The 71343-nt window shown below is 32.9% G+C and overlaps 7 protein-coding genes, 1 non-coding gene and 1 pseudogene across 11 annotated transcripts in view; 7 read left to right on the forward strand and 2 right to left on the reverse strand.

Moving 5' to 3' along the window:
* The first annotated feature begins 2532 nt into the window (after window positions 1–2532).
* Window positions 2533–6533, forward strand: LOC124926995. The gene is made up of 4 exons (XM_047467330.1): window positions 2533–3511; window positions 3590–3634; window positions 3713–5560; window positions 5637–6533. The coding sequence occupies exons 1-4, from the start codon at window positions 2648–2650 to the stop codon at window positions 6450–6452; spliced, it is 3573 nt and encodes a 1190-aa protein (XP_047323286.1). The 5' UTR covers window positions 2533–2647; the 3' UTR covers window positions 6453–6533.
* Window positions 6534–6846: 313 nt separating this feature from the next.
* On the forward strand, window positions 6847–6920 carry TRNAV-CAC. The gene has a single exon. It is a non-coding gene; the product is annotated as a tRNA-Val (tRNA).
* Window positions 6921–7013: 93 nt separating this feature from the next.
* Window positions 7014–11434, forward strand: LOC124926186 (alpha-N-acetylglucosaminidase). Of its 3 annotated transcripts, XM_047466367.1 has the most exons (19): window positions 7014–7345; window positions 7440–7513; window positions 7589–7803; window positions 7870–7991; window positions 8067–8152; window positions 8257–8351; window positions 8422–8503; window positions 8588–8694; window positions 8815–8845; window positions 9040–9157; window positions 9281–9331; window positions 9437–9546; window positions 9621–9723; window positions 9835–9933; window positions 10005–10115; window positions 10207–10433; window positions 10520–10757; window positions 10852–10930; window positions 11058–11434. In XM_047466367.1, exons 1-19 carry the CDS (start codon window positions 7127–7129, stop codon window positions 11294–11296), a joined length of 2406 nt encoding a protein of 801 aa, XP_047322323.1. In that variant the 5' UTR covers window positions 7014–7126; the 3' UTR covers window positions 11297–11434. The 3 variants fall into 3 exon arrangements, with proteins under 3 accessions (XP_047322323.1, XP_047322324.1, XP_047322325.1); XM_047466368.1 differs by lacking the exon at window positions 7014–7345 and having other exon boundaries at window positions 7589–7787; XM_047466369.1 differs by lacking the exon at window positions 7014–7345 and having other exon boundaries at window positions 7594–7787.
* Window positions 11435–16100: 4666 nt separating this feature from the next.
* On the forward strand, window positions 16101–18473 carry LOC124924859 (annotated as a pseudogene).
* A 3558-nt stretch (window positions 18474–22031) lies between these two features.
* LOC124926175 (cytochrome b5 domain-containing protein RLF) lies at window positions 22032–23472 on the forward strand. The gene is made up of 6 exons (XM_047466355.1): window positions 22032–22090; window positions 22329–22383; window positions 22488–22779; window positions 22863–22997; window positions 23079–23129; window positions 23222–23472. Exons 2-6 carry the CDS (start codon window positions 22348–22350, stop codon window positions 23299–23301), a joined length of 594 nt encoding a protein of 197 aa, XP_047322311.1. The 5' UTR covers window positions 22032–22090; window positions 22329–22347; the 3' UTR covers window positions 23302–23472.
* A 45-nt stretch (window positions 23473–23517) lies between these two features.
* Window positions 23518–24931, reverse strand: LOC124926174. Its single transcript, XM_047466354.1, has 2 exons — window positions 24770–24931; window positions 23518–24698 (listed from the first exon to the last, which is right to left on the reverse strand). The coding sequence occupies exons 1-2, from the start codon at window positions 24849–24851 to the stop codon at window positions 23680–23682; spliced, it is 1101 nt and encodes a 366-aa protein (XP_047322310.1). The 5' UTR covers window positions 24852–24931; the 3' UTR covers window positions 23518–23679.
* A 9491-nt stretch (window positions 24932–34422) lies between these two features.
* Window positions 34423–40073, reverse strand: LOC124926415 (protein OBERON 4-like). The gene is made up of 3 exons (XM_047466639.1): window positions 39911–40073; window positions 36536–39826; window positions 34423–35282 (listed from the first exon to the last, which is right to left on the reverse strand). The coding sequence occupies exons 2-3, from the start codon at window positions 39492–39494 to the stop codon at window positions 34723–34725; spliced, it is 3519 nt and encodes a 1172-aa protein (XP_047322595.1). The 5' UTR covers window positions 39495–39826; window positions 39911–40073; the 3' UTR covers window positions 34423–34722.
* A 17364-nt stretch (window positions 40074–57437) lies between these two features.
* On the forward strand, window positions 57438–64663 carry LOC124925807. The gene is made up of 14 exons (XM_047465912.1): window positions 57438–57489; window positions 57575–57685; window positions 57765–58104; window positions 58532–58706; window positions 58783–58832; window positions 59699–59791; window positions 59870–59958; window positions 60665–60743; window positions 60969–61051; window positions 61937–62015; window positions 62101–62794; window positions 63308–63385; window positions 63518–64154; window positions 64245–64663. Exons 2-14 carry the CDS (start codon window positions 57579–57581, stop codon window positions 64378–64380), a joined length of 2640 nt encoding a protein of 879 aa, XP_047321868.1. The 5' UTR covers window positions 57438–57489; window positions 57575–57578; the 3' UTR covers window positions 64381–64663.
* Window positions 64664–65723: 1060 nt separating this feature from the next.
* LOC124927813 (tRNA-dihydrouridine(20/20a) synthase-like) overlaps window positions 65724–71343 on the forward strand; it is a 5877-nt gene continuing 257 nt past the window's right edge. Inside the window, exons 1-13 of one of the 2 annotated variants that reach the window (XM_047468295.1) lie at window positions 65724–65890; window positions 66451–66549; window positions 66637–66763; window positions 68613–68740; window positions 68819–68888; window positions 68974–69076; window positions 69595–69712; window positions 69865–69946; window positions 70489–70550; window positions 70767–70839; window positions 70918–70998; window positions 71083–71163; window positions 71286–71343. The exon at window positions 71286–71343 is cut by the window's right edge and continues 257 nt beyond it. In XM_047468295.1, the coding sequence (XP_047324251.1) occupies window positions 66515–66549; window positions 66637–66763; window positions 68613–68740; window positions 68819–68888; window positions 68974–69076; window positions 69595–69712; window positions 69865–69946; window positions 70489–70550; window positions 70767–70839; window positions 70918–70998; window positions 71083–71163; window positions 71286–71343 (1018 nt within the window). In that variant the 5' untranslated portion in view covers window positions 65724–65890; window positions 66451–66514. Of the gene's footprint in view, window positions 65891–66412; window positions 66550–66636; window positions 66764–68612; window positions 68741–68818; window positions 68889–68973; window positions 69077–69594; window positions 69713–69864; window positions 69947–70488; window positions 70551–70766; window positions 70840–70917; window positions 70999–71082; window positions 71164–71285 lie in introns of both variants that reach the window. The other variant, XM_047468294.1, reaches the window with a different exon arrangement.

A 71343-nucleotide genomic window follows, 5' to 3' on the forward strand; every position in this document is an offset into this window, starting at 1 on the left:
TAATTTAATAATATTATTTATAAAATAAGATTGGTTAAATTTTCATGTTTATATTTGCATTTATTACTAAATAGTTGTAATTATAGTTTTTTTTTAAAGTAACAACTAAAGATAGGACATCATTTTAATTTTCAGATTTGACACTTTATTGGAGATACATTCATTTTAAATGTTTTTAAGGTTAAAGTTATACCAAATTTTAAGATTATTATTTAATTATTGAATTTAAACTATTTTTTAAAAAATTTGGTAGTTAAAAAATTAATTTAAAACTCCATTTGTTGACAAAATCTTATTTTATATAACTTCAACAAATAATAAAAAGTTTCAAATAAGATTTTAAAAAAAATCTTAATTTCAATTGTCTTAAATAAAAAATAGGAATAATATCAATTTTACCATCGAACTATAACAAAATATTCACGTTTATCACTAAACTAATTTTTATTCGTTCATATCTATATATATATAATGATGCTTAATTTTTAAAGTGTCCGGATTGCCGGGTCGAGAGCTGTGGTTAATTTGGATACTTGGGTCGGATTGTGGGTTTACCCGTTTTTAAATTTAAAACGGTTAAAAATAAAATTAAAAATGCTAGAGGTATGTTTCGAACTTGCAACCTAACAAAACAAGTACAACTCTTTAACCAACTAGGCTACAAAGACTTTATATTTTAATTTCAAACACCAAATTTGATAAACGCGGGGCGTTTTAACATTAATATAAGTTCAACTTTTTAACTAACTAATCTATATATATATAATGATGCTTAATTTTTAAAGTGTCCGGATTGCCGGGTCGAAAGCTGTGGTTAATTTGGATACTTGGGTCGGATTGTGGGTTTACCCGTTTTTAAATTTAAAACGGTTAAAAATAAAATTAAAAATGCTAGAGGTATGTTTCGAACTTGCAACCTAACAAAACAAATACAACTCTTTAACCAACTAGGCTAATTGGATACTTGGGTCGGATTGTGGGTTTACCCGTTTTTAAATTTAAAACGGTTAAAAATAAAATTAAAAATGCTAGAGGTATGTTTCGAACTTGCAACCTAACAAAACAAGTACAACTCTTTAACCAACTAGGCTACAAAGACTTTATATTTTAATTTCAAACACCAAATTTGATAAACGCGGGGCGTTTTAACATTAATATAAGTTCAACTTTTTAACTAACTAATCTATATATATATAATGATGCTTAATTTTTAAAGTGTCCGGATTGCCGGGTCGAAAGCTGTGGTTAATTTGGATACTTGGGTCGGATTGTGGGTTTACCCGTTTTTAAATTTAAAACGGTTAAAAATAAAATTAAAAATGCTAGAGGTATGTTTCGAACTTGCAACCTAACAAAACAAATACAACTCTTTAACCAACTAGGCTACAAAGACTTTATATTTTAAATTCAACACCAAATTTGATAAACGCGGGGTGTTTTAACATTAATATAAGTTTAACTTTTTGACTAACTAATATATAATGATGTTGAGTAAATGGATACTTGGGTCGGATTATGTATTGACCCACCTATAAACTTAAAACGGTTAAAAATAAAATTAAAAATATTATCCGTAAATTTTTTCACGGTTTTTCATATTATTACTCGTGCAAATGCACGGGCTAAATGCTAGTTACTATAATTGAGTTTAATGTTCATTTATGTCACTGTTGGACAAAAACATCCAAATCCGTTAAGATTTCCGTTAAATGATGACACGTGTGTGGTTGACATGTCATTTTTTTTAAATTAATATTTTTATTTTTATTCACTATTTTAAATAATAAAACTTAATTTACATTTTCAAAGGTATTAATCAAATAAATTATATATTTTAAGAAACATTAACAATAATTCACTTTATTTTAATTAATATATTTTCAACATTTATTTTTATTAACATTTCTAAATTATAACACTAATAAAAATAAATGTTAAAAATATATTAATATAAAAAAAAGTAAATTATTGTTAGTGTCTCTCAAAATGTTTATATTGTTTGGTTAATGCCTCTAAAAATATAAAAGTTTTATTATTTAGAAATTATGAATAAAATTAAAAATATAATATATATTAAATTTTTAAAAAATAACATGTCAATCACATGTGTTATCATTTAACGAAAAACTTAACGGAATTGAATGTTTTTGTTCGGCAGTGACATAGATGAACATTAAACTCAACTACAGTGGTATGAACGAACAAAAATTAATTCAGTGATATACGTAAATATTTCGTTATAATTTAATGATAAAATTGACATTCTTCCCAATAAAAAATCTTAAACAAAATATTATTTAATGTTCATATAATGTCTTAGAAATAAAACAAAACAATAATCATTGCTCATGAAACTTCCAACTCCCTTTATACTAATAAAAAAAAGTTCATAATATTTTATCCCATAAAGTTGATGTTATGCTTGAATTGTAAGCTACAAATTATATGATATTTTATGATGATGAAATATGAAGGTAAACTCTGCCATGGCCAAACGCTTAAGAGAAATCGTCTCAGAGAAGAAGATGATCTTGATCCTTATCCTTGATTTTGATTTTGATTTCTCATGTTGGTAATGGTACAGGTGGAGTAATTAGCTTAAGTTTGAGCTACAAATATCCAGTTGCTCGATCTTGTGTGTTTGTGAATGAAAATGGAGTGCAAAAACATCTTAGCAGAAGTTGAAATTTTTGTTGAGAATCATCCCCAAAAGAATCATATTCATAACTTCGCTCTCAATGGTGACAACAACAAATCGCCTTCTGTGAATCCAGTGAATATTAGGCATCCCTGCCATGGATCTCATCTTCTGACTCTTGTTCAAGATCTTACTATAGTTCCTCCCTTGTTTCTTCTTCACCCAGATGATGAGTTGCAATCAATATTAAGCTGTTCTGGCTGCAATCTACCTATTTCTAACACAGTCTATGGATGCATTGAATGTCGCATCTTCTTTCACAAGTTCTGCTTGGAGTTTCCCATCGAGCTCACTCGTCTGCTTCACCAATTCCATCCTTTCCACAGCCTGTTTCTCAAATGCAACCATGAAACCAATTTCAACTGTTCTGCCTGTTCTAGAGAACACAAAGGGTTCTTTTACGTCTGTTCTAAATGTGATTTCAATGTAGGTCTCACATGCATATTCTCACAAGCTGCAAGATCCATTTCGTCGTCAAAAGGGCACATTATTATTCTCCGGAAGATCAAATGGGTTGATTTTGATCCGTCTTTTGTTTGCTTGGCATGTGGGAAGGAATTCATTGAACCTTATTTCTTCACATGTATTCAGTGCAAATTCTATTTCCATGTTTGGTGTGTCCTGCGCCCTGCATTTAAAAGTCCACATCACAGACATATGCTCAAGCTTATGCACACCTATGATCTCAAAGGAGAAGAAGATGAGTTGTATTGTGATCATTGTGAGGATAAAATGTACCCTTTTCTTCCTATTTATCAATGTTCCTCAAATGAATGCTCATTCATTGCTCATTGCTATTGCGAATTTACCAAGGTAAGAAATCGAACATTCGCCATTCCCATATTGAGACGACAGTCTATTTTTACTTACTCAAGTTATACGGTTTCGCAGCCTACCTCTAGTGACTCAGTTACTGAAGAGGAGCCCCATTTGCTTGTGAGTAAGTCAATTCATTTCTCTTTACATTTGTGCTTCTGAAATTTATCTTAAATTCACAATTCAACTCATTTTCAGAGTTACCCGTCCCTGGCACACAACTTACAATACCTAGAAATGGACAAATCTATAGTCATCATTAGAGATCCTGACCGCAGTACAATGTATGAGCTTACATCGATTTACTGCATGGAGTTAACCAAAATGATCAATCTCTTTAAGGCTGCAGATGATGAAAAAGTATTTGCCATGCAGAAATTGAACGATGAACTCTCCACATATGTGGGCATGGCTTTTGAAGACTTCAAAGCAACCTATGTACCCGGTGTCATAAACAGAACAATGAAAATATTTACCCTTTTCGAGGCTTCATATACGGTGACAGTTGGCGAATACAGAATATCTGAAGCTTTGGCCCCGGTTTTGAAAGCCCTGCTTGAAAAATATGGCGATTTTGGTGCAGGCTCAACTTGGAGTTCAGGGGTAAAGATTTTCTGTATCCATGCATTATGTGGAGCCATGAAAGACATGTGCTATACTGAAGTGGCTAACCTAGAGGCCGAATTGATTTTCACTTGGTGGGACTGCATTAAGCTTGCTTTATTCGCAGGATTCAAAGTTCAGTTTGGTCTTGACTGTCTCAGAGAGGTGTTATACTCATTCTTCGGGATGAATTGCGAGAACACAACGATGGAACAGCTGGAGAATGATATTGAGAAGTTCACCCAAGAAGAAGAAGAGGCTACAGAATTTGATCTTTCCTCTGATCTTATGAGATCTGTCGTGACTAATATTAGGGGTGAGTGTTTATCAGAAGAGGAGACGACATTAGAACTGGAAGAAGAAAACGATCCACTCAAATTAGTGAATAAAAACTCATGGAACTGTTTCTTTATCGATACCCAGCAACTGATTTCTACAGAGTGGACAAACGAGCTTACTATTAAACTCGAGGAGACTCGTGACTTGCTCTTGAGTAAGACTGAAGAGACTCCAATCTGGGACGTCAAGGAGACAAAAAAGATGCAAATGTGGGACTACTTATGGATCAAAAAGAAGATAAAGACTTTCCTAAGCCAATTACACAACAAAAAGCATCCCAATTTATGTTGCTCAGTTAATCAACTGGACTTGTTAGAGTTTCCTTTTTATCTTTGCCTGAATTGTGATGTTCTTGTCCAATCGGGTTGCTCTGTTTCGTGCACAGAGGAGCGTCATGATTTTAAATTCGATATGATATTCAAAGAACCTGATGATATGGAGGTATTAATGAGCCAAGATATCTATTATGCCACTCAACAATGTTGTTTGGTTTGTGATCTTCCGGTTTGGGGTATGAAAACATACGATTGCAAGAAGCATGAGACCTTCTTCCACGAATCATGCATAGAAATCCCAGAGAAAATACTATACACCCCTTATCCAGGGCAAACATATTCTCTCCGGTTGAAGAACAGGGATAAATCCAAGAACGTTACGTGCAATGTTTGTGGGCGCAAGTGTCGTGGCTACAGCTTTGGGTGTAAATCGTTTTACGTGGAAGCTCAATGCATCTCCATAAATGGGATGATGTTTAAAGGTAGTTGCCATGACCACTTTCTTACGATCGTTCAGGAGCGATCTGAATATGAAGCTGTCGATTGTTGTAGCTGTCTAGAGACTATTAATGCCAATCTTTCTCCTAATTACCTTTATTGTGGGATTTGCAACATTAGCTTCTGCATTAGATGCTCTTTGCCGTCCACAGTTTCATGTTGGTGCCATCATGATCATCCTCTTAAGTTAGTTGATTCCTATGTTGAAGATGATTCCGGTGAATATTACTGCGATGCCTGCGAGGAGAGGAGAAATCCTAATCACCCTGTTTATCGTTGTCATGAATGTAACAACCCATATGTTGCACACATTTCTTGTGCTTTGAGTAAGGTAATTAAGCATCATTTCATTCTACATTAAAAAAACAATTGTAAATCTTCATCTTCTTCTTGTCAACTTTTCTCAGACATCACATACAGCAGAAGAAGCTAACTGGGTGGTGTCAGAGGTGGATGTGATGGACGTACCAGGTAAAGAAGAAGAAGACGAACAAGAAGTGAGAAACAGATTTCAGGGTTTGTTAACAGAGGATGAGATGAAGGAATTGGAAGTAGTCAATCATAACCATCATCGAGAACCACATTGCTGTCTCCCCATTGACAATAAGTTACATAGGATCTTGAAATGGTACGATCTCAGTCCACATGTGACCACCTCACTCCCACAAAACCCCAACATAAGTACATTGGCTTCAATCCTCAATAGGCTGTTTGAAAAGTACGGTCATTTTACAAAAGGAAACATTTTGATGACTCCTAAGGTGAAGACTTTTGTCATGGTCAAGATATGTGAAGCTGTAAACAATATGTGTAATGTTAAGATAAAGGATGTATCTGAAGATGATGTGAGTAGTTGGATTTCAGCATTGACGATTGCCCATAATGCAGGCTTTCAAGTTCACCCTTTGGTTAGGCATTTGGAGAAAGTGATATCGGCTCATTTTGGGTATATTCACTTAGACATGTCTGCTGATTCTGCCATTTCCAGGCTAGAAGAAGTGATTAGACGTAAAATGCAGCATATTCTTCTGTTGGAAGCAGTTCGTGATAAGAGAAAGAAAGAGGCTGAAGAGATTGATATGAATTTGGATAAAGGGATTGAAGAAGAACGGAGAAGGTTGGAGGAGTTGATGGAGAAACAGGTTTTATCTAAGTTGGCTAAAGAATGTAGAAACAATGCTTTGGAGTTGAAAGATAACTTTGCAGGTCATGATCTTCTATAAAGTTTTCAGGATTTGATTCAGCATATAACTTTTTTTAAACATTTCAATTTGTGGATTCTTATGTTAAATCTATATAAATAAATAGAAAAGAAACAATATTGAAATCCTAGGTTATATGTTGAATCAAACACCATTAATTTATCATCTACGTGACATTATAAATCGGTAGTTAAAACTACCGATTTTTTAAAATCCACTATATTTGAAACCGAAGTCACAGTAATTAGTCCCAATTTGAAAACATGACCATAATTTTGGTTGATAAGAAAGTTTATACAGAGTTGCTAAACTCATTTACAATCTTAAATCATTCTACAAACTTTTGAGCACATATATAAACTTCAGTGATTTCCAATCATAGTTATTAAATAAATAACTAACAAGATCATCAATTGTCTGGGTGGTGTAGTCGGTTATCACGCTAGTCTCACACACTAGAGGTCCCCGGTTCGAACCCGGGCTCAGACATTTTTTTCCTTTTGTCGGCCGTCTTTGAAAATGACTCCCTGTTTTGCATGTATACTTCTTTTCTGATGCTCAAAACCAAACCAGGAACCAGATGGAATAAGAAGAATTCAGAGGATGAAGATGCTCTCAATTCTCCATTATTGAAGCAATTTCAACTCCATTCAATAACATAATCCTCATCAGAATCAGCTACAGAAAAAAAAATCATGTCTTGCTCCAGATTTCTCTGCATACTTCTGATCCTCTCCTTACCCATTTCCTGCTTCACACTATCACCCCCACAATCGGAGGTAATCGATGCTCTTCTCAGACGTCTCGATTCCCAACGGTCGCCTGCTTCCGTACAGGAATCCGCCGCCAGAGGAGTTCTTCAGAGATTGATTCCTAACCATGTGTCTTCTTTCGAGTTCAAGATCGTCTCCAAGGTAACTAATCTTTGTTTTTCATTTCTTACTTGGGTTGGGATTCCCTTATTACTTTGTGGGTTGGTAAATGAATCTTAGTTTGTGGGTTTTTTAGGAGCGTTGTGGTGGAAAGAGTTGCTTTTGGATTATAAATAACAAGGATTCAAGCAAGAAGGAGACAAAGATAATGTATGTTTATTTATCATCATTAAATAGTTTAATCACAGTTGACATGACTATGTTTGGTTTTTGATTGTTCTCTAGTATAGAGGGAACTTCAGCAGTTGAAATCTCATCTGGACTCCATTGGTATTTGAAATATCACTGTGGTGTGCATATTTCATGGGACAAGACTGGAGGTTCTCAGATAGCTTCTCTACTCAAGAAAGGATCTATTCTGCCTCTTGTCCCGAAAGGAGGAGTGAAGATTCAACGCCCAGTTCCATGGAATTACTATCAAAATGTCGTAACATCTAGCTGTATGTAAAGCTTCACAACTTCTTCATCATCATCATCATCCACTGGCTATTGATTTGTATTTACAGATTCCTATGTGTGGTGGGATTGGAAAAGATGGGAGAAAGAAATAGATTGGATGGCACTTCAAGGGGTGAATCTACCTTTAGCATTTACGGGCCAAGAATCAATCTGGCAAAAAGTTTTCTTTGTAAGCATATTCATAAAAAAAAATAGTTTTTTTTTCTTATGATTCTGGTTTCCCAACTTGAAAATCTTATTGCAGGATTACAATATTACCATGGAAAATATGAATGATTTTTTTGGCGGACCTGCTTTCCTTGCCTGGGCTCGAATGGGAAATCTTCATGCGTAATTTAACATTACATTATGCTCATATTTGTCTATTATGAGTCAATTTTTAGTATGATCGTGAATTACTTTGTCGTATGTAAACCAATAAGTCCACGTTTCAGGTGGGGTGGACCTCTATCACAAAACTGGTTGGATCAACAATTACTGTTGCAGAAAAAAATATTGTCAAGGATGATAGAATTAGGCATGACTCCAGGTATATATTGACATTATATATCCTAAAATTTGCAAGTTTATAGTAATATGAAACAATTTTCTTATCACAGTATTACCATCTTTCTCCGGAAATGTTCCATCTGCGTTAAAGGAGATTTTCCCTTCTGCTAAAATAACAAGACTTGGAGACTGGTACATAAGTTGGTGCTTTATTCTAAGATCATCGCAAAACTTTTACTATCTGTTCTTAAAAGTTTCAATTCCTTTCTGTCTTAGGAACACTGTTGATGGTGATCCTCAATTTTGTTGCACCTACCTTCTAGATCCTTCGGATCCTCTCTTTGAGGAGATTGGAGAATCTTTCATCAAGCAACAAATTAGAGGTGCATGATTGATTATTATTTGTCATCTCGTTTATTTTTTTCACAGTAGTTCTTTCTAAAGTTGTTCTTCTGTTCTACTCTTTGACTAATTTTCCTACTTTTATTGGGTTCTTTTTGCAGAATATGGAGATATAACTGATATCTACAACTGGTATTCTTTCATTTCCAGTAAATACGAGAAACACCACTTAATGAGCTAAATTCAATACTTACATATCCAAAAATGGTTACATTGTAATTTTGCACCGAACATTATTTTTTCCTCCTTTACAGTCAATCTTTTGTCTAGTCACATGTGAAAAATTACAAAAGAAAATTGATATATTACCAACTTTTTGCTTACAGTGACACGTTCAATGAGAACACTCCGCCTACACATGATCCATCATATATCTCTTCCCTTGGAGCAGCAGTGTATAGAGCAATGTCAAAGGCAGATAAGAATGCAGTTTGGCTAATGCAAGTATGTTCTTGAAATTTATTTGAACACGTTTAATTACACAACTATTATGTTCTCGCCGTAGTTCAAATTTTAAACAGGCATGCATTTAGCTAGTCACTTACTATTTATCTTCTGTTTTTGCAGGGTTGGCTGTTCTCCTCGGATTCTGATTTCTGGAAACCGCCACAAATGGAAGTATTGACATCTCTCTTTTGTCCATTACAAAAAAAAGGGTTTTACTGGAATTTTTACAAGACTTGTTTAGAATAGAGGATGGACTTATATAGTTTTATTTGACAGGCTCTCCTAAATTCAGTTCCATTTGGGAAAATGATAGTTCTTGATTTATTTGCTGAAGTTAGACCGATGTGGAAGAAATCCTCCCAATTCTATGGCACTCCTTATATCTGGTATTTAACACTTCAATTAATTGATTGTCCAAAAGAAGAGATAATTATATCTGGGATTACTTTTGTATAATCAGGTGTATGTTGCACAACTTTGGTGGGAATATTGAGATGTATGGGACACTAGATATAGTTGGTTCAGGTCCAGTTGATGCACGACTAAGTGATAATTCAACGATGGTATCTTGATTATCATAATCACATGGAAGTTGTTGTGCCAAATATGATATGTTGTTACCAAATTCACGGTATTTAACATTAGTGTCTAATGGATGATTTATGCTTGTTTAGGTAGGCGTCGGTATGTGTATGGAAGGGATAGAGCAGAACCCAGTTGTATATGAGTTAATGTCTGAAATGGGCTTCCGAGAACAAAGAGTCATAGTTAAGGTAGTTATTCAACTTCCCCCATTTATTATTCATAATAATAATAACATGTTTCTCTTGAATATGAATGAAAGGAATGGCTTAAAGTCTATCTTGGTAGGCGTTATGGTAAATCGGTTCATCAAGTTGAGACAGCTTGGGAGATTCTTCATCGTACGATTTACAATTGTACTGACGGAATTCAGGTATGTTGTGTGCAGGTCTCCCCTGCCTTGAAATATTATTGAGGTTTTACTGTATTACTTCATGGATGGAGTTTAATTTATTATATTGCAGGACCATAACACAGATTTCATAGTGAAATTACCAGACTGGGATCCATCTCCAGAGATGGTAACTGAAATTCCAAAGCTTAAACGGAAGAAATTCTTTTTGCTTGAAGAAGTTGAAGTGCGTTCTTCTTTACCCAAGGCCCATTTATGGTATTCTACAGAAGATGTCATCAAAGCATTAGGTCTACTTCTTGATGGAGCTGGTGATCTTCATGGAAGCCTAACATACAGGTGTAATCTTCTTGCACTATCAAAAACAAGAAAGAATGATAATAAAACATGTTTCTTTCCTTTTTTAAAACGAAAATATTTTGCAGGTATGACTTGGTCGATTTGACAAGACAGACGCTATCAAAGCTAGCCAACGAGGTATATTTGAAAGCCATGATAGCCTTCCAAGAAAAAAACTCTACAGCTTTGTCTTTTCATAGTGGGAGATTTCTAGAACTGATCAAGGACATTGATGAAGTTCTTGCTGCCGATGATAACTACCTCCTTGGAACATGGCTAGAAAGTGCAAAAGAGCTAGCCTTGAATCCAACAGAGAAGAACCAGGTACCTTGTACAGACTAACAGTTACATTAATGTCATTATTGAAGTCTTTCTTCTTCTTGATGAGATTGTTTTACTCCATCCATGGTTGGTTTAGTATGAATGGAATGCTAGAACTCAAGTAACAATGTGGTATGACACTACACAATCCGCCCAAAGTCAACTTCACGATTATGGTAAGATAGATTTTTCTAGATAATCTTATAACTCTTGTCTAAGAGACCACAGGTCTTATATTTTGGATCATCTGCAATTTCTTTTACCCCTCATGCCAACAATGGTTTCTGGCTGAATGTGGTGTAGCGAACAAGTTCTGGAGTGGACTCTTAGAGGATTATTACTTGCCACGGGCTTCAATGTATTTCGCCCATTTGTCGAAAAGTTTGAGGAGGAAGGAGAAGTTTGAGATAAAGGAATGGAGAAAAGAATGGATAGCTTATTCAAGGAAATGGCAAAGAAGTTCAAAACTTTATCCTATTAAAGGTCATGGGAATGCCCTTGTCATTGCCAAAACATTGAATGATAAATATTTTTTTGAATAAGAGTGACATCTAACAAACATTAGGGTTTCGATGATGTCTATAGCGTGGTATTCTCAGTTACATAATTGAAATCAAATGAAATGTTTGATTGTTTTGTTGATGAACCTTTGACATGCAACAATAATCCTTAGTTCATATGTATATGTTTGTCATCAATGTAAATGTATATTAATGGTATGGGAGAAATCTTGCAAAATGTAAGATTTGTTTGATTTTTATCTAAATTTAATAATTAATACTAAAGAATTTTGTAAAACATAGTGGAATAGGAATAAAATTTATAATAAATTATAATTTAAATAAGATAGTTATGGAGTAAAATTCAATTAACTAAATGTGAGGTGTAATTAGCTGACATATTACTATACAATTGTAATTTACTGGTGATAAAATAGTAAACAGATCCTCTGTTTTTTTATTTTTTCATGTCCCCGACAAAAAAAAAAAAAACAAAAAAATTTTAAGGACTGTTTTGCCGGGAAATTTGAGGAAATGACCCCAAAAAGGGGGCTAATTATGTTTGGTGCGGGCCACTAATTTTTATAGCGCTGGTGACCCCCAAACAATTTTCTGCCGAAAATACCCCCGTTGCGTCACGCACCCTCCGATTGCGTGATGCACCTGAGGGCATTGTGAAAAGTCCACAATGCCCTTACTATATAATAAAAAAAATTCCAGTTCTTCCCATTTCTTTCTTTCTTTTCTCTTTCTTCACTTCTCATTCTCCTCCTTCTCTCTAAAAAGATCACCCCCGACGAAGACCCCGACGAAGACCCCGACGAAGACGGCGGAATCCCAACGAAGGAGATGTTCGCTGCTATCCTTCAGATTACAGATTACAGGTTACCACAAATGGATCATTTTGTAGCTTTTTGCATTTCAGATTCATTATATATTTATAATCTGTAAACTGTATATTCTTCCTCCTTTCTTTATTTCTCTCTTTCGACGCATTGTTTGTTAAGGTTTAGCGATTAGGGATTGAGTAGGTGAATGTCACCGTTGCGGCGGAATCCGGGTGCGTAACGCAGGTGCGTCAAGCAGGTGCGTCAAGCAGGTGCGTCAAGCAGGTGCGTCAAGCAGGTGCGTCAAGCAGGTGCGTCAAGCAGGTGCGTCAAGCAGCATGTGCGTCAAGCAGGTGCGTCACGCAGGTGCGTCAAGCAGGTGCGTCAAGCAGGTGCGTCACGCATATGCCTCTTAAATCGTTCAATAGAAGAAGAATGATTGAATTACTACTAGTAGTACTGTTTCATTAGTCTATTTCATCATAATACTCCCATTTATAAAAGAAAAAAAGAATATACTTTTGTTTGTTTTATCTTTGCAAGGGGATATTACTTTTTGACCTCCTGAAATTGGGAAAACCCTTATTGCTAAGGCACTTGCAACTAAAGCAAGCACAAGTTTTATCAACATAACTACCTCAACTTTATTATCAGAGGTAACTAACTGTTGAATTTAATTTTTATTTTGTTTCTATTGATTTCCCTTAATAGAAAGAAAACAACTACTGAACATTTGTGTTTACAAATGATGTTTGCAGTGGTTTGGTGAAAGTGTCAAGATATTCAAAATTTTCTTAGCTAAAACAGTCCATGGCGGAAGCAGGAAGACAACATGGCTAAAATTCTCTTGGCTAGTGTTTACGAATGATGAAGCATCTAACATGAACGAGCTTCGAAAATGGAATGAAAAGTATGGTCAAGGAGGAAGCAGGAAGATATCATCTTTTGGCTTTGCTAATCAATCTGAATTGCTAGCTTCTTCTTAATAGATAGCAAAATATAACACTATTTTTTATTTATTAGTCTTTCTTTTAGTTGAATTAATTTTCTTTTGCAAGTAAAAATTGTTTAATTTTTTAACTATATGTTGATATATAACTCAAAAAACTTTTTATTAATAATAATCAGTATTTGAAGAAACAAGAACATTGCTTGAATTAATTTGGCATATTAATCTCCAATAAAACTCCAATCACTCTTTCCATAATTCATCTACAAGCCAAAGTCAAAGCCAAAATTACATGGATAAAATGGAAAGCCTTTTAGGGCTCATACATACATTCTTACATACATAATACATAACAACAGTGTCTAAGTAAGAAATATCATTCATTTAAATGACCATTTGCATTTCAATCATTAAAATATCCTCCAATAGATAGATGTGTGCACCAACATCAATCTGATATGAAAAAGAGATAAGGGTTTTAAAAAGGGCAAATCACAAAATGAAATCCATTAGAAGTAGTAGTGTTCTAAACAACTCTAATAAAGACTTTTCATTTCTAAATAGAATTCTACATACAAACTCATTTTAGAGCTCATTACACACTCAAGTCCATACTATAATAAAGTGATTTTTTATCATTCTTCAGGTATGATAATTAACATAGGTATGGTAATTAGCATACTTGAAGTTATAATAATTGCCATAATGCATCAGATTGCAATTGCAAGAGAAAATACATTTTCCTATTTGTGTAAGAACATAGGATATCCTAACATTACTATTTGTGAGCTACTTCCAGGCCTTGTTTCTGCATTGTGAGGACGTAATGATGTCAATGCTGATTGGTTTGATGACAATGCTCTAGAGGCTGATGATGGCCTAGAATTTGAACCCCATGAACTTGGAACAGGTTCATGCCCTCTATCGCTAGCTGCAGTTGATGGTCGAGTACCACTACCACCATCACTTTTTGGAGACAATGCTAAGGAGTTCCATGCATTGCCCGTGGATCGATTTTCCCAGTTATTGGTCCCCCTGTATGAACAAATAAGCTACTTTCAACTCCTATAAAATTTTCAAGATAGGATAAGCAAATAAAGTACATTACAATGTAGCATTTGCAATCTTTTTAAGTGCCTGTTTGTCTAGTTGTTTTATGAAGGATTTGAAGATTTATATGTATGAATGTATAAAGAAATTGATATCATACTCACTTGAGAACAATTTCAGCATTTGGGTCCAATCCATGATTTTCCAACCTAACAACAATGTTCAGCAGTAATGTGAGACATCAAAATGAGAAATTCAATATTGGGCATGACTTATATTTACAAAAGGATACAATGGAGAGTTGGAGACGTCATTCTTGAAATGTATTTCCGAGTTCATTCAAATAACAATGCAATATCCTAGAGCAAGTCACACAATTGAAACATCAAAACAAAAGAAAATACTTTAAAGCAATGTTATACTATTTCAAGCAAGTAAACCAATCGGTATTGATTCAATAAAATTGTAGGCCTCCATGAAAGCATCAAGTTTGATAACAATAAGCATATTATTATTATTCTTTCATTACATTGTACATCTACATATGGGAGGTAAGTGTATATTCAAAATAAAACAGCATGAAGTCGACTAGCAATGGCTTTCGAAGCTAAGACTAATAACAAATTTATGCATATTTCTCTTAACATCAGACTCATCTACAGTTTGCCTATAATTCCAATAAACCCGATTCACAATCTACATAGTCCTAAATGTCAGCTAGTTTACTTGAAGAATTACTGCTTAATATATGAAGATCCAAAACAGTTTGTGCACCTCCCTTCTCAAAACTCTAAAGTTTTAACACTTTATGTAAACAATCAATTACAAAAAAAAAAAAATCAAAAGTCCTGCATAATTCTCAAAAAGGTAACAAAAGGAAAATCTAGAACATAACTGAAAAGATGCAACAGATCATAAAACACAAGATAAGTTATTTAGGGTACAATAACATGCCAAAATAACTTTCGAAATGATACAACAATGGTTACAAAAAAAGGGGACGCAATAGGTTCCAAACCATAGATAGAGATTACACAGCTACAAGGAAACTAGAAGAAGCGTTAGGCAGAGAATGTGCTAACCAGATGAGACGCATCCTACTTGACGCATCCTACGTGACGCACCTGCGTGACGCACCTGCGTGACGCACCTGCATGACGCATCCTACGTGACGCATCCAACCAACCAACCTGCATTCAACAAATCAGGGCGAATCAATGACGTTCTGTAAAGAAAATCAACACAAACAATCATATATAAACGAAATAAACACAAAATATAAACGAATATAGTGGAAAATTTTGCTTTGGCCGTCGTCGTTCGCCGTTGGAGCCGCAGTTCGCAGTTGGAAGTTCTTCGCAGCTATAGGCCATTGAATATGGTGGAATGGTCGAGGGTGCCTCTTCGATTGGTTCTTCGGCGATGAAAAAGAAAAGAAAGTCTTTTCCGCCACCATTAGGGTTTCACGGCGGAGCGGAGAAGACGGGGAAGAAAGGGGCTGGATGAGAGAGAAAATGAATCGAAAATGAAAAAAAATTAAGTCTTTATAGGGTTCAGGGTGCGTCACGCATCTGGAGGGTGCGTGACGCATGGGTATAATGGTCATTAAAAAGTTTGGGGGTCACCAGCGCTATAAAAAACATGGGCCCGCACCAAACGCATTTAGCCCCTATTTTGGGGTCATTTCCTCAAATTTCCCGTTTTGCCTCTATCCTAGGGAAATTTGAGGAAATGACCCCAAAATAGGGCCAAATAGCCGATGGTGCGGGCCACTAATTTTTATAGCGCTGGTGACCCCCAAATTTTTTAATGACCATTTTACCCATGCGTCACGCACCCTCCAGGTGCGTGACGCACCCCGAACCCTATAAAAACTTAATTTTTTTCATTTTCGTTTCAGTTTCTCTCTCATCCAGCCCCTTTCTTCCCGTCTTCTCCGCCGTGAAACCCTAATGGTGGCGGAGAAGATTTTCTCTTCTTTTTCAACGATAAAGAACGAATCGAAGAGGCACCGTCGACCATGGCAACATATTCAACGACCTATAGCTTCGAAGAACTTCCAACGGCGAACTGCGGCTCCAACGGCGAACGACGACGGCCAAAGCAAAAATTTCCACTATATTCGTTTATATTTTGTGTTTATCTCGTTTATATATGATTGTTTGTGTTGATTTCCTTTACAGAACGTCATTGATTCGCCCTGATTCGTTGAATGCAGGTTGATTGGTTGGTTGATTGGATGCGTCACGCAGGATGCGTCACGCAGGATGCGTCACGCAGGATGCGTCACGCAAGATTCAGCTCAAATCCCTTCCAGCAATTCAGGTAACAAACAAATGTTACAGTCCCATCTTGTTATAGAGAAAACAATGATATGATTATCCCATGTCCAAGATTAGAGAGTGAAATCCTTTCATCAACTCATGCCAAGTTATTCTCATATAACGAGCTAAGGAACGCCACCTGAAGGCTTCCAAGGTCACAAGGAGTGGTTGGTATGTTTTTTTTTCTTGTTGTAATTATTTTGCTTTGTTTTTGACTTCTTCCAAGTATTATTATTATATACAGACGGAAGCTATAGTATAAACCTTGCTTATACACCTCCAGAGTATCTAAGAAATGGTATTTGTAACCACATTTCTGCTCTTTTCTCCATATTTTAGAATGGTTGCCTTTGTTTGGGTACATACTAGATTGTTGGGAGATCGATCAACAATGTTAATAGTAGATTTCTATATGTTTCCTTCATTATCTTTCAAGTAAATCATTTAGATAAATTATTAAGAATAATAAGAGAATATTCTCATGATCTCTTATTTGGATTGTCTGGAGAAATGATAAGTTGATAAAATTCAGAAAGTGAGCTTTGAGAAATTCACTGCACTTCCATTGAGGAGGGTTTATAGAAAAATTATAAGTTAAAGTATTTTAAAAGCATATTGCAGTGGTTATTAGTAGAAGTTATATTTTGGTTAGAATGGCTATATAGCAGATTGAAATAGTTAACAATCTAATCAATGCAAAAATATATATACATTTTTTCCTCTTCTTCTCAAATATTAACATGAAGTATGGACCTTTATGCTTTTTCAAAATATCTACTTGAGTGTTCTATGAGTGATCGGAGAAAATATAGCTTCACTATTATACATTCCAAGGAGAGACTGCTAGACAATTACTTCAGATTTATCATCAATCAACCGTTAATTCTTCCACTACCAACACATAATGGACTTACAGAAATTAGCTGGGTAAATGTGCTTGTATGCAGGAAGGGTTACCCCATAAAGTGTCATGTTTAGCTTTAGAACAGTGCTTCTGGATCTTCTCAGTGGGAAACACATCCCACCAAGTCATGTAAGTGCTTCCCCATGTTTTTTTAGGTTGTATTAACAGAGTAGTCCATAAAAACAACTTCTAATAATTGCAAACATTGTATCAACTGAAGAGGCTACTGTTGTTATTAATAAAGCTTCAAAATGTTTGCAGTATGAACCAAGAGAACACAAGAGACCTGGTTGCTACCCTTGCCCCATTGCAGAATAAACCTGATGCTTGGTATCCTTAAACATGAAGAGGCACCAGCCACCCCTCAACATCCTCTTTCACCAATGGGCGATGCCTGTCATAGAATGGACCTCACAACCATCCATCAAATCTTGGTAACAACTCACTATAAAGACGACGAATGAACTAATGAGGTATTCTTTTTTGCTAATGCCATTTTGGTGCAAACACAAGCGCTTATTTGTTTATTTGATTTGTTCAAGCTTTTTTTTCAAGAATGGACACAACAGATGAAAGACATGCTGGATGCAAGGAAGCGTGGTGACTTGGCATTCCGTGATAAGGATTTTAGAACTGCTATAGATTGTTATTCTCAGGTATATAAAAATAAAAGATTTTGGTATGTAATATATGTATGTTTGGTTGTTTATAATTTGATTATGGTTATAAAAATGTTGCAGTTCATAGATGTGGGAACGATGATTTCCCCAACTGTATATGGAAGACGAAGTCTATGTTATCTTATGTGCGAGCAACCTGATGCAGCTCTCCGAGATGCCATGCAAGCCTAGTGTGTCCTCCTCGATTGGTCGACTGCTTTTTACATGTAGGCGGTTGCCCTTGCGAAGCTGGACATGCACAAAGATGCAACCGATATGCTTAACGAAGCTGCTGCCCTAGAAGATAAGAAGCACAAAGGAGGAGGAACTGACAGATGACATTTTTTCTATTTTATTTGATTCTTCTTCTTGTTAATGTTATTGTTGTTGTTGGCTTTGACAGAACAATTGTTGTGTTTATATATATATATATATATATATGCAAATATATTGTTTTAGGGTGACATTTAATTATTACAGAAAAATCATAAAAAGGGGAATTAGGAAACATAAAATTCAGTTTTTCCATCAATAAAGAGGCTCATGAACTCTTCACCATCAACAGTTTCTTTCTCTATGAGAAGTTGAGCAAGCTTATGGAGAATGTCAATTTGGCTTGTGATTATTTGTGTTGCTCTCGAGTATGCTTTATCCACCAGCTCCCTCACTTCTGCAACCACAACATCTGCTATCGCTATCGAGTAATCTTTCTGTGAAGACATCTGCAATCACAAACACAACACATACTAACTCTGTTACTACACATAACATTTTCATCAAATCAATGGATTTCGAATTTTTGATCAATACCTGTTGACCAAGAAGGGATTTCCACCGCCTCCACCAATGGCAATCTCGCCGATCTTCTTACTAAACCCAAACCGCTCCACCATCTGTCTAGCCACTCGCGATACTTGCATAAAGTCATTTGATGCTCTTGTTGTTACGTTGTCTAGGGTGCGTAACGCAGGTGCGTAACGCAGGTGCGTAACGCAGGTGCGTAACGCAGGTGCGTTACGCACCTGCGTTACGCACCCGGATTCCGCCGCAACAATGTCATTCACCTACTCAATCCCTAATCACTAAACCCTAACAAACAATGCGTCGAAAGAGATAAATAAAAGAAGGAGGAAGAATACCAGTAACAGAAAGAGACATCTCCTTCGTTGGGATTCCGCCGTCTTCGTTGGGATTCCACCGTCTTCGTTGGGATTCCTTCGTCGGTGGTTGTCATTTTTAGAGAGAAGGAGGAGAAATGGAAGTGAAGAAAGAGAAGAAGAAAGAAAGAAATGAAAATAAATGGAAAAACTGGAATTTTTTTAGTTATATAGTAAGGGCATTGTGGACTTTTCACAATGCCCTCAGGTGCGTCACGCAACCGGAGGGTGCGTGACGCAACGGGGGTATTTTCGGCAGAAAATTGTTTGAGGGTCACCAGCGCTATAAAAATTAGTGGGCCGCACAAAACATAATTAGCCCCTTTTTTGGGGTCATTTCCTCAAATTTCCCCTATCCTATGAGGGAAATTAGGGAGAAACCGGAACAGACCATCATAATAGATTGATTCAAGTGTAATTTATTGTTTATATATTTAATTTTTTTTGGTTTAATGTTTTTTAAATAAATAAAATAAATTTCAATCTAATAAAAGAATTTTGTTATTTTAATTATTTGATGAATTTAAAATATATGTTAACATTAAATTTTAGATAAATTTTTACAAACTAAATTTATTAGATTCTAATAATATTATTTCAATGGAAGACATGAATTGGGGCGACTAAAAATTGGAGATTTAAAAGATTGGTATTTATCCTTATAATTTTTTAGTGAATTATCTGCAGGTTAAAAAGAAATCGGAGAACTTTTAACAACAAAAGTAGACCGTTAAGGATTATTCACAATGTCATTATCATGATAATGTCGGAGATTAGATCCGGAAAACCTGTGGATTCGTGGAGATCTTATTGTATTTCTTAAAAAAATTTGAGTCAATTAATTATTCTAATGTAATCAATTTGTACATAACTTTTTTCATATCATGCTTAAACGACTTTTTATTAAATAGATCATTTAAAAAAATATATTATTTCAATCTAAAATATTTATACATAAATATTATTTATTTATATATTTACATAAATATTCATGATTAATGCTAGTTATAATAAGGTGTATTAAAATTCAATACATTTGTACCTGACTTCTTCAATTATGATGGTTCATTATTTAAACCAAAAAAATCTTACTATTTGGCAAATTTAGTAGGTTGATAAAACAATTTATAAATATAATAACCAAGCATAGCATGAAAATCTTAGAAACACTAAATTAATTATCTCCATAAATATGGTTGAGAATGGTCTAATATATGATATATATCCATGTCATGCATGTCAATATTTGAGCATAATATACTCTTTGTAATTATATTATTGTAGTTTATTTTAGCTATACAAGGTTTATTGATATTATTTTTATTATATATAAAATATATATCTATATATATTTCAACAATAAAATAGTTATACTGATATTTTAAAGAAAGTTAAAATATATTATATATATTAAAATATTAAGTAAATTCAATTTTTATGTAACTTAAGTGACCAAATATTAATAAAAAAAATAAAAGTAAAATTCAACTCCTCTTTATTTCGGTTAGAATAAAGATATTATTTAAGAGAATCTTTTAATATTATTTTAGAATACAATAATTATATTCTATTATGAGAGAATCTTTTAATATTATTTGTATATATTATATATTGATTATATTATAGCTAATAGAACCTAGAAATTTTGGTGGTGAAAATTTTTTAATTCGTTGAAATTCGGTAATTAATTTAGTGATATCATAAATTTTTTTAATATTTTTTTATAAATGTTACTTAGGTAATAAGTTAGTGTTTGAAACGTTAAAATTTTATATAACTTTAATTTTAACCTAAAAAGTATCAAATTATGATTTGATAAAATATGTCTAAAATCAATATTAGTTTAATAAAGAGACCTTATCCAGAATTCAGCCTTAATTTTCTTTAAAGGAGAAAAGAAAAAAGCAATAATTTACACTTATATTAATAAATAAATGTTATATTAACTAGTATATAATCAGTGCATTTGTATAAATATTGATATAAAACAAAATTTATACATATGAAAATTAATCATAATTATATATATATATATATATAAATGATTGGGAGAGGAAATTTGAGGGAGGAAATAGGGAAGGGAATAATATGGCGACTAGCAAAAAAAAATAACAAAATTTTTCTCTCTTCTCTCCCCACCTTTTATCTTTTTACAACCAGTAATTAGTGACACATCATTCCCTCTCTCATTCCCTCCTTCAAATTCTCTCTATATTATTCCTCGTATATATATATATATATATATATATATCAAAATATTGAAGTAGTATAATATATAATAAAAAGAGTTTAAACATTTTTAAATTTGATTATTTTAATTATTAATGTAAAATTGTAATTATGACCTTGGATTATTGAAATAATTTAGGTTGGAAAAAATTAATGATTTGTGTTGATTTTGAAGAGATTATGATGAATTTTTTTTATAAAAAGATTTAAAATTATTGATATATATAAATAAAAATAAAAAATAATAATTTAAAATAGATAATATTTTAATATTTTAGTAGACGAAAGAATTGATTTAATGGATGAATGATATAATGGAATGATATTTGATTTTTTAAAATTATTTAAATATTCTAAAATCGAACGTGGCCCATAATATAAATAAATGTATCCTGCATTTTTATTTTATTTTACTTTGAAAACTAATAATATAATGTGAAAATAGTAGGATTTAAAAACTATATATACAGTGAAAACTAATAATTGTGAATTTAAAAATATATAATATAGTCAAAGATCGTGAGCGGACCTTCTTCTTCCCTAGTCTATATTTTTTTTTCTATCTAACTTTTTTTAAATTAAATGATTTCTATTTATTTTCTAAAATAAAAATAATAATCCCTTGTCCATTTGTTTACCCACATATATATTTTCCTCCTCTAGGTCGGCGCTGCAGGTTCGATCTTTCTTCTCCGACGAATTGCTACTCGGTCCGGTGACGATTGGAACAGCTTAAGGTCGACGACGACGACAATCCATACTCTCTCTGGTTTGTTTGATCATGAATATTATTCTCAATTTGATTTAATAATCCTATTCTCATGATTCTTGTATCTTTTGGAATAAATTCATTATGTTAACCTACCTTGTCTCAATCCTCACTTAGGTGAAATTCTCATATGCCTAATACTGGCATTTGATAGGTTAGAATTCCTTTTGATCTTAATGATGTTATTTATCTATGTATGATTATAGATCTTCATTGAAACTACGGATGGCAAGTGATGGTGATGATTTCACTTTCTGTCAGGCAAGGTTTTCTTTCTTTCTGTTGTTGAATATCATGTAATTACAGATATGCTGAAACAACAAGTTGATTCTGAAATCTTGAAGAGATTATTATTGTCCATGCAGGTTGCTGTTGTGCCGCCTAAGGAAGTAGCAGCAACAGACGCCACAGATGTTGGTGAAACAAAGGAAGAGGAGAAGTTACCAGACAATGGACCTTCGAAAACAAAGAACACATTTGGTTCGTTGTCTTTTAATGTTATTGACATGTCTTCTTCTGGAAAAGGATCTCAAACTGCATTAGGAGGAGGAGATGTTGCAATTAGGAAGCCTTCACCTCGAGCCAAGGTTCCATTTGAAATAGGTTATAATCCGATGGATTGGCTTAAGCTTACTCGAACTCATCCTGACCTCGCAGGTTTTCCTTCATTTCGTCTCTACTACTACTACTAACTAACATCTCTAGATCTAATTGTCTTCAATATGAGGGTTTTGATTCAGGTTTGAATGGGAAGTCCAATAAGAGACTTATATCTCTTGAAGAAGTTAAACAACACCGAACAGGAAGTGAGATTTGGACAGTCCTTAAAGGCCGAGTTTATAATATTGCTCCATACATGAAATTTCACCCAGGAGGTAGCTATTCATTCTCTAAACTGCCACTGAGATCATCAATCAAATTCGTTCTAGATAACCCATTTTCCACAATTTCTTCAGGTGTTGATATGATAAATAAGGCTGCGGGAAGAGATTGCACTTCTTTATTCAGTATCCTTCAATAGTGAAAGTTATGTCTTTGATTATTTTTTACCTTGGATTGGATAATTTTGTTTGTTTGTTTGCCTTAAATGTCGTTTTAGACAAATATCATGCTTGGGTGAATGCTGAATTCTTATTGGAGAAGTGCCTTGTTGGTATTCTGGATGTCAGCAACAAATGAAGAACAAAGATTGATTTCAAGTTACGTTCATCTAAATGATGATACACACACCCCATTAGATTGTTGTGCCAATTGTTGTGCATTTCATATCTTATTTTCTCATAAACACCCATTGGGAAATACTTGTTGGTTTTAGATTCAGATGCATCAATAATATTTGTATTTGTTTGATTTCTAGTGTTTCCAAGTAGGGCAGCAGATCATAAGATAATCATAAATAGTAAGTAGTAAAGGGTTCCAATACCATAAATACCATTGCAACTACAACAGGCAATAGTAGTAAATAACAATACAAGAGTCTTCTTAGTAGCATGCATAAAAAACACCAACCTTAATGAAACAACAACACTAAACTAAGCCAGCCAGCCATATGTGGTTTTAGGCAATTGGGACAACCTTAACTTGATCAAGAACAGGTCCACACAGGGAGCCAAAGTCGTCTACCCTAGTGTGATAATACGAACTAAAGAAAGTGAGCCTTGTGCTCGGGGAGATTGCTATGAACTTAAGGCTGCCATTAACAAACCGACCCTTCCCCTCAGACTTGAACGGAATCTTGGCTGTTCCTTTCGCCGCAAATGCTTCCACCAACATAGACCCATGGCAGCCGTTCTTAGCATCTCCAACAGCGAAGGTGAGCAAGTATGACTTTCCGACGACTGTTCTGATGGTCTGGGCAATCGCACTCTCCCGTCCGGCGACTAGTTCTACCGCCGCCTGTCCTGATGGAACATTGAAATGCTTTGCATCTATGAACTTGACCGCCTTCAACGACTCAATCATCCATCCAGGTAGTGGTGATGTGAGGTCTTCTTGTTTAGGAGGAAGAAGAACGCCATTGGAGGAGTTCATTAATAGATGAGGTCCTTCTTCAAACCCACCATTTTTAACCAGATTATCTCTAGTGGGCATGGGAGGAAAAAGTTCTTTAATGGCGACAGCATCCAACAAAGGTCCACATGCAGAGTCTTCTTGGACACCAGGATTATGAAAAATGACTTTGACCATGTTCGAACTGGCTCTGAAACCCCATGCGTAAGTATCTCCGCCATTGCTACTGTAAAGAGTTTGAAGAGGAAGATCGCCGATTTGAGGAAGAACAGAGACTCTAAGAACCTCTTCCTGCGCACATGTTCTCGACGCGCCGAACGTTAATGCGTACAATGAACCATTTTTGACAGGAATCAACTGGGAAATGGAAGCTTCGTTTCCTAGACGTACGGCGTGGACGCCGTGAGGGACGGCGAAGAACATTCCGCCGGGCTGGGGTCCGCCTGATATGTACTCAACTTGATTGGTGATTTCCCATTTGGGTAAGGAGTATTTGCCTTTGATTACTGTCTTGATTAAGTTGGATTTCAATGGCGGATCTTCGAAGTTTCCATTTGGGAGAAGTCCTGAAATAGTAATGAAGGAGTTGGAGATCTGAGATCTATAAATGGAATGAAAAGATTAATGTGATACATACCTTCTAAATAAGCAGCAGATGAAAATGAAGAAGTTAAAAGCAGAAAGCAGAATGTCATCAGAAGTGAGCTGAGAACCGCCATTGTTGTCTTGAAGAAAGAAGAAGACTATGTATGACTGACTGGACTAGGGCTTCTGTCTACTAGGTACTTATAGAAAGATGATTGGAGAAGATGGTGATTATTTTATTTATTTTTAACTTCAATCAAATACTAACCAATACCATAAAAGCAAATATTTACTTCCATGGAGAAAGTTTTTTTACTTTTTGCCAGAAAAAGAACAAAATGTTCATAATTTTTGTTATAGCATAATTTAAAATCAATCATAATAAATAAAATTACTAAACATTGTTTGTAAAAGGCCAGATCTAAAGATGAGTTAGGCATATATTTTTTTTTTAATTTATTAAAAAAAAATTTTATTGAAGTATTGATTTAATATATAGTATTTTGTAATAAAATTTAATTATGTTTTTTTTTTGTTGAATTAAGAAAAATTATTGAGCTTTCATTCAAGGTGTTCGGTGTTTCAAAAAAAGTGATAAAAGTAATATTTTAAAAAATAGTTTAAAGTTTTAATATTTAATAACTCTGGTAATATGTTCTTTTTTTTTATTAAATAATGAGTTAATTTTTATTGATTTAAATAAATAAATAATTAAATGAAAATTTTAATTTATAAATAATATTTATAAAAACAAAATAGATACAAATGAGAATTTAGATCTTAAATAATACAATAAATTTATAAAATTTTAATATTTAGATAAAAATATTACAAAATTTATTTTTATGGTAATTAGAATTAATTTATCTAAGAGTAAATATCTATACCAGTCTATCTTAGGTAGTCTATCTTAGGTCTTCGGTTCTAACCAGTTAGGGGATCCTATATTTAATAACTTTTTACTTAAAAAAATAAAAACTTAAAATTTGAGAACATCATTTCCAATGCTAAACAAAATAAATGACATGAATTCACTCAAAAATGTCACCAATACAATCGTAAAGGTATTAATTTCAAATAACCACCAACTACTTAGTATTATTTAAATTTTAAAAAATTGAGACAATACATTTGATCTTCCTAAATAGGATATGGAACCAAATAAAATATCAATTTAAAATAATACAAATAATACAAATAATGATTATTAGAAAAGAGAAAGATATATTCTTTTATATTAAAAAACAATAAGAAAATAATTGATTGATTCTTGAGCTTTTTTATTATAAAGATGTATCAGTATGCTTATAATAATAAAATGAAAAGAAACAATTCAAAATTTGTCGGTCTCTTGTTCAGATCTTCCACCGAAGTTTTCTCCTTAATTCATGCAAGGGCTTATCCGTAATTATTGACGGACTAGATCTCGTTTCCACCTTTAATCAATTTCGAAACGTCACTATATTAGAATTCATTCATAATTTATTTTATAAAATTTAAAATTACTTTTAATTTGTTTTTTATAATATAAAAATGTTGAAAAATACTATAATACTCTAACTCAAATAAGATTTTACCACACAAAAAACAGCTTATTTTTAGGAAAAATTAGAGACCAAACAAGGTTTTGCTTCTTTTTTTTTTGTTGTGACTATACTACTATATATATATTAAAATATTTTGATTATAAAAATCAATATAAACGGTAATATTTTCTCTTTATTTAAGAATTCAATTATTATCATTTCTAATAATATAATAATATTCATAATAATTTTAAACAGAATTTTTATTTAACAATTCAATCATATGAAACTCAATTAAATCAGTAAATAATAAAATATTTTCCTTTATTAAGAACACAATTATTCAAAAAAACATTACTGTCATACTAAAATTCTTGAGAAATAGACCTTATTTAAAAAAATTATTTAAACCATGATAAAATCTTTTATATTTAGGAAATTGAGGCCTTTATTATATATATATATATATATATATATATATATATATATATATATATATATATATATATATATATTAAAAATAATTTATATATGAAATTAATATATTAAAACCTTAAACTTTATTTATATATCTTGGTATTGAAATTAAAATAGAAACGGACAGTGTCCCCACCCACGTGGGGCATTCCTTTATTTCACATGATTGTCTCCTTCCCGTTTGATAAGTTATATATGAAATTATTTAACAATTAAATAAATATACTTCTTGAATTATAAATATAAATATACTTTTTTTAAAATATGATTCCGACTTACCTTGATTAATTTACAATGAGATAACAGTGCAAATAATTGATTGCAATAATTCTCAATTTAATTCATATATTTTTATAATACGAATTTAACTAGAGAACTATAATTAATTCTTTAAATCCTTGTTATACAAACTATATCAATCAAATATTTTAAGACATGTTATTATTTATGTCACTTAAGTTGTATTACATTATCATCTTTTGTAGAATAATGTTAACAAGAGATGAAATTCTTATCCATAGAGTCGGGTTCGATTCCGCCACCCGCGAGAATTAGTCGCACTCGAAAGAAAAAACAGAATCTTAAAAGTGTTTTACATTTGTATTGTGAAACTTATATAATAAAATGTTGAGTCATTAGAACACAAATGTACCATATTTATTATGTTTTATAATCTCAATAAATTCTTTAACAAAAAAAAAAACGGAAAAAGTATTGACAAATTGTGAATTTGTTGCCTTTCACAAAAGTGCTAATATATTAAGTTAGTTATAGAAAGGGAAATTTAATTTTGTAATGTTTGGTTTTTCATTCCGTAATTATATTAAATGCATGTAATATATATATATAAAAGTTAATCAATTTGGAGTTGTTCTTTTTATTCAATAAAGAGTTTTTAAAAATGATCTTTCCTGGAAACCCTCCTACAGATATTTTCTTTGATTTGTAAAAAAAAATCATTATTTTAATAATATATGTATATTCATTTATCTCATGGTATAATATTTTGTTGGTGTGTTACTTACCAACTTACAACTTACGTAAAAAGATAAATTTTTGGTAAAGAGTATTTCAACACTGTAAGATTGATTTGTTCGACATACTTCCCTCATCGTTATGGAACTCAAATGAGTTCGTATTTATAGTCACTCTTACAAAAAAAAAAAAAAAAAAAAATTAAGATCGTTGGATATCCTTAAATGAAAATTTAATTTTTTAAAATTTTTCATACTAATTATTTTAATTGTATAATGTTATTTTGTATAATTTATAAATTAATATCTATATATATATATATATATATAATGATGCTTAATTTTTAAAGTGTCCGGATTGCCGGGTCGAGAGTTGTGGTTAATTTGGATATTTATGTGAGAGTAAATGGATACTTGATCGGATTGTGGGTTGACCCACCCATAAACTTAAAACGGTTAAAAATAAATTTAAAAATGTTATTTGTAGGTTTCGAACTTGCAACCTAACAAAACAAGTACAACCATTTAACCAACTAAGCTAACAATACTTTATATTTAAGATTCAACACAAAATTTGATGAACGCGAGACATTTTAACAATAAAAGTTCAAATATTTAACTAACTAATCTATATATATATATATATATATATATATATATATATATATATATATATATATATATATATATATATATTGATGCTTAATTTTTAAAGTGTCCGGATTGCCGGGTCGAGAGCTGTGGTTAATTTGGATATTTATGTGAGAGTAAATGAATACTTGGGTCGGATTGTGGGTTGACCCACCCATATTTATGTGAGAGTAAATTGATACTTTGGTCGAATTGTGGGTTGACCCGCCCATAAACTTAAAACGGTTAAAAATAAATTTAAAAATGTTATTTGTAGGTTTCGAACTTGTAACCTAACAAAACAAGTACAACCTTTAACCAAATGTTATTGAGATGTGGTTTGTCGAGGGATAATAGACCGGTATCATTTGAAAGTGGTTAAAAAATTTGAATCAAATATTTAATTGACCAAAATGTGAGGTCACGATGCTAATTATTAAAAAATATGAATCAAATATTTTATTGACAAAGTGAAAGTGTAAAGTCAATAAATGAGAGATTCATTCGGAAAAAATATGTGATGAAACATGTGAGAAAATAAGTTGTTTTATCGAAGATAATAATATGTGGAATGAGAGCGTTATATTTTTTATTTTAATAATTTTAAACATTGAATAAATATTATTATAATTTTTTTAATTTATTTTATTTTTATCCTTATTCGTGTACATCGCACGAATTTTTTTCTAGTTTCATTAGTAACTCTTTATTTGAATTAACTAGAATTAACTTTTAACAAAAAAAAATAAAATAATAATATATATATAATTGAGGAAATAAGTAAATATTATTAGTCATTATGTCCATTTTAATTTAAAAGTGTTCTTAAGAATAAAATCTGGAAATATCTAATCTCTTAACCAAAATATATATATTAATGTCAATTTATGGTCTAGTTTGATTCTGCTTATAAATGTGAATAAATTACTGATTATGAAATAAGTTGCTATAATAATTTTAACAAATAACTGCATTGTAAATAAAATCAAATATAAATGAATGTTTAGCGAATAAGTTGGATAATTTTAAAAAAAAAATTAAAAATAATAAAATAATAAAATAGAAAGTTGAACCGTATTAAACAAACTAAGCGATAAATATTTAAATAAGTTAGAATATCATAAAACTTATTGAGCGTTTAAAAAATAAGCTTAAAATAAACTAAATTAATCTTCTTGGCGTAGGATGCCCTAGATCTTCCATAAAAGAATAGACAAGGTTAATTCAGTCCCTAATGTTCATGTCTTTATTTCTTTTTCCAAAAAATTCAACGTTTCTATTTTAAGATGATAGTCTTTAAAAAAAAAGTAAAAAACAATTAAATCTTCAAACTAATAACGTATATCTTGGTCACATTAATATATAATAAAATTCAGCATTTAATTTTCCATATATATAAATATATATTTTTTTATTTTTTTAAAACTTTCATAAATCTTACAAATGTTAAATTATTAAAGCATCTTATTGGTTAACTGAAATTTTCGACTCATTTGTTTTAAAACTTACAATTTAAAATTTCTTATTGTTAAATTATACAATATTGCAAAGTTTGAAATAAAATGTTGGAAATTTCAATTAGCTAAATATTATATCTTATCAATTAAATTATTTAACTCATGGTCAATTAAAATATGAAATTATATTTTTTCTTTAAAAATAATAATATTTATTATTATATATTTAAACTTATAATATATATATACTTAAATAACTCCAAATAATTAAATTAAATCAATTAATTGTATAAAAGTAACATACAATAATTCATAAACAAATAAGCCAGTATTTTAAATTGTATTGTACTACATTATTTTAAATAGATAAATTGTTTGGATTAAATAATATATATATATATATTAATTACCCATGATCATGGATCTAGATTTTCTATGAAACAGATGGGTGGACCCCAAAACCATGTGAGAAGCGGAGACTCTGTCACGGTTTTGCTACAATCACAAACAAATTCCATGAATTTCTTTTGCCAATAATTTCTATTATATATACATTAAAATAACAAACATTATTATTATTAGAGATAGAACTTGTTTGATGAGACTCGCTTCAACTAAGATCCAACTCACCTGTAATTAAACAAAAGAATCAATCTCATATTCTATTATATATATAAAAAGGGAAATGATATAGAGAACGAATTGGGGGAACGAAATGGGGAGTGAAGCCACCTGGCATGCCACGGAGGAAAGAAAAAAATTACATCTCCTCTCTAGCAAACCCTCAGATCATTTCTCGCTCATCAAACAAAACCCTCCTTATTCTTCTTCTTCCATTTTCTTCACCATCGGCACACTGTTTATCATCTTCTCATTCCATTCTTTAGATTCGTCTTCATTCGCGCCGTCTATCTTCTTCTCCTTACATTCTTTAGATTCGTCTTCATCCTTGTCGTTTAACTTCTTACTGTTATTGCGTCTTCATCCTCGTCGTCCTTCCGTTCTTTAGTTTCGTCTTCATCCTCGTCGTCTTCGTTTTATTTAGATTCGTCTTCGTCACTGTCCGACTGTCCGATTAGCTTCTTCTTCTAATGGTATATCTTCTTTGCCATCATAGCTTACTTTTTTCTTTGTTTTATTGTTCTTCTGTTTGTTTCTTGGATTCACATTTTGTTGTTGTTATGTGATTGTTATGTGTAGGAACCAATATGTAGCTAGAACCTGTATAAAACTGTTAATATTTTTGTTATTTTTAAGAACCTGTATAAAACTGTTAATATTTTTGTTGGTTTGTGTTGTCCTCTATTTTGTTCTATGTTGTCCCGTGTCTTAAACTATGATGTCCCGTGTCTTAAACTATGTTATCCCGTGTAAATATTGAAGTTGCTCTAAATGTTAATATTCTGATGTCATTTGTGTTATTGTAATATGTTGTTCCGTGTTTTAAACTATTTTTTTCGTTTTAATGCGTTTTATCCAATATGTCTTCCTGCATTTTATTAAATATGTTGTCATGTATTACTGTAATATGTTGTTCATGTGTTGTCATGTATTATTTGTGCTGATTTCTCTTTTTTGTCTTATGTAGCCCTATGGATGAACCATCATCACCATGTAGGCATATATTGGCTGTTTTGAATAGAATGAAAGTGAACCAGGTGCCAACATATTATATATTGGACCGTTGGCGTAAAGACTTGAAGAGCGGTTACCAAATATTCACCAACATCTATGATTCGGATGTGGTCCCGACATCTTTTAAAAACCTGTGTAAAATTTTTAATATTTTTGTTGTTTTGTGTTGTTCTCTGTTTTGTTTTATGTTGTCCTGTATTTTAAACTATGATGTCTCGTGTCCTAAACTAAGTTGTCCTGTATTTTTATACACTGGTGTCATGTGTTGTAAATATTTAAGTTACTCGAAATGTTAATATTCTATTGTCAGTTGTATTATTGTAATATGTTGTTCCGTGTTTTAAACTATATTTTCATGTGTTTTATCCAATATGTTGTCTGGTATTACTGTAATAAGTTGTTAATGTGTTGTCATGTATTCTTTGTTTTGATTTCTCTTTTTTGTATTCTTGTGTAGCCCTTTGGATGAAGCACCATCACAATGTACCGAAGACAAAATTCCAAAGGTTGGGATGTCGTTAGTGTCGAAAATTATGTCGTCATTTGTCCAATACTATGTTGTCCCGTGTCTTATACCATGTTGTACTTTATTTTGTAATATGTTGTCATGTGTTTATTATTATGTTGTCCTGAGTACATAAATATTGTATTTCTACAACAAGTAATTGTTAAGTACGATTTGTTGTTTCACATTAAAGCGTTAAGTACAAATTGTTGCTTCACAACAAGTAAATGTTTTAATTCTACTAACATGAAACCATTACATTAATGTTTCGGATAATTTGGTTTCATACAACTTTATGGTCTTGTATGTTAAGTTCATCCGATAATTCTTAGGCTCAGGTTGTATTGTTTTTGATGGAGTTGTGGTCTTGGATTTAGAAGCAGCCTTCGCAAGCACTAGTAGGGGGTCAGAGGGAGCAACATTTTCTTGATAATCTTCCTGTTATATACCACCCCACTAAATTTTCTGCAAAATAAAAAAGAAAACACTATTATTGTAATCGACAGGACAACATAACTAAAAACACAGGACAACATAACTAAAAACACATGACAACATAGTCTAATACACAATACAACAAAATATTAACAGTTTAAGCTTAATATTTATCAACAATTGACAACATAGTATATGAAAACAGTACAACAACGATAAGTTCATATTACCTTTCATCTCTATCTGAAGATTTCCTTTTACCTAAAGTCTTACTGTTCTTCTCTGTCATTGTTGACATACTTACTATAACAATAACCAAATGCTAATTAGTAACAAAACATTTTATAGATAGGAGAAGAAGAATTTGAATAACGTTTTAAGAAGAAGAAATTGATTAACGTTTGAAAAAGAAGTTGAATAAAAGAAGCAGATAAGCGGATACCGTTTGAAGAGCAGCAGATATTTAGGATTAGTGTTTGAGTAGATTTCGTTTGAAGATCAACAGATACTTAGGATTAGGGTTTGAGTGGATTTTGTTTGAATAGCAGTAAATACTTAGAGTTAGGGTTTGAGTGGAGATAGATTGAAGAGAGGGAGGGTTTTAGCGGAGATGAAAGACAGTTTGAGCTTTGAGCGGAAATGAGAGGTCGTTGCCGTTTGAACTTTGAGAGGAGATAGATTGAAGAGAGATAAAGTTTAAGAGGAAATGAGAGAGTTCAAAATGAGGGGGAATTATCCTACGTGGAAAAAAAACAAAAAAAAATTATTTTTTAACCTACGTGTCCTGCCACTGGGATTCGCTGAGGGATTCGTTCTCCCAGTTTCGTTTCCCGTATCACGCCTCATATAAAAATTAAGATGGTCCACTTACAAGGGGAATTGGTTTATAGTCATTCGTGATTTTATTACTAGAACACAATTCAATTTATTTGACTCAGAAGTCAGCGACTTTTGATGGTGTATCATATCGAAATTGAAGGAGGTTCTGCAGAAGAGCCGGCATGCTTTTGACAAGGTCACAATGAAGAAAAATGTGATCAATGGATTCTTCACTCTTCAAACAAATGTTGAATCCTAAAACTGAGAAGGGGTGGAGTTTCTCTCATGTTTTACAGATACAACCCCAAAGGCTTCTACCCATAATTTTTCTTCCAAAAAAAGCATTTATTCACGATGATTGCTTTCTTCCAAAGACTTGTATATTTGTTGAGAAATCTCCATCACCATTTACATAGGAACGAAGTGTTGAAAAGGGATAAATCCTTAATTCCGAGTCCACCGTCAACAATTTTATGCTTCGTTGTGTCTCATCTTACAAAATGAGTGATTTTAGATTAGTTAGAGTTACCCTAAAGAAAATTCCTAATGATTGTGTTCATTCTGCTGGCCACTTATGCAGAAATAGAGAAGAGTGACGTAGTGAATGTTGAAATTGTGACGAAAGAGTTCTTAATGAGGATCAACCTACCGCCTTTAAAAAAAAGTTTACTCTTCCAAAGTGTCAACCCGAGCACGCCTCAAAAAGAAAAAAAAAATTTTGAGACTATAATTTAATATTGTTATGGTTTGAATATTTTTAATTTGAAAAAGTGATTAACATAAAATTAGATTATTCCATCAAACAAAGTCACGACTCATTAAAAAAAACTGGTTTAAAGCTCAAATATAATTTTGATTGATTATTTATCACTTATTATATTTCTAATAAACATTCAATATTATATAATTGAAAAGAAAACAAGAAGAAATGGGATATCATAAAAAAAATAGGGATGACTCCAAACACCAAAGTTAGCACAAGATTAAATAGAAGTCGATCAACTATGGATGGACTTTTCACCTTAGAAGAGAATCCTGCAACAGAGATCTCAGCAGAGTCCGCCCACACTCATGCATGAAAGAAGAGAAGATTGAGCATGGAGGATCTCACATTTTTGGTTGCAAAGGATGATGATGATGATAATAGCTGCAAAAGCTATGAAGTTTGACAAGTATCCATCAGAAATTTTTAAGATGGATCTTGAATAAAATGCTTTAGTTCATTCACACCACCCCCCAAGTTACCAAACCCAAAACAAGAACCAGTTTCACTATATCATAACTAAATCTCAATACTCAAAGTAGAATGAGAATTTCTTTTCAAGGAACATAATATTTGGCCTAAATTTACCCTATACCTTCTATGTAGATTTTGTCTACATGGGGGGAGGAGAAGAAAGCAAGAAACCACAGTACAGATCCTAGTTAGGAGGAGGAGGAGGGAGATGATAAGACAAAATTAAAATGGAGATCCTAGTTAAGAGTTATAATATATATATATGTTAAACAACAACATAAGCTTACTGAAATTTACCACAAAGAGTCAGTCACTTAGATAGATTCCTTCTGGTTGCTTCCATTTTCAGCAGCAGTTCTTTGATATTTGCTTCCATTCTCATCTTCATGTTGAAATACTCTCGACAAGCTCTGTCTAGGGCTTCAAACTCCTCGAGTTTCTGCTTTTGAATTTCCTCCGCCTTCGCCTCCGCCATTCGCAGTTTACCAATGCGTGTAGCATACTCCTCTTCGATCTTTTCGTTCTTAGCGGACGCAATGCGTTTCAGACCCTCAGCTTCTCTTCTAGCATCATCTGCACGTGTCTGGAACATTCTAGCCTCTGCCTGCTTGATTCTCACTATGCTCTCTAACTCGTCAAAAACAGGCTCTTTTTGATAAGTCTGAAGCATGTCTGAAGCATCCAGAGGATCTTTACTCTTCTGCATGGATTCAAATCCAAGTAATGAGCTCGATGCTTTTTCTGGTTGGGTCCATGGATAGTGAGTACTTTTAGACCATATGGCTTCTTGGCTGGTAAACCCATTTGCTCCTTCTTGGTTTTTGCTCCATGAATTGCTCCCAATGGCGGCATACTTGGTGGAATTACTATCTATAATCACAACAGATTATTAATGTCAGATGTCTGCAAATTCAGTAAAATAGTAGAACAACTGGAGAAAACAGTTTATGGGAGAAGTATGGCTTATCAATCAATCTGAATGTCATTAGCAGCAAATAGCATTTGTATTTCCAAGACATATTTTAGGTGTTCACAATAAGGTTAAAGGCGTTTTCAGTACTAATTTGTCGAGCCGACGAAAAGGGTTGTAATTTAGGAAATAAATAAAATGTCTAAGTAAACGAAATTTAGATTCTTCTTGCTTGACCAATAGTCCCTGCCTTCAAGACTGTGATCCATCATGAAACCTCATGGCCTTAGTCTGTGCCTTATTAGTATTTCCCTCAATTATAGCAAAAAATACCTTCCTCCAATTGAAGTATGTCTAGTTATAGTTAGTGATACTAATTTTTGAAAGGAGTACTATCACAAAATATAATGGAACCATTGATCAGCTACATAAGAAAATATGTGTTTCCTTGGTTCTAGAGAATACTTCCATTTCAGTTATGTTCTAATTGAACAAACTACTAAAAAGTCAAGACATCTTTTGACTTCTTGAAAAGAAATAGTTATGAACGGAATATGTTTCAATTGGAAATATCCAGCCATGTAAAAAACAAAATGTATATAGCAGCTGGTACTACTGTAGATAACAGAAAAGGCTTGTTTACAGTAAAAAGATAACAAAGATACCACTTTCAGAATTGCAGCAATAAAATTTTAGATTGCACTTGCAATTTAACTTACTTTTCAAAAAAGAGAAATAAAGATATGGATTTGGTGCAATACGCCCCAAAACCAAAATCTCAGAGGTAGAGAACACAAAGACATACAAACCTATTGATTGTGCTATAAATAAGCAGGTATGTTCACGGATGGAAAAATGGACTAACAGACTAGGAGACATCAGTAAACACAGGAAGAACTATCTCGCATAAAACAACAAACTTTACAGACTAATAGACATCAGTAAACACAGGAAGAACTATCTCGCATAAAACAACAAACCTTACAAGAGCTGCTAGGGTTCCAAATAAAATAATACTCAGAACCATGAGAAGTAACAGCAAAGAATTTTTGTACCAGACTGGTATACTAATAATAGTAAATCTAATTTTATTTTATTTTTAAATGTCAACTTTTCATGTAAAAAAATAGTAAATCTATTTTAAAACATATTGCTGCAAGTAAATTTTGTAATAATGAAATAAAATATTCATAGATCATGTGATGTAACTTACCAGCAAGGAATCCCAGAATATAGGTCTGAACCTCCTGAAGATTTGACTTGTTTGCCAATCTCGACAACATCTGAACAGAAATTTCATGAATCCGCTTCCCTATTACATCTTCACTGGCAGAGAAGATTCTTTTAACATATTCGAGCTCCTTGCAAAGAACTTCAGTCGTCCATTCCTTTGCAAAATTCTGAAAGACCTCCTTTACAAAACCAAACATCTCTGAGGGATGCTCACAGGCAACACAGTGAAATTGCATCTCAGTTGTTCCTTGAACGCCGCTTATACTCTGTCCATTCCTAATATATGACTCACGTAAGGCACAATTAGTGTGGCACCAATGGGAGCAGACGTCGCACCCCACCCAACTACATGTATTATATGCCATATCAAACTTTGAACAAATAAGACACATGCAATTGCTGCAGAACCCACTCTTCTGCGAACAAACTTTGCAATCACATTCATCCACAGGTAAAGGATTCTTACAAACAAGGTTTTTACACATCAAGTTAAGAAAGATCTCGGCCAGATTAGAAATAGAAGTATCATTATTTTGCTTAAGGAAATCTGGTATTCCTGTTTTCAAAGCTACCATGACCTCTAGTTGAGAACGATTGCTTTTAAGCAGCATCTCTAGGGTTATATCTGATCTGGCATGTAGTGCCTTTTGCAAGACGCGTAGTTGCGATAGCTTGTCAGCTTCGGACAAGATATTCCTCACTCTCTCCTTCAAGCATCCAATAGATTGTACACTCAATTCATTAAATCTATTGACCATTGCATGTACAGGATGAGAAACTATCATGCAAATCATAGACTCTGCAAAGTCAGATCCACCAATCAAATTTTGTTCTTTTTCCTTCTGGTTCCTACTCCTGCTTAAATTACTACTACTTCTTTCTCTTGCTGCATGTTTCTTATCTCTGTTAAAATCGATATCATTTTCTTGAGATCCAACACCCTGTAGTAAGGACATCCCATCAGTCTTATGCCCTACTCTGACTCCTGATAACCGCATAGAAGGCAAAATCGACTGCATATCCGTTTTAATTGGTAATGCTGAGCTTCCTTCAGCAGAACTGAATTGTTGCCTTTGTAGACCACCCTGACCATTTGCCATACTGGACAAAACTCGAGATTCATGAAAAAAACTATCTCCTGTTAAAGATTTTCTTTGATAAGAAGGGACACCTTTTTTATCTGGTTCACATAAAGTCTGAGTATACCATCCTTGATCTATTCCTTGAAACATTGGTCGACTTTTGACTGATCCTTCACCATTGTCCCTAGTGTTCTGTGTCAAAGAACAGCTAGGGTCGTGGGAGAATACATCAGTGCCTGACATAGACATTGACATGGTAAACCCATCAGGATTAGTTTGGTAGGAGCTTGGAAGAGATTGAGCACTAATAGAATGAGTAGGGGAACCGGGTGCCTTAGTCAGGTTTCGAGAAGTAATTGGTAATAAAATATTTGGTAAGCTAAGAGAAAGTTCAAGTGATTCAGAGACTTGCTTTTCAACTTTCGGCATACTTGAACAGCTTCCGTTAGGTTTCTCTTTGCCTCTAACAGGATCTCTGGTGAACAGATCCAAGCCCCTCAGACCTATTTCTTCTGTATGGTTGTCACTGGAAGATGATAAACTTTTTGAATCTCCTTCAACTTTTATCATCATTTCCTTTCTCAATTCAGAGGTCGTATGTAGAACAGCAATGCTTTTGCCCTTATCTTTGGTAACTGCTGGCCCTTCTGTTATGAGAGATAGTGCAACTACAGGTACTTCAGCTTGCTCTTTGATTTCCTTATTAGATTGGGCCAAGGTCATATTCTCTGACCTGGCTTCAAGTTCCATGCCCACTCTCTCCCTTGGTTCATCTTCTGAAGGTATGGACTTGAGTACAGATGCATCACAGGCGCCCTCACCAGAAATGTTCTCTTCCTTTTTACTATCAACAGTATCTGTTTCTCCTTGTGCTGCACATTTAGGGTCTATCGTTTCTTGATCTAAATTACTATGTCCATTTCTTGACTCTTCAACCTCAGTTACTTGATTGATAGAAGCTTCTGGATGTTCAACTACTGGTTTCTCCTCATGGACAACAACCTTATCCATATCTTTCCCAGATACAGATGTTGATACGTCTTCCATACTTTTACTTGAAACCAAATCATTGCTGTTAAACTCAATTTGAGCAGCATTCAAGCCTGAAACGCCAGAATCTTCTACTAAATGCACATTCCTAACCGCCATTTCGACTCCGGAATCAGGTTCGGGTTCCAGCTCCCCTTCTTCCCTCTCACTGCTACATTGATTCGGAACAAGCAGCTCTTCACTCTTCTTTAATTCAACACTCTTTGACTGCTCACTCTCTGAGTCCTTGGACACAGTTGGTGACTTGACGTCTCTTGGTCCATGAGGGGACCTTGAACTCCTTTTATCTTCTGAGAAAACCTTACTGCTTCTTCCAGTGTCACTAGCAGATCTGTTACCTTCATCACCATCTTTCTCAGTACCAAATCTTCGCCATGACGAAACACTACCTTCACGTCGTGATCTATCTCTCTCTGATCTGAACCCTTTAGGGATATCTCGCTTCGACACAGAGAAGCTCTCAGAGCGATGGAAACGGTCACCACCGTATCCAATTCGCGGAGAACTCAAGATCCCCCTGTCACAAGAATCCCTATAACGATCATAGTTCTTTCTTCTATCGTAACTCTCAGAATCATAATCAGATCGTTTCCTAATCACTCGCGAGCTATCACGGTCATCATCCATCCTATCATACCTTGAAGATGATGGCGACAAACCCTTCCTCCCATTTTCAGATTTGTAGTAGAAGTTTCTGTGAGACGAGGAACGGCTCAATTTTGCATCATCATCCTTTCTTGCCCAATCCTTGGAAGCAGTTTTTTCTTCTGACGAATTAAGATCATCACTCGACCTCAATCTCTTCATGATTAATAGCGAAATACAACAAATTGCAACAGAGAACAGATCATGAACTTAATCAGCAACTTGATAACAGGACCGAGTATAGGTTTCACCCTAAAACTAGATAACAGAACGATTCCCTGAACACGATTCACGCGGATAACATTCACAGAATAGAAAAACTACGAGCACGTACAACTAAACAACTTTTCACGTATCAATTTCACCGTAGGATCCAACAAACGAGGTAAGAGAAACCCTAAGTTTCACCTGAACCATTATTATTTACCAGCAACAGAAAGAGACATCAACAACTCCACATCCAATCATCAATTCAAAGCCTCCAATAAGTCCAGCTGCAAAACACCAAGTTTAGTTATCGAATGAGGTAAACTGCATTCAGTAGAAGTTAAACTCGTCGGTAGATAGAAAATCCAAACCTGGAATCACAAAGAAGAGGAGAGAGGTTACACAGATTAGGATCAATCGAAGCAAAAGGCCGTCGGCGGCGGCGATGGCAGGCGCGGATCTCCCCGGCGGAAGAAGATAGAAGAAGAGAGAGAGGTTGGGGACTGGGAGGAGCAATGTGGGGGGTATTTTAGGAAACTCAGGGGGTTAAATCAATCAGTCAACGTAGGTGATTCACTCAAGAATATTTATTTTATTTTATTTTTGAGAGAGAAAGATACTTGGATACGCAAAGTGCGTAGAACGCATTAGTCCAACTTTGGGATGTATGTTGAAAAGTTGCTCTCCCTTAGTGGACTAAATTCATCATTCTCCTTATTTTTTAATATTTATTTTAATATCATTTATTTGACTAATAAATTTATGTAATAAATCAAATCATTCTTTTTTACTTTCGTTGAATAATTATAATAAAATAAACAACTTTTTATACTTTTTATTTATTACATTATTTAATATTATTATTTAATAGATTAACTAAAATATTAAAATATTTTTATTTTATTAATATATATTAATTTATTAAGACTTTTTACTAAAACAAAATCACACATCTATAAAATTATTAAATATTATTATTTTTTAAATAAAAAAGTTATTTAAATAACTTAAATCCGGTTTGAATAAGAGTTTTGAGAAAATTTAAGTTATTTGAAAAATAATAAATGATGATGATTTTTGAGGAGATATAAATATTTTTTAAATATGGTATTAATATATGATAATAAATAAAAATTAATAATTTAAAAAAACGATATTTTAATAATCAAATAATGAGGAAGTGAGAGAATGAAAATATATATTTTAAATATAAAATTATAAAAAAAAAAGTAAGGAGATGTGAATGAATTATATTCAAATTTTCATATTAAAATTATATAATTGAATATTAAGTTATATCAAAACAAAAATTAAATTATGAAAATTATATATAATTTTTTTTTAAAATTACACATTTTGAGTGGGGTGCAAGCTAGTATTTATTTTCTAAGTCAAACCACTTCATTTTTAAACGGATGCAACAAATATAGCAACTAAGGAATAATTAGCACAACTCACATATAGTCTAATATATATTGACTATTTTTACACTATCATTAAAAATAGTAAATTATATGATTAGTCTTGATAAAGTAGGTTAAGGTGTCTTTTAAGAGCGATAGGTACATAATCGTAAATTAAATAAGTATGTCATTATCTCATACGTAAAGAGTCACGAATTTAATTTTTACCGAATTTAAGTGAAGATATTATGCTAATTTTTTAAATTAAAAAGACACAAATCATTCAAATTGTTTCTTACATTAATTAGTTATACATAATTTAGTTAATTCTTTAATACTATTTTGTTGCGGTTTTTAACTGAATCAATCAATAAAATTAGTTTGATTATTTAAAAAGAATACTATATCAAGTAATTTGAACAACTTTTAAAATTTAGTAACCAAAATGAATTTATGTATATATATTTTTTCTTTTTAGAAAACTAACACTTTAACATTTCAATTTATCTATATATATTAAAACATTAATAATTTATGTATAAAACTCTGAACCAAATATGTTTTTCTTAAACATATGCCAAAAATATGACAAAATCTCTTTTCGATCCCACTTTGAAATGAATCCTTAACTCATTACTCATTAGGGTTATGTTTATTATTGTAATTTTTTCATCCATTGCCTTTTCATGGCAAAGAAAAATATAATTTAATCCGAATGAAAAAAAAAAATACTTTGATTATAAAAAAAGAATCTTGAATAATTGAATTGAGACAGTGAAAAAGCAAAGAGGAGAAGATATTCAAAAAAATGTAACTTTGAATACATGACCATAGATTATTTAAATAATTTTTGAATTATTGAAAAAATAATATTAGTGTTGATTTTGAAATTTTGTTTTTTTATAAAATGAATTTAAAATATTAATATATAATAATAAAATAATAAAATAATTTTAAAAGAAATAAAAAATATTTTAATTAACAAATAAAGTTATGTTATTATTGATTAGAGATCAGATGAAATAATATCAATTATATTTAAATATATATTTTTTTAAAAACCCAACCGAACAAAGCCTTAGCTTAGAAACATTATGCATTATAAATTTCTAATCAATCAATTGATCCTTGTAATAGACCAAAAAAAAACATGGAAGCAGCATCATTTCACACCAAGATGCATAGGTCTACTTGATTTGTTTTAGTAGGAAAATATCATTTACTTCGGGGCCTACTTGTAACTTTGGTTCATATATTATTTGTTATTTACTTTTTTTAATCTTTTAACATTTACAAACCCTAAAAACAATAAAATTAGGAAACACAAGGTAAATTGTTGAATTTTGAACTCTTTTCCTTGTGAACAACTGAATATCCATACAAGGTTGTTGAAAATGGATTAAACCTCGTATATATGATTGGTTCTCCTCTAATGAGAAACCAAACAAGTTATAAGTCTAAAAAATATTAATTTAATTTGGGATTTTTATGATTTATTTTAATATTGTTTATTATAAAAATAGATTATCTGAGATTGTTTAAGATAAATGGTTAAAAGGATATTTTGTATTAAAATTGTAAATTTAATAAAAATAAAATAAAAGTATTTTAATATTTAATGTATTAAATTAGGTTACTTTATGATTAAAATAAATAATAAAGTTATCAAACCAATTAAATATGAAAAATCAATCTCTTCCCTTTTTTATTTATTATTTTTTTTGTAAGTAAAGATAGAGGACTCGGAAATTTGGTGTCACGATTGATGTCGAGAATGATGTGACAATACGTAATTAAACTTAAAAAATGAAAATTTTCTCTCATATTTGATTTAAATCAAATCACGTGTTGCCACATTATTTTTGTTAAAAAATTCAAGACAGGAAAAATCACAGACAGAGTAGGAAAAATCCATTATGATTAAAATAAAGATTACAATTTAAAGAGAGAGAAGAGAATAATGACAAATATTATGTGTGTGTGTTTTGTTGTAAATAAAACTCTAATTAAGACAATATATTTATAGTCATATAATTGGGCCTAGTGTGCCAAATATCAAACAATTATGATTTTATTTTATATTATTTTATTATAGGCCTTAATTCCAATTAAAACCCATCTAGGTCACCATAATCTAACAATCTCCATCTTGACACGAATCCAGTATGCCTAAAGAAAAATTGATCTTCAAAATATAGACAATAAACATAAAATAGTCTCCACCTCTTCCAAAAGCCCTATAGGTTTCAACAACCAAGACCAACTAAGTTCGAGCAATACTCAAACTTAACAATGGGGAGCGCATTCGTCATCATATCAGCAAGATTATCAATAGTACTAATTTTACTCACATCAATACCATCATGAGCAATAACATTACGTACAAAATGATATCTTACATCAATGTTCTTAGTTATTTCATGAAACATCTGATATTTCGTTAGAAAAATAACACTTTGACTATCACAAAAGACTGACGTAATCTATAAATCCTTCTTGAATTTTCTGAATAGTCTCTCAGCCAAATAACTTCTTTACAAGCTCCTGTAATGACCATGTATTATGCTTATATAGTTGATAATGCGACTGTACTTTGTAGAGTAGCTTTCCAACTAATTGCACAACAGCCAATATAGAAAACAAAATTTGTAAGTGACCTTCTTCTGTTAAGATCGCTAGCATAATTATAGTCGACATAATCAATAACTCCATCTCTAGCTATACCAAACTGTATGTGAACATCCGTAGAATCTTTTAAATAATGTAAGATCCACTTAACTACTCTTCAATGTTCTTTACCTAAATTTGTCAAATATCTACTAACTGCACTTACTAAATATGCCAAATTTGGTCGAGTACAAACCATTGCATACATAAGTGATCCAACTGCACTGGAATATGAAACTCGTGACATATAATCGATATCTTCATTAGACTGAGGTGACATAGCAAAAGAGAGTTTAAATTGAGTTGTTAATGGAGAACTCACGGGACTAGCATTATTCATATTGAACAGATAAAAGACTTTGAAGTAGACGCAACTATCAAAATCACATCTCTTGAAGTAGTGAGTGGTCGTAAAAGAGTTTAAACTCTTATACCACTGCATTGTCGATTGTTTTAAACCATGACGATGTGTTTAGTGAGGGGGGAATTGAAATTGAAATTGGAATTAGAATTGAAGGGGTCAATTCTAATTATGATGTTTGTTTAAACACTTAAATATAGGAATTTAATTTAGAATTTAAATTCTGATGGAATTATAAACAGTGTATTTATTACCTTTTGAATTCTGGTCAAATTAGGTAAGAATTCAAATTTCAATCTAACAATCAAACCGACCATACCCCATTTTCCCTTTAGACCTCCCTCTCTCCCCATTTTTCAGTCGTATCTTTCATTTCCCCCATCTTCTCTTCTCCTTAACCTAAATATTTCATTTCTTCCTTCCTAATGAATCACATAGACACATCATGATCAAATAATCAGAAGAAGATATACAGTGTAAATGATGTGAGCTTTAACAGTTAGACGATTCAAAGGACTATGGTTGTTTGCTTTAAAACATAAGAGTGTGTTTGGTGAGGGGGAAATGTAATTGAAGGGGTCAATTCCAATTAGGGGTCAATTTCAATTCTGATGTTTGTTTAAACGCTTAAATATAGGAATTGAATTTAGAATTTAAATTCTAATGGAATTATAAACAATGTATTTATTACCTTTTGAATTATGGTCAAATTAGGTAAGAATTCAAATTTCAATCTAACAATTAAACCGACCATACCCCTTTTTCCCTTTAGATCTCCCTCCCCCCCCATTTTCCAGTCGTATCTTTCATTTCCCCCATCTTCTCTTCTCCTTAACCTAAATATTTTCATTTCTTCCTTCCTAGTGAATCATAGAGACACATCATGATCAAATAATCAAAAGACGATATACGGTGTAAATGATGTGAGCCTTAACAATTAGACGATTCGAAGGACTATGGTTGCTTGCTTTAAACCATAAGGGTGTGTTTGGTGAAGGGAGAATTAGAATTGAAATTGGAATTAAAATTGAAAGGGTCAATTCTAAATCTGATGTTTGTTTAAACACTTAAATTTAGGAATTGAATTTAGAATTTAAATTATAATGGAATTATAAACAATGTATTTATTAAATTTTGAATTATAGTCAAATTAGGTAAGAATTCAAATTCAAATTCCAATTTAACAATCAAACATACCATACCACATTTTCCAGTCATATCTTTCATTTCCCCCATCTTCTCTTCTCCTTAACATAAATATTTTCATTTCTTCCTTCCTAGTGAATCAAAAAGACACATCATGATCAAATAATCAGAAGACGATATACGGTATAAATGATATGAGCCTTAACAGTTAGACGATTCGAAGGACTATGGTTGCTTTGTGATTTTTGTAAGAATCTCTCATTGGTGGCTGCAGTGCCAGACCTGAGATTTCGAGGCCTGAGGCGAGCACAAAACTTGGTGCCCTCAAAACTTAATATTCATACATATATTTTTTTATCGATTTAAATATAATAGTATTTGTAACATGAATTCTAAAAATAAAATATCATCAAAACAATATGTCATAAGTAAATACTAAAAAAACAAAGAAGATCCAAACAAAATATAAAATTAATGTTCCGAACTTACATAGTCACTTGAATATTACTCGTCTCGCATTTTTTGAAGCGAAAGTATTAATCAAGTGTGCATAATCAACTTTCTCAATATTTTTTTTCTCGATAGATAACATAACTAACCCATTTAGTCTTTCTTACGACATAGTTGATCGAAGATAAGTTTTAATCAACTTCAATTTGAAAAAACTCTTTTCCGCAGATGCAACAGTAACTGATATAGTCAGCAAAACTCGATATGCGATATAGGAATTTGGATAACAACCATCCATTGTTTTCAAATAATTCAGCACATCAATCGCTCTTTTTGCTTCTCCAGGTAATGAATGTCTTAACAACTTTAGTTCTAGAAATAAATCAGATCCATCAACATCGGAATTTCCATCATGTGTTAAAGAAATTTGAAGATTGACACATGAGCTCAAGAGACCATCATCGTCAATAGACTTCAACTTCTCCAAACTAAATAAAAACCCAAAGGTTTCTTCGTACTTTTGAAATTGCTCAAACCGAGTTTGAAGTGAAGAAATAGCTTAATCAATTATAAATAAGAAGTAATTAACTCGAAAAGATTCTTTAAGAGATTAAGTTACCTTTTCACTGTTAATATCATCAAATTGTCTCTTTCTCCGAATGATGCGTTTTTCTCGGAAAATAGGTTCAATTCTCATTTCACTTGCAATATGTTCGGCTTCAACCAAGGCTTGATCAAATTCAGATTCTCTAAACTCTTAAAGAAAAGAAATAAGCCCCTTTAACTGTCCGATAGCAACATCAATATCCATTTTTTATGATTGGAAAAACTTACTAACAATGTTAATCTCATATAATAACTTGCACAAAATTATTATTCCGGTTAAGAATTCAAAATTCTCAAGTTCAAATGATGTCAAACCCTCAACTTCACTCTTTATTTTTGAGTCATAAGAAGTGTTTGCCAAATCAATTAAAGCATCTCGTATTTTTAAAGTCTGGTCTTTTATGAGCTTCACACTTTCAACATGACTTTCCCATCGTGTTTGTGATAATGGCTTGACCGTAAGACCTTGTACATGATCTTTGAAGATTTTCCACCGATTGGTAGAAGAAGAGAATAATGAATATATGCGTTGTATAACACCAAAAAAGGGCATCGCTTTATGACAACAATTTACCATATCACATAGTGTGAGATTAAGACTGTGGCATCCACATAGTGTGTAGAAATCTCTGAGATTAATTTCAAGTAATCTATTTTGTACACCCTTGTGCTTGCCTTTCATATTAGATCCATTGTCATATCCTTGACCTCTTATATTGTCAATCGCAAGTTCGAGATTGTTCAAAATATTTTTAGCTCTATAAAAAGCCCAAGCCCAGAAGTTTCATTAACTTTCAAAAATCTAATCCAAAATTCTTCAACCACTATTGCATTTTCTGAATCATCCACACATCTAATTACAAGGGACATCTGTTCCTCGTGACTTGCATCTGGAGTGCAATCAAGTATCACAGTGAAATACTTTGCATGCTTAATTTTTGTAACAATTAAACTTCTTACTTCAGCTATCAACATCTGTATCAATTCATTTTGGATTTTGGGCCCAAGATAAGTGTAATGAATCTGTCGTTCTTGAACACGCCGAAGATGTTCCTCCATTATTGGATCAAATTCGGCAATCATTTCAATTAATTGCAAAAAGATTCCATTATTCTCAACATAAAACTTTCCACAATCTCCTCGAAGTGCCAAGTTATTTTTCGCAATTCTTTGCACAACTGCAATTATTCTCTTCAATATTTGTTTCCAATGTTCTCTCTTTATTAATTGCTACTTGCACACTTTTATCAATTGTCTTTTTCTTTTGAAGTCTTTTTTCTAATTCAATCCAACTAGTCATACAATTAATATGATCTTTACTAGTTTCATGAAGATTGATGCATCAATTGATATTCTTCCAATCTTTGTATCCTTCGTCAACCAGATAACCAAGTTTCACCATAGTTCTCTAAGTTTTGAATAACTTGCAACAAAAACAGAAGATTTTGTCCATAGAAATAGAGTACACTAACCATCTTCTGTCACTTTTTTCACCATTTGTCAATTGTCTCTTATAATGTGATGGATTGAAATGTCTTCTAGTGTTATCAAGAGGAAACAAAATATCATCATATCTTTTAGGGCCTCTTTTAATCAAAAAGTCCCTAATATTTTGCATTTTGTCCCAATTTCCTGGATCATCAACATTTAAAGGAAACAAAATCTTTTGATTTATATCTCCATTAGTGTCACTTTTAGGCATACTTACATCGTTCTCATTTTCAGACTGTTTTGGGTCTTCATTGCGAAGTTTATTTAATTCACCATGTTCCCGATCATTCAACTTATCATCGATGTCATTCTGGTTCACTTGCTCTACTATTTGATCGCTTGTGAAATACTTATTAAGGTTTTCTACTTGGCTTTGAATTAAAGCATCTTCCTTTTCTTTTCTTTTTTTCTTTTTTCTGCCCCAGACAATTATTTTCTTATAGGAGGCATGCTTGATAAAACTCTAAATACTAATCTGCATTAAAAATTTATAGATTAACCAGCATTCTATGAATCTATGATTAACCACAATGTTACAATTCCGCTATGCAATAATGCAAGACACAGATTGTGAATCCACCATTCCACCAGACAAGTCCTCCACAACAAAAAATAATCAAGTAAATCGAACCAAAATCTCACCGAAATCGGAGGAAGAACTCTAGTGGTCAGTGGCGTACTGCCGAGAAACAAGGCTGGAACGAGCGAAAAAGGCCCAAGAGCTCGGGGAAGAAGACAACCGAGTTTTCTGCTCCGATTCCGGCAAGCTAGAGGATCGACGACGGGCTTAGAGTTTGGGGGAAGTGTTTCCTTTTCTTTTTCCAGAATGTTTGTTCTTATTATTTTTTCTTTTTTTCCTTGATTTTGTTGATAAATGGGAATCGTGCGATTCTTTTCTCCAAATAAGATAGTATTTTTTTTATACAAATTAAGTTAGGGCTTATCATTGATAGGTTATCAATTATTATTTATGGGCTTTTTAAAAATAAGCCCATGAACATATCATTATAATTTAATTTTTTTGAAGATTTTGGTGCCCCAAAAATATTTGGGCCTAAGGCAATTGCATCACTTATTATACAGTAGGTCCGGGCTTGATTGGAACTATTGTGTATCAGTTGTGGACTGAAAGTAATGTTATATAATATTCTCAAAGGCTCGTAGGAATGAGAAGAAATTTAGAAGAAAATTGTAATGGATGGTCACACTCTCATTCACACGCGGAGGCAAATACCCACGAATCCGAATACTTGAGAGATTTGTTAGAATTGTGACATCATGTACGGGATAATCACGAAAATGTCGTTGTTTAAGGCGCGTTAAAAACTTAATGTTTGTGTTAATTTGAGTTTTGTAATTCGTTGTTGTTATTTCATCTTGTTGTTGGTTGATTCTGTTTAACTAAGACAAATGTTTGTTTTGTCTTAATTTTGAACTCATGTGTTTCTCCTTTTTGAGTTTTTTTAATGAAATGACGATAAGTCTTTTATAAAAATATATATTATCTTTTCAAGATCTACAACATAAGTAAATAATGTTTTTACTTATTTTTTTTAACATTTCAATATTAATAATTTTAAAATTATTTATTAAAATTATGTTTCTTTTTCTTAAACATGTACAATCTTATAAGTTTTTAATCGGGATAATTTGGTACATGTCGAATATCGGGTACCCAACGTATCAGAGGTGTGATGGAAAAAGAAATACCTGTCGAGATTGGAATCATATTGTAAAATGAAAATTGAGTTCAAGAATGAATATTTTACTACTTAACGGATAAAGATATAGTGCGTCTGTTGTCATCCTTAATTCGAACTATGTGAAACACGTGTTAATAGTCTTAATAATAATGTCTTATTGTTGAAACATTTTTATTATTGATCGAAGTGATTCAAATGAAATTGTCGTATTCAGTGTTGAATCTATTAGTATATTGTATATATCTTGTTACCTTGTTTAGATTCCTAGATTAGTGGGTTACCTTGTTTAGATTCCTAGATTAGTGGTTTACCTTATTAAGAGTCTTTTGACTAGTATATATTGTAACATTGTTTATCAATAATAACCATGGGATTAATCTCTATCATGGTATCAGAGTAAAGATCCTCTCAAGATCATCAATCGAATTTTTTTTTCTCTTCCTCCCACCTTGCTGCCTCACGCACAAACTTCTAATGTCTGTCCCACCTACTAATTCAGACTCCTCCTCCAATCAAAGTCAGACGCCCACCACCATGTCTGTTTCTCAATACCACTCTGCTTTCTCTGTTAACAATCTCCGCTCCATAATTCCTATCACCCTAGAGATGGGTAGCGAGGAATATCTCTCTTGGGCAGACCTTCTCGAAAACCACTGCTTGATTCACAATGTTTACGAACATCTCAAACCAAAAACTCCCAACGCCTCCGAAACACCTTCAACATCTTCCGAGACCGACTCTCTTCTGTGGAAACGCCTTGACGCCCTTGTCAAGCAATGGATATTTGGAACAATATCCAAGGATCTACTAAACACGATCCAAAAACCTGGTATGACGGCTGCTCAGGCTTGGGAACGTTTAGCGAATATATTTCAAGATAACACAGGTTCTCGCGCTATGTATCTTGAAAATAGGTTTTCTCAAATTCGTCTCAATGATTTCCCAAACATGAGTGCTTATTGCACTGAATTGAAGATGATTGCGGATCAACTTGCTAATGTTGATTGCCCCGTTTCTGAAAATCGACTGGTGTTGCGTCTACTTGGGGGTTTGAATGAAAACTACGAAACAATCGCCACCATAATAGGTCAAAAGAAGCCTCTCCCATCTTTCTACGATGCTAGATCTGATTTGCTCCTTGTTGAAACAAGGAAGGATGAATTCGTCCACACAAACACCTCTTTTATTGCCTCGGACGATCGTAGCCAAGGCCGCGGAAACAACTCTAGCCAATCAGCCCGTGCTACCGGCCAGCAGCAGCAGCAAGGCGCCTCCTGGCGCGGTTCTGGCTATCAGCAGCAACACACTCGGACAGCAGGAGCAGGCGTACTCGGTTCTCGGCCACAGCAGGCCTACATGGCTGAGACGAGCCAGCAGCAGCCCCAAAGTTACGTTGCAACCGATATCAATCAGGCGATGCACACTTTATCCCTTACTCCGCCTAACGATACTTGGTACATGGATTCGGGAGCAACTTCACACATGACACCCAACTCAGGTAGTCTCTCGCCTTATTCTAATTTAAATTGTGTTAAAAATATCATTGTTGGGAGTGGACAGGAAATCCCGATTCGCGGTATTGGTAAAACTAACTTAAAACCACCCTTACCACCCTTACTTCTGAACAATGTTCTACATGCTCCCAAACTCATTAAAAATCTTATATCTATTCGTCGGTTTACTCGTGATAACAACGTCTCTGTAGAATTTGACTCACTTGGTTTTTCTGTAAAGGATTTCCAGACGGGGAAGGTTATCATGAGGAACAATAGCTCGGGGGATCTCTACCCACTCTCTCTGTCGAGCCAAAGCCAAAAACCCCCAACTAATTCTTCGTTTACTGCAATTTCGTCAAATTTATGGCATAATAGATTAGGACACCCCGGTGTCGATATTTTGCATTCTCTCAATAAATCAAATTCTATTTCTTGTAAGCCCGTTTTAGGGTCTAAACTCTGTGAGTCTTGCATCTTTGGTAAACAAGTTAAGTTACCATTTACCAATTCTGTCTCTTATACTACTTCCCCATTCGATATTATTCATAGTGATTTGTGGACGTCGCCTGTGCTAAGTACAAATGGACATAAATACTATATTCTGTTTCTTGATGATTACACAAATTTCCTTTGGACTTTTCCAATTGGAAACAAATCCCAAGTATTCTCCGTCTTCTCTACACTTCAAAATCAAATTCAAACACAATTTCAAAAGCCCATTAAAACAATCCAATGTGACAACGGAACTGAATATAACAACAGTCAATTTCGTACATTTTGTGACAAAAATGGTCTACAATTTCGCCTCTCTTGCCCCTATACTTCTCCTCAAAATGGTAAAGCAGAAAGAAAAATACGCACCATAAATAACATGATTCGAACATTGCTTACTCATGCTTCTCTCCCGTTAAATTTTTGGCATCACGCCCTCGAAATGACCACTTATCTCCTAAATATTCTTCCAAATAAACAAATTCGAAATTTCTCACCCACTCAACTTCTATATAACCGAACTCCTTCTTACTCTCACCTAAAAATTTTCGGTTGTCTTTGCTATCCTCTTCTTCCTCCAACCACTATTCACAAACTTCATAAACGCTCTACCCCTTGTGTCTTTTTAGGATACCCCTCTAATCATCGCGGCTACAAATGCTACGACCCAGCCTCAAAAAGATTTATCATCTCTCGTCACGTCATTTTTGACGAAACAAAATTTCCCTTTTCTCTTGTCCAAAACCCAAACTCAACTCACCCATCTCAATCCGAACCAATAACCATCCCAATACACATCCAAACCCCGCCCATCACCGAGTCCATTTCCCCACCAAACAACACTCCATTACCGAGCCCATTATCAACTCAACACACTCCACCAAACCCACCATCACCCATCACCACTTCACCAGGCCCAAACCCAAACACGACCAGCCCGTCCACAAGACCAAACCGTCCAAATCATTCACCAACCATCATCAATCCAACACGGACAATACGAACCCGCGCAATGGATGGGATTGTCTGTCCAAAACGCATTTTCAATCTAAACACACTCACATCTCCATCGCCTATTCCCAAAAACCCAAAGTTAGCTTTATCAGACCCGAATTGGAAAGCCGCCATGGACGATGAGTTTAACGCTTTAATTAGTAATAAGACTTGGGACTTGGTTCCGCGTCCTCAGGGTGTTGATATTATACGATGCATGTGGATTTTTAAGCATAAAACTAACTCTGACGGCTCTTTTGAGAGGCATAAAGCCCGTCTTGTTGGTGATGGCAGGTCTCAGCAGATTGGAATCAATTGTGAAGAAACCTTTAGTCCTGTTGTCAAACCAGCCACCATACGAACTGTTCTGAGCATTGCTTTATCGAAGTCTTGGTCCATTCACCAAATGGACGTCAAGAATGCATTTTTACATGGTAATCTCAACGAAACAGTTTACATGCATCAGCCTTTCGGTTTTAGAGACAAAATCTTTCCCGACCATGTTTGTTTATTGCGCAAATCTTTATACGGCTTAAAACAAGCTCCTCGTGCTTGGTATCAAAGGTTTGCAGATTTTGTCTCTACAATCGGTTTTACACACAGCACGACTGATCATTCGCTTTTTATCTATCAACATGGGTCCGAAATTGCCTATCTACTCTTGTATGTTGATGACATTATCATTACGGCTTCGTCTGATCAGTTACGTCAGACTCTCATGAAAAGCTTAGGCGCAGAATTTGCTATGAAGGATTTAGGTAAATTAAGCTATTTCTTGGGAGTTGCTGTATCGTATACTAAGGATGGACTTTGTCTTAGTCAGAAGAAATATGCTGAAGAAATTATTGATCGTGCTGGAATGTCTACTTGCAAATCAACACAAACGCCGGTCGATACAAATGGCAAACTTGGAAAATCAACTAGTCCACCAGTCTCTGACCCCACTCATTACAGAAGTTTAGCCGGAGCACTACAGTATCTTACTTTCACACGTCCTGATATTTCATATGCAGTCCAGCAAATTTGCCTCCACATGCATGATCCGAAAGAGGCTCACTTGGCTGCCTTACACAGAATCATTCGATACTTACAGGGTACAAAGCACTATGGCCTTCATCTTTACAAATCCTCACTGTCTACACTCGTTTCATATACTGATGCAGACTGGGGAGGATGTCCAGATACCCGTCGCTCTACATCTGGCTATTGCGTCTTCCTAGGCGATAATCTTCTGTCTTGGTCGTCAAAACGGCAATCCACACTTTCTCGTTCTAGTGCTGAAGCTGAATATAGAGGAGTTGCCAATGTTGTCTCCGAATCCTGTTGGCTTCGCAATTTATTGTTAGAACTTCGTATCTCATTGGACAAAGCCACACTGGTCTACTGCGACAACATAAGTGCGATTTATCTCTCCCAAAATCCGGTCCAACATCAACGTACCAAACACATCGAAATGGACATACACTTTGTAAGGGAAAAAGTAGATAGAGGTAAAGTTCGCATTCTTCATATGCCTTCTCGTTTTCAAATCGCTGACATATTCACCAAAGGACTTCCGCGCATACTATTTGAAGATTTCAGAGACAGTCTCAGCGTCCGAGAATCTCCCGTTTCGACTGCGGGGGTGTATTAGTATATTGTATATATCTTGTTACCTTGTTTAGATTCCTAGATTAGTGGGTTACCTTGTTTAGATTCCTAGATTAGTGGTTTACCTTATTAAGAGTCTTTTGACTAGTATATATTGTAACATTGTTTATCAATAATAACCATGGGATTAATCTCTATCAGAATCACCCATTGATTGACTAACTAACAAATTTAGTGAACATTTTAAGTTTTAAAATGAGTTTTAGAATGTGTTTGTTAGAAGGTTTCATAATACATATTTATAATCATTTATTGCTATAGACTTAAGTGAAAACATGTTAAAAATAATAAACTCAAATATGAAGCTTATTTTCAAAAGACTAATATATCATTTTGAATTTAATAAAATTATTGTTATATATTATAAAGTCGTATTACTTTTTTATTTTTTTTCTCTTTTTATTTTGTTTGACGATAATTTAATTAATTATTTTTACGAAATTATTTTTAAATATCAGAAAATAAAAATATAATTATATCTAAACTAATTATTAAATAAAAAATAAGATATATATATCATTAACTTATATTTAATGTTATATATAAATTCATATTGTTTTCTTCTATTAATATTACAAGTACAATAAATTTCTTCTTTTCTTTATCATAATTTATTTAATTATTTTTTACGAGATTATTTTTAAATATTATCAAATAAAAATAAGATTATATTTAAACTAATTATAAATTAAAAAAAATAAGAGAATTATATATATATATATATATATATATATATATATATATATATATATATATATATATATATATTATCTCTTATATTTCTTGATATATATAAATATAAAATTTATTAATTTTTCAATTTTTTTCAAGTAAACAAACTTTCTTCTTCTAAGATAAATAAATTTATTTTTTATTATCTTTTATATATATTATATATATATATATTCTCTATCTCTATATCTATATCTATATCTATATCTATATATATATATATATATTAAGTTAACAAATTATATAGGCTAGTATACTTCAAGATATTAAGTTTATTAACTAATATCCGTATAATAGTCTAGATGTTTTTATTCAGATATTAATTTTAGATAATATCAAACTAACAAAAAATATTGAATACTTAAATTTTAAATATTTTGTTTGTTAATTTAATTTTTTATCTCTTAATATTTAAGTTATTAAGTACTTAAAATTCAGTATTCAGATATTAGTTTTCAGTTTTATTAAACAAAACCTTATTCTATTTATTTATGGAGAGACAAATGTGTAAACATATTAAGCTATTTTGTTAATTTTATTGTCTATTTCTTCGAAGAATATTTTTGAATAAACTAAATGATATTATTACTTAATTAGCAAATAAAGCTCAACAAACATGTAAAAAAAATTCAACCCAAGTAGAACTTCTAAAAAGTTATTAGACTGTGACCGTTTGCACATAAAAAATAAAAGCGAATGAACTGGATGACTGAAACAATTGGAGGATCTTGTTAGGGCCAAAGTCAGCCCAAAGTTGTCTCTAGTCGAAAATAAAATTTATTCTTTTGTTTTTGTTTAACTATGTTATATTTAAACGTATAATAATATATAATAATTTTGTATTTAAATTAACAAAATAATATAATAATTGGTTAAATGTTTTAATAAGGTTGATGGTTTAACTCTGGTATAATTTTATTTTTTAGTTTCAGGGGCTCAAGGAGATGAGAGGCCTCAGGAGATGGGGTGCTTAGGCGGGGTCTAGCTCGCCTCACCCAACTGGCAACTAGGGCCCAAAGCCGACTCCGAGTTTTGGGCTGTCCTAGCCCCCGTTAGAAAAAAGTTCGATAATTTTTGTTGCCCTAAGTCGAGTTAAAAAATTTAATAAAAAATGATTTTTGGTGAGGTTTGAACACATAACCAAATAAAGGTTTTAAGTTTTTATCTAAAACCACTAGACTACAATATTTTATGTTTAAAACTACAATATATTTAATTAAAAAATTTACTATTTTTAATAAATGAACTGCCTTGGGGAGTGGGCTGTCATAGCCCGAGGATTTGCCGAGCTTACCCCGGACCGGCCCTGCTAGGGCCCACCTTTATTAGGGCTCATGTGATTTTTTTTTACAATATAAATGTGAAATAACCTTATAACTTTTTATTTTTTCAATTTAATTTGATTCAGTCTTGAAATTCTTTGAACAATACTAAGAATGAAATAGTATCATTATTATTACATAAGAAAAATGGATAGATGACTGAAAATTTAGAGATCGCAACTTCAGAGTAGTCTCATCTATTATCTTTGTCGAAGACTCGTTTTACTTGCTAATTACGGTGGATTCTTCGAATTGAAACCTCCATTATATTCGGCAACTAAGGACAAGATTACCATCACATCGACTTTGATATCCTGAATTCGTTGCAAAAAATGATAGGGACCATAGTACTTTAACTTGAGATTCTTTCGTTGTACAATTGTTTGTTTATCTAATTTTCAATAAAATGTCAAAACTCACAATAATCTATTAATTTTATTCATAAATTTTCTTAAGTCCACCCATATTTTTTTTCAAGTCTACCATAACTCTAATTTTTGGATCTGTCCTGATAGGAACATCAATGGACGGATCTATTTCAGCCCACTCTGAAAAAAAAATATTTATTTTTTTACGGTAAAAATGTGACATTACCTTTAATTTCTTATTTTTTTTAATATAATTCACATTTTATTTATATAATTATTAAAAAAATAGTAAAACTTACTTTTGTTTACTTGTTTTATCCAAAAAATTGTTATTTTTTTAAGCTCATTATAATTTTTTTAAACTCATCCCAACTATAAATTCTGGGTCCGTCCCTGAGAACGTCTATACGAATAGGATGCGATAACCCTAATATGACTTGACAAAGTCGCACATTACCGAAAGAAAATGGGAAGCAGGGACAATCCAAAGGAAGAATCAATATTTACAGAGTTTTATTTTATTTTGTTTTTCAACAAAAACTCACATTAATAATATAAAAATAAAAAAAAATATTCAAAAATATGACTTGGCGCGCTCTACCGAATAAAAAGGAAGGTTAATTAACGTTAAAATTTGGAAGCAACTATTTCTATATTTAGTTGTTGTCGTATTCGCGCATAAAAAATGAGGCGGTATCTTATAAGTTCAAATTACCGTTGATGGTAGTTAAACTAGTTTATAATTTCAAATTACCGTTGATGAATTTAGTGATGATAAATAACGCGGGAAATTTAGTAAAACATATTTTGATTGAATTATGTAAAGAAATGTTTTTTTATTGTTTTTAATCCTGTAAATCTCAATTTCTTTTACATAAATCATATAATTATCTTAAAAAAAGAAGATAATTATTAGTTTATTACCGAATATATCTATCAAATTTTTTATTAGATATAAATAATCTAAAGAAGAAGGAAAAACAAGGTTAAGTAAGTCATTGTCTCTCTTCTCTCCCTTGCAGATACAGAAATGGCCGCCAAATACATCTTCTGAGTTGTGACGGTGTTGGGTAATATTTCAATATAAAAATTTCAATTTTGTGTATTTGTTAATTGATTTCCGCATTATATTTATATATTTTTGTTTGGTTACAGTCTTATGGAGAGTTTGTTGACAAAGAAGCGCTCGTCCCCAATGCTCCAACTCAGTTCAAAAAATCAAAATCAGTATAGAATGGCATTTCACGTCGCCTGCCCAATTACATGGTATATTACTTACTATTATTTTCACTTCCCAATTCCTTTCTCTAACTAAACCCCCCTTTGTTCTTCCCCTCTCTTTCAGCCGTCGAATCTGCTATTGCTCCTTAGGGTTTCCGCGGAATCTTGCCTCAGACAAGACCCGTCATCATTTCATCCAGGATGCTAGTAGGGTTGCTGATTTCTTTAAGGATCCGTTGCCAATTGTCTCCGATCATAAACGTACTGTTCAGGTTCTTGTTCCTAAGATTGTTCTTCCTCCCCCTCCTCCTTCTTCTGTTGCTGCTATTGGGGATGGGGATGGTTTTGTGGATGGAGATGAGATGGTGTCTGCACAGAACAAGCGGGCGGCTTTGCAGAAAAAGGCTGCTGCTGCTTCATTGGTTGCTGAAGATTTTGCTCGGAGATTTGAATCTGGTTCAATGGTAAGTCAGATTTTTTGTTTCTCTCATGCTTTATTGATGTACTAGTACCTATTTTCATCATTAAATCAAGTCATTTTTTTTGTTTTCTTTTGCCTAGCCTTTTGGTTTATAGATGTTGTATACAAAGCTAATAGATTGACTTCTCATGAACCCATTATGTTTTGAAATTGGAAGCATACTTTCATTTTCCAGCTTTAGCTGCTTCTCTTTGAAGCTTAGGAAGTTGCAATTTCTTTGGATAATATGTAATGTTATCGATTGTTTATATATATGAAACAATATCTGTTCTTGCTACAAAAGAGAATTCTGAAATTCCTGTTGGGCTTTCTGAAAGGAGGCCACTTCCTGAATTTAGGCATTTTCATTGTGAATATTGAATTGTAGTGTTGTTTTTGGAATTATGTGGCAAATTCTTGTTTGCTTGCAGGATGATTCAGGAGATCTGCAGGTTGAAGATGGTCAGTCCAACACTAAAGTGATGTGTCGGCTGTGCTTCTCTGGTGAAAATGAAGGAAGTGAAAGAGCTTGGAAGATGCTATCATGTAAAAGTTGTAGCAAGAAGTATCATAGGAATTGCGTTAAAGCTTGGGCTCATGATAGAGGTAGGATTGAATTGTATATGTTTGTCAACATTGTGTGGTTTAGATATCCTATTCTAATGAAATGATCTTCATGCAGATTTATTTCATTGGAGTTCATGGACTTGCCCCTCTTGCCGAACTTGTGAGGTGTTAAACATTTTAATTTTTTGTGAATAAAAGCTGAATTCTTCAACAATCATTAGTACAGATGATACACTATTCTTGTGTTATACCCTATGCATGTCTTATTCTTATTCTTTGTTTGTACAAGTTTATGTGGAGATAGTTTATGGGTGAATGAAACATGTAGTCCAATTATCATCGTCATTGATGTTTTCCTCAGATTTGGATTTGTTTAATTTATTCTGAATTTCATGATTGAAATGAACTGTTTATAGTAAAGACGTTGATACACATTACATGCTTCATTAGATATCCGATAGCTTCTGTATTCTGAATTTGTTATGGATCTTGTTGATCAGATTTATTTGATAATAAATGTAATAAGGAAGTATTATGCATTTGGAGAATTCTTGTTTTTTTTTGGACAAGTTAGACACATTAATCATCTGGACAATCTAGAATATCAAGCAAGGGTTTGCTACAACATAGCTGAATGTCATATTGAGTTTGTTCTACTTATATGCAGGTTTTGAACAATACTCCCCTCCAAGTTACCTTGTATTTTCTTGGTAAATCTATGCTTTTGTTTCAAACTAGATAGAAGATCAAATATGAGGGCCTATACATAGTTGTCCACAAATATGACCTATCTTTCTGGGAGATTATACATGGTTGTTGTTGGCTTCATCTTGTTTGCAGATGATCAGTGCCACTATTTTTCGTGTTAATGAAAACTATGTCTCTGATTTGATTTTGATCAACTAAACCAAATTGAGATTGATATCTTCATACTTTGATTGGATAATCACCTCTTGTGTTTTAACTGATTAGTTAGTATTATTAGTCTTTTAACTATCTTTTCTTACTTTGTGCACATATGTGTACTCCAGGTCTGTAGAAGGACCGGGGATCCAAGTAAGTTCATGTTTTGTCGACGGTGTGATGGTGCATATCATTGTTATTGTCAGCAGCCCCCCCACAAGGTCTTTTAATAAACCTTTCTTTGGTTTTCATTATGTTCAAGTGTTGTGTTGACTTGTGTTATGTTCTTAATGGTGCAGAATGTTAATCATGGACCTTACTTGTGCCCCAAACACACAAGATGCCATAGCTGTGCATCTGTTGTCCCAGGAAATGGTTTAAGCACAAGGTTAATGGAGATATTTTATTTAGTTTGTGACATTTAATTTAAAGATTTTTTTGTAATAATAGTACTGTTGCTTGAAGAATATTACCGTTTTTGTTATAGAAGAGGACACCCTATGATGATTTAAGTGGGTTTACTACGAAATTACCAATTATTAATTAACTAGTGGTTGGACAATATCCAGGTAGCTGATTGTCACAATTTATATGGGTTATTTCAAGAGCTAAATATGATATTCTTGATACCAATATGATATTTCTAGAGATCCTGAAACCCGATCTCATATGCTCATTCTGTAGGGGTAAAATTTTGAGAGCTAAAAGCTTTGAATTTTATATAACCTATACACCCTACTAGATTCTAGAGATCCTGAACCTGTGTTGAACATGCTCTATACATGTTTTGATTCCAAAGTTGTAATGTAATGCCTTCACACTTTTGGATTTAAATCAACCATGTTTTGGGGATCAACTATTTCATAATTTCCGAAAGGAAGAATTGTACTTGTCAAATTTTGTTTATATTAAACTTGTCCTTTCTGTTTCTGATGGTATCACCAAAACTTGATGCTAAGATAGGATTATTTTGAGCCTCTTAAACTTCCAATGGTTCTTAATGTGTTCTTTGCAAACATGCTGATATTATTACTTGCAAAACAATATACTTATTACATGTGCAAGAGAGTGAAATCCTTGATTTCCATTTGCAGGTGGTTCCTAGGTTATACGTGCTGTGATGCTTGTGGAAGATTATTTACTAAAGGCAATTACTGCCCAGTCTGCTTGAAGGTCAATTGCATTGTATTTATGTGGCATTTGTTTTTTTTCTTTTTCTTTTTTAAGTTCACTGTGTTGTCTAGTTGTGTATGTTTCTTCTATCCTTATGAATTTTGTGTTGTCTAGTTGTGTATGTTTTTTTATCCTTCTGAATTTTAGTTACTTATAACTGTATGAAGTTTGATTTATAATCAATCTCGATGATTCATATTTTGACATCTCTGTAAACACATGCAGGTTTACAGAGACTCTGAGTCAACACCTATGGTGTGTTGTGATTTATGCCAACGTTGGGTGCATTGCCAGTGTGATGACATTAGGTTTGTCTTGTCCTTAAATAGTGCAGAGTTTTCTGTGATGTATTCAATTCAATTCAAATGCATGTTTTCTATCATTGCTTTATGTAAAGGAATCTTAAAATCTTTTATCTGAGCTCTGGTCATTATACATGGAAGGGGTTGTCTAAATTTGTTACTAAGTAAACAAGTGATCCAGAAGCATTCTGTCCAAAATTTTGATTGACAATTAACAGTTTTTAAACTATCGATGTGCAATCACAAGTTACCTGGGATTGATTGTATCTCCATGTACAACATTATCCCAAGATCTTGAAGAAATTGTATGCAAAACGGAACTGTGTTAAGTTAATTAAATTGGAATAGAAGGAACATTGAAATTGTAGGCGGCAAAGGAAGTTTTTTGACCATGTGGTTTAGGCATTATGCTGGTTTTAGGATGCTCGAATTTGGAATCTCGGGTGCTAAACTTTCGATTTAGTGAGAATAACTAGATAAATTGGGGAAAAGGAAAGGTCAAATACAAGTCTTTGCTTGATTATTCAAGGACAGATAGATTGTTAATGCAATTATTGGTTGTGGAATGATGGAACTTAAAATTAATGTTTCAGTTTAAAGCCTTTGTACTCATATATTATCCCAATCTTCTGATAAGAGAATAATCCAGTTTGAAATGGATATTCTACAGACTACCTGAGAAAAGCCCTCTCCCATACTTGTTGGTTTTTAAATATTGTGTTGACATCTAAATCGTTTATTAACTTCAAATCCTAGCATATTCTTAAATTTGATTGTTATTAGTTTGACACTCCGTAATAGACAAATTGAACATGAACCAACGACACTTTAATCATTTTTGCCTTTATGTTGAAGTATATAGTATTGTTTAACACATTGAATTTATGGCAGTGATGAAAAGTATCTGCAATATCAAGTGGATGATAATCTTCAATACAAATGTGCCACATGCCGTGGGGAGTGCCACCAGGTATGTTTTCTGTGGTAGCATTCAATTAATGCTTTCCTGTTGCTGTTTGTTGCTAATAATGTTTTTCGATTTACTAAATTGAAAGGTTAGGGATGTTGATGATGCTATTCGGGAACTTTGGAAGAGGAGAGACAAAGATGACCAGGAATTGATTGCAAGTTTGAGGGAAGCTTCTGGTTTGCCTACTCGGGATGATCTATTTTCAATTACACCCTTTTCAGATGATGAAGAAAGTGGGCCCACCATGAGCCGCCCCTTAAAGTTTTCTATCAAGGGTTTGACTGATAATTCACCAAAGAAGACCAAGGAATCTGGCAAAAAATCTTCAAAAAAGAAGAATGCTAAGAAAAAGGGACACCGTTCATCTATTATAAGAAGAATAGAGGAAAATGAGTACTTTGAAGGAGATAGTGTTGCCCCACCTTGTATTCACGAAGGAAATAATGATGAATTGCAGTCCCCAAAAAGTGCCGAACCTTTTTCTTCTCCTACTGCTGGAAGTTTTAATGGAGGGATATGCTCTACCAATCAAATGGGAGCTGGAAAACGCAAAATCATGGATGTGATTGGAGTAAGCAATGGAAATAAGAAAATCAAGATGGTTCATATCGATAATAGAAAAAGTGATGACTTTGGAAAAGATGCTAATAAATCCAACATTATAAACACAAAGGGGCCCAAGCTAGTTATACATTTAGGTGGTCGGAATAAAGGGATAGCAAGCTCTTTGAGACCTGATGCATCTAGCCAAAGGGAGAAAGATTTTGCCACTCTTAATGGTATGTATCCATTACATTTCATTTTTAGAGCAACCTCTTATAGTATTCCCTCTTCACAAAATCAGTTGAGGTTTCCTGTTTCTTCTTCCTCCTTTACCATTTCCATGATGCATATTTTGGAATATCATGAATCACACACATTTGAAAGAATTTACATGTTTCCCCCTTGATGTGAACTTACAGATTGATTTAAATTAGAATTGTTAATTAGTTCAGTCAGTTCCAAGAAGAAAAAGTTTATTAGTTACACTGGTTTGCTGGGATAATAAAACTACAATTGACAACTAGTAAGTGGATTGGAAGTTAGTTATTACACTGTTGTATTTTCTGTTTCATTACTTGTGGTTATGTATTTACTCGGTTCTTATTTTTAATTGTTGTGTTATTCTCTTGTGAATAAATAAGATGTAATTAATGATCTTACAGCTAGTAAACATGTAATATATCATTTTTCTGCATGTTTTTTGCACTGGATGTATCCAGTAATAATGATGCATCTGTATTCATGAACAGGGAATGAACTTGTTGGGCAAGAAGAAATGATTACCCACAATAAACTTGATGAGGCTGCTAAACTTGGTGAAAGAAATGGTAATATTCTTTGTCAATAAATGATAATTACAGTATGTTTTGGGCAATCGTAGATGTTTTTTTCAAATTGTATGTGGTTCTATGGTTAATTTATTTGATTTAAGGAACCAGTTGTTTCTTACGTTTTGTCAGGAGATAAGGTTGAGGTTCCTGATCTACCTAGTTCACAACCCCGAGGTAGTTTGATAAAGATAAAAAAGATAAATTCGGAAGTTCCCCAGACAAAAATTAGGTTTTCTGGTGGTAATAAAGCCGACAAAGATGAATATATTCCTCCTCCAGGCAATCCACAGGTTTCACACAGAAAAAGCAATATTAGAAACGCAGATTTGGATCAGACTGCAACTGAAGCGCCTGTAATGAGCGGCCCAATAGTTTATTCGAGAAAAAATACAGAAGGAAGATCTGGTGCTCTGGGTGGCATTAATAATGATAGTATTCTTCGTACGAGTTCAGAATTACAACCTCCTCCACAAAAAGAGCCGAAACCTCTTTTGAAGCTTAAATTCAAGAATCCATATTTGGAAAATCAGAGTTCGTGGTCTTCTCATGGTGAGGATGAGAAGAGTTCTGTAAAGGGCCAAAGGTCTAAGAGGAAGAGACCTCTGATTATGGAGAAGCCAGTAGAAATGGGAGATGAACAGGACTCACAGACACATGGAGACAGCTCAATGAATGAGATTATGGATGCCAATTGGATATTGCAGAAGTTGGGTAAAGATGCGATCGGAAAGAGAGTAGAAATCCACCAACCGTCTGACAACTCCTGGTGGGTTATTTTTCATGAATCATGATTTTTTCTTCTTCTTGAAAATACATACTCTGTTTGTAATAACATAACAAGCATTGTTGTTTTCAGGCATAAAGGGGTTGTGAGTGATTTTGTGGAAGGAACATCTCTAGTCTGTGTTGGCTTGGACAATGGGCAGACGAAAAAGCTTGAACTTGGTAAGCAAGGTATTCGATTTATTTCTCAGAAGGCAAAAAAGAGATGAACTAACAAAGTGCTGCTGGAGTTAATTCATGGGCCCCCGCCCTAGATATACTGTTGTATTTACATTGCCATTTGCCCTATAGATTGAATGAATGGTTTTACTTCTGAGGAGGAGGGGCGTATTTTACTTTGATTGAGTGACTAGAAGTTATTGATTTCTTATTCTTTTTACTAGTTGATCTGGTGTCTTGTTTTGGCATTGGGCATCTATTGTTGTTTAACTAAATTGTTATAAACAAATAGAACAAGTAGAAATCAAAGGGATTCGAATTTGGATCATATCTTCAACTTCCCTAGGTTGCTCTTCCTTCCTTTTGTTTGTGTTTTAATTTCTATATTTTATCTTCATCATATATGGATCATCTATAGAGGAGGAATTAGTGCAATCTCTTCAATTGTCTAAAACTAAATATGTTGAAGCCTTCATGGAAGTATTGAATTTCCCCTATAAGAGAACTCCAATGTTAGGATTTTTTTTATTGTCTTTTATTTTTGTTTATTTTGTTAGATGACAAAATAGGTTATTTGGTTAGAATTATTATAATTTATTTTTATATTTAAACTTTTTTTTTTAAATATATTATTTTAGTATTATGATTGATGAAATGAACAATGTTTTGTTAAAAAAAATATTTAATTTTTTTTTACAGAGTCATTTGATAATGCAAATATTTAAAGTACCTAGTTTAGCTTGTCAAATAAAAATCAAACTTTTTTTTTGATATTTACTTAACAAGAAAATGTACACTTTTTTTTTTTACAAAATTGAATTCATTCTGAAATAATTATTAAGAAAATTTTTTTTCTGTTAAACAAGCTTGTACAAATTTCAGAACTAAGCCCCTACAATCCAAATGATCTCAATTTTTAACCATTTGTTCTATAACGCATAAAAAATAATCAATTATTCACAAGTGACAAATATTAAAGTAGAAAAAATGTAAAATATCTAAAAGCCTATAAAATATAATAAATCAAACCAAATTTACAAATTTTGAGATTTGATTAGAGTTTAATATAATATTTATGCCCTAAAATATGATGTCACGTCTTAAAAAATGATTTTATTGTTTGATAATATATATAAATATATATATATATATATATATAAATATATATATATATATATATATAAATATATATATATATATATATATATATAAATATATATATATATATATATGCGCTTTTAATGAAGGTATAGTTTGATTTTAAGAGAATATATTAGATTGAAATAAAAATAAAATAACATTTTGGAATTTATTTACTTTGATAATTTTTACATTATAATTTTAAATAAAATGTTACATAATTTTTTCTCGAAAAATAAAGTGAATAATTGGTTCAGGAGTTGAATCTTTGTGGTGCCAATATCGCGGCGCCCTTCATCGTACATCGGTCTTCGTTTCTTGCTTATGGTGGGAGAGAAATACATATAGTGAGAGAGAGAGAGAGCGCGTCGATTTGGAGAGGAAAAGAGCAGCCTTGCGCCGAAATTTCTCTGCCTTATTGTAAGTAAACCCTAACTCTCTCCGTTGGTCTATAGTAAAAGTTTCAAGAAGCATATTGTTTACTTGAGAGAACAGCTCTTTGTATCTTTGGCAAGAAAATAGGAGGTCTATTTGTTAGCCTGAATTGTTTTATAGAAATTGATGTGAAGTGCACTTCAATTTTGGGATGATATTGCTTGTTGCAAAGAATCTGTCTTGAGCTAAGATAGCTTTGATAGGATTGTCAACATATTAGTGCATCTTCAACATAAACTAAGTTCTGATATTGTGAACACAATATGTGATTGATGTTGACTGTAAATTGTGAACATATTAGATGATTGATATGAAAATTTGTATCACTTTTTCTTTATAGAGTAAGAGTGTTGTCTATTATACGTTTTCTTAATATCTTTCTGGTTGTATGCTAGGGTTTGTTTGTTTGGTTGGTTTACACAATCCAAAATCCCATATAACCTCAAAACAAATGATAAAAGAGCTGACATTGGTCTGTTTATTTTGCTTCACTTTTTGTTCTTTCAGAAGCAGTGAATTGTCAACTACTAACCTTCAAGGTATACATTCCTTGTAGGCAAAAATCCTACTCTCTTATTTTCAGAGCATGTGCTGAATATAAGACTTCCAATGGTTGCTTCAGAGTATTTATCACCATGGTTCAGGTGAATATCACATAAAAAACTTTTATAGTTTTTACATATTAAAGTTTATGAACAATTGGCCTTTGACACTATTTTTTTTATTATCAGCGTTGCTCCAATGATGGATTGGACAGATAGTCATTATAGAACTCTTGCTCGACTTATTTCCAAGCATGCGTGGCTGTACACAGAGATGATTGCTGCAGAAACTATTGTTTATCAGAAAGGAGATTTGGTAAGGGCAATGAAGTCTTTCCTTTTTGTCTTGACGCTTATATATAGAAAAGTCATCTTTCACAGCTCCTGCAGGCTAGGAACAATGAGTCTGGAAGTAAGGATATGTGTTTTTAGGTTTAATAAGATTATTGAGCATGAAAAAAAATGTCATTCATTGGGTTTAAGCTGCTGCACTTTTGCATGTTTAAGGACTCTTGAATTTGTGAACACAAGGTTCTTCAACCAAGTATATATCATATATGTTGTCACCTATTTTGATTAATTGATCAGGAAAAACAATATATGTCATGTATGGGGTTCACATTGGCTTGTGAAACACAAGTGTTTTGAAAATACTTTCGAATGAAACATCTGTCACAAATTGTTGGAGTGTTTGAGTGAATTGCATACACATTTATGTAAACCGAGAAGTTTGATATTGCTAGGATTTTATTGATTATGTTAATCTTTTTGTAGCCTATGAATACACATTGAGTTCACATAATAATTAAGTTCTCTATCAATAACATCTGTCCTTTTGTTTTTACATAGTATTAGAGCTCTAAGTTATGGACATAGTAGGGTCCTTTCCATTCCCGTTACCAGCAGCTGTCATTGTCACTATACGTTCTACCTGTGGAGGACTATTTGCTTCAATTCTCTGTATCTGTGGTTTTTTCCTTTTATAATTTTCAATATTTGTATGTCAATTTTTGTGTCTACTTCACTTTCTATTTATCCTATATGGGGAGGAATGCCAAATTTTTTACCATCTAACTTGCCCGAGGTATCTAAATATTATTTTCGGTAAATTGCCGCCACGTCAAACCTACATTTTCTCTCTCTCCCACATCATTATTATTCTCTTTATTTACACATCACATCTTCCATCTCCATCTCATTATTTGCTCCTTTTGTCCATGTTTCTCCCTCTCTCAATTTTCCCCAATCCTCCACATCACCATTCTTCTCTCTTTTATCATTCATAAAACCCCAATTATCTCCATCGCTCATCCTTTTTAGCTTTCCTAACACCAATCACAAATTCTGTGTGTGGGTTCTTAGCCAATGCTTGTTATATTTTGCTGATGGTTCTTAGTTACCAAAGCCAATGATTCTTACCAATTATTACCTTGCTATTTATGGGCCAGTTACTTGTATTTGCCCGTCATTCAACAGTGTTTCATGATGGATGCTAATGTAACTTTTGCAATTCTAAGTTGTGTGAACTTGGATTTGAGGTGAAGCATTAGAATATTAGATAACATTATATTCATAAAATACGATTTAAGTTGATTATGAGGATCAATTTATATTTCTAATGCTTATTTTATGCCTATTCGGTTTTGATTATATGTTATGTGACAAAGTGCTCTTATAAACTATTTCTTTGTGTTTCTACAACATATATTGCATGTTCTATAATAGAGTTTAAGTTTTGATATAATGAGGGCAAATGACAAAGTTAAAAGGGACGGATGGATTTCCACTACTCCGGATGAATGTAGAGCAATTTTGGTTTTGTGCTTTTCTTTGAGCTTTACTTTCATCCTTGGAAGTTTTATACCAATGTTGAAGTAATTTTTTTCTCCCCTTTCAGCTCTTGATGTGTTTCTTGTAATCAGTGAAATCACATCTATTGGTCTTTAATAATAATACAAGTTTCAAATAAAAAGAAAAGAGTTTTAGTTATAACTCATGTCAAGATGATCATTTTTGGTCTTGAAAGGTACCCTTGATCCAAAAATAGATTTTTGGCTCTCCAATGCTGTGATGCATTCCTTATCTAGTAAATATCTGAAATTGGGTTGTCTGATTGGTCAATATGCAAAACCTCTTAATTCCTTTACTTTGTTTGAATATCTCAGGATAGATTCTTGGCATATGCTCCTGATCAACATCCTATTGTGCTTCAGATCGGTGGAAGTAATTTAACTAACTTGGCAAAAGCAACTGAACTAGCGAATCAATATGGATATGATGAGATTAACTTCAAGTAACTAGTGCTATTTTCTTCACTGCCAGAATTTGCTCTTTTTGTAGAACTAATGTGAACCGAAACATTTTCTCTCAGCTGCGGATGCCCTAGCCCTAGGGTTGCTGGGCGTGGTTGCTTTGGTGCACGTCTTATGCTTGATCCAAAGGTTGACTCACATGCATCCTATGTTTCTTTTTTCCATGTGGTGGATGATTTATCCTGATATATACATCTTTTGACTGCAAGGAAAGTTTGTTGCGGAGGCTGTGTCGGTTATTGCTTCCAAGTCAGATGCTCCTGTCAGCGTTAAGTGCCGGATAGGGGTTGATGATCGTGATTCATATAACGAGCTCTGTAAGGTTCTAATACTATCAAAACTGAGGGTAATTATATCAAAGTGCAATTATAAGCTTATTTTTCAAAAACAAGAAAAGTTTATAATCTAGTTCAAGAATGTATGAACCTAATGGTTATTGGAATTAATATAGAAGGGAACATAGATTAAAGTTTTAGCATCTATGAACACCTGGTCCAAAAAATGCTCACTGTTGATAACTGGAGATTTAAGCTTTAAAATTTACATTCAAGTCTAATAACATAGTTGACACTAGATGTGAGAAATGTCAGTTGCAATAGGTGAAATACTGATCAAGGAAATTTTCTTTGACTTAGCTATTTAGGTTAGATGTTTAATGACATTTAGAGTATTCTGATTAGAAGTATTGTCCATATGTAGAACACTAATAACTCACATTTGTTAAACTTCAAATATAAAGTTAACTTATTTCATGCAAAGGGAGATTATATTTCCCATGGCTATTTGTCAAATGCATCATTGGTGGATTTAAATGAAGGTGCACTTATTTTTGTAGGTGATTTTATCCATACGGTTTCTTCTCAATCACCAGCCAGGCACTTCATTATACATTCAAGGAAAGCGTTACTCAATGGAATCACCCCTGCTGAAAATCGAAAAATTCCTCCGCTTAAGTATGTGAATCTTGTATTTATGTATGATTTGGACATGTTTCAGGTTTAATGGGGTTTGCCCAATGGAAACAACACCAAATATATTTGGCAAATTAGGATGTTAAAACCCACATATCTATTGGCGTAATTTATTGTTAGCTTTATTTCTGCAGATATGAATTCTTCTACGCTCTCTTGCGAGACTTCCCAGACCTGAGGTTTACTATTAATGGAGGCATAAATGGTGTGGATGAGGTATTATTATTATTATTATTTTGCATGAGAAGATAATATGGCTCACCAATTCCCCCAAAACCTTGGATTCTATTATGGAAATTGTCATTGGTTTAGTATTTTTTACTTTTAAACTAGAAAATTGGGTTTGGCAGGATGACCATATCTGAGAGGTCAGGAAAGTATCTTCTCTCAGAATTAAACACACTGAGGATCTTAATCCCACCATGGTTCTCACTTGTGAGGATCTTAAACACACTGAGGATCTTAATAAAATCTGAACTAAAACTTTTTGTACAAGATGCAGCATGATATTGACATTTGCAAATCGGTGCATTCTGTCTGTTTTCTTATAATCACGTTTCTATTTTATGATTAGATCTCATATTTTATTATCATCATAGTGAGCCTTTTCTTTCAAAGGTTATAATAACTATGCGTTCTCAGTTTGATCATTGAAACATTTATTGTTTTGAGTGAAATGAATATGTTGACTTGTTCAAAAACTGATTTTCCTTGAAGAACTCTCACTTAGACGATCCAAAACCTATTCCATCACACAGGTAAATGACGCTCGACAGGAAGGAGCTCATGGAGTCATGGTTGGACGAGCAGCTTTTTACAAGTATGTTTTATTATCTTCCTTTATTATAATTTTTTTCTTTGACTACATGCAACAATTTCTGAAATCTGCATTAAAACATAGTTTGGGATTTCTTCCTTGTTTAAGAATGGAATAGCACTCTATACTCATCAAACATTTCTTAGACTTTGTTTTATGAATTTTCTCTCTTGTGCACTTTGAGCAACATTTTTCCTTATCTAGATATGTCTTTGGCAGCGTTTGGCAGGTTTTGGGACATGTTGATACAGCTATTTATGGTGCATCTCCCAGTAATATTACAAGGCGTGAGGTTCTGTTCTGATATAGACTTTGTTAATAATAATATAATATACCCCATTATTATTATTTATATTTGAATCATTTGTAGGTTATTGAAAAGTATCTAGTTTATAGTGATTCTGCTTTCCAGAAGTATGACAAGAAAGAAAGTGTAAGGGAATTGGTCAAGGTATAAACTTGTGTCAAGAAGCCTTTGTTTTTAAACTTAAGATTGAGGAGGTTTATATATTATCTCTATAATGAAATGTTACAGCCTCTAAACGGGATTTTCCATTCTGAGCCTGGAAATAGCTCGTGGAAGCGGAAAGCTGATGCTGCTTTGCTGCATTGCAAGGTATCATAAACTGCTTCTCTTATGCCCATTTGAAGAATTCATTTTTCGAGAATGAAAAAGAAGAAACCTAATCATTAATCTCAATTGGGCTATGAATGATTTACATTTGTATTTAATTACAGACGTTGAGATCTGTTCTTGACGAGGCTCTGGTGGCCATACCGGATTATGTATTGGATT

The sequence above is a fragment of the Impatiens glandulifera genome, chromosome 2 (genome assembly GCF_907164915.1).
Source record: "Impatiens glandulifera chromosome 2, dImpGla2.1, whole genome shotgun sequence".
Taxonomy (NCBI): domain Eukaryota; kingdom Viridiplantae; phylum Streptophyta; class Magnoliopsida; order Ericales; family Balsaminaceae; genus Impatiens; species Impatiens glandulifera.

Coding starts and splice junctions, on each gene's coding strand:
- LOC124926995 (XM_047467330.1), top strand. CDS start 2,648: ATGAAAATGGAGTGCAAAAACATCTTAGCAGAAGTTGAAATTTTTGTT. Junction 3,512..3,589: donor GCTATTGCGAATTTACCAAG/GTAAGAAATCGA, acceptor ACGGTTTCGCAG/CCTACCTCTAGTGACTCAGT. Junction 3,635..3,712: donor AAGAGGAGCCCCATTTGCTT/GTGAGTAAGTCA, acceptor ACTCATTTTCAG/AGTTACCCGTCCCTGGCACA.
- LOC124926186 (XM_047466367.1), top strand. CDS start 7,127: ATGTCTTGCTCCAGATTTCTCTGCATACTTCTGATCCTCTCCTTACCC. Junction 7,514..7,588: donor AAGAAGGAGACAAAGATAAT/GTATGTTTATTT, acceptor ATTGTTCTCTAG/TATAGAGGGAACTTCAGCAG. Junction 9,547..9,620: donor TATGGCACTCCTTATATCTG/GTATTTAACACT, acceptor TTGTATAATCAG/GTGTATGTTGCACAACTTTG.
- LOC124926175 (XM_047466355.1), top strand. CDS start 22,348: ATGGCAAGTGATGGTGATGATTTCACTTTCTGTCAG. Junction 22,998..23,078: donor CATGAAATTTCACCCAGGAG/GTAGCTATTCAT, acceptor CAATTTCTTCAG/GTGTTGATATGATAAATAAG. Junction 23,130..23,221: donor AGATTGCACTTCTTTATTCA/GTATCCTTCAAT, acceptor ATGTCGTTTTAG/ACAAATATCATGCTTGGGTG.
- LOC124926174 (XM_047466354.1), bottom strand. CDS start 24,851: ATGGCGGTTCTCAGCTCACTTCTGATGACATTCTGCTTTCTGCTTTTA. Junction 24,699..24,769: donor ATCTGCTGCTTATTTAGAAG/GTATGTATCACA, acceptor TTACTATTTCAG/GACTTCTCCCAAATGGAAAC.
- LOC124926415 (XM_047466639.1), bottom strand. CDS start 39,494: ATGAAGAGATTGAGGTCGAGTGATGATCTTAATTCGTCAGAAGAAAAA. Junction 35,283..36,535: donor TATTCTGGGATTCCTTGCTG/GTAAGTTACATC, acceptor TTGTGATTATAG/ATAGTAATTCCACCAAGTAT.
- LOC124925807 (XM_047465912.1), top strand. CDS start 57,579: ATGGAGAGTTTGTTGACAAAGAAGCGCTCGTCCCCAATGCTCCAACTC. Junction 58,707..58,782: donor AGCTTGGGCTCATGATAGAG/GTAGGATTGAAT, acceptor ATCTTCATGCAG/ATTTATTTCATTGGAGTTCA. Junction 61,052..61,936: donor TGCCAGTGTGATGACATTAG/GTTTGTCTTGTC, acceptor AATTTATGGCAG/TGATGAAAAGTATCTGCAAT.